Genomic DNA, 60,948 nt, shown 5'->3' on the forward strand with positions numbered 1-60,948 from the left:
TTTTCTACAAAAGTGTTTCTTAATTCCTGTAAGATCGCCTAATGCTCGAGCCGGGTTGTGATGGACACATGAAGATTCTGGACAAACATAGACCCTCTTCCTGATTTCAGTGGTTGTTCTTTGCTTGAGCTTCCATGGCAGATTATGGCCTCGACGATGTAATTGAAGGTTTTGGTCCCTTTGGAACCCCTTGTTGCAAATTTCACACACAAATCGGTTTGTGGCCATCAGGGTGGTTGGTGATAAAGCAATGACTTCAGCACTTGGGTCTGCATATGGATTTTAATACAAAATGATATATCAAATTCTTCTTCAAGTATAATTCTTGTGGCTTCAATTTTTTCATTGACAAAAGAAAAAGAACCTAATAATTAATGTGAGTCCTTTCAATAATATCTATGCGTGGGTGTGGATGTTTATGAGAAGTGGAGAAAATGTGATATTATGCACAAAGAAGTGGAATCAATTTAAGTAATGCAATGGGAAACTTGAAATATAAAGTTTTTTTTTTTTTTTTTTTAAAAAATGGGAAAATATAAAGTTACTGTTTTTGGAAGAAAAACTTTTGGAATGCTTGGTAGCTTGTTTCATGATATATAGAATTATTTTTTGAAGTTATTATTTTTCCAACTTTTCTCAATTGACTTTTTAAAACACATTTCGATCCCAAATGAGACATTGAAAAACTCTGGACATGCATGTTAGAAAAAAAAGAAAGAAAAAGAAAGATAAAAAACTCAAAAGCGTTAGAAATTGAATATACTGGCCAAAAAAGAAAAAGAAAAGGAAAAAAGGATTAATAAGTGGATCATTGATGTGTCACAGAGAGAGAGAGAGAGAGAGAGAGAGAGAGAGAGGGAAACTGCAAATATTCAGTGGGTAAGAGTAAGATTGTGTGATTCTTTACATCAACCAGTCAAAAACAAAAATAAAGAAAAAGGAGAAGGGCGGCCAAGGTAAGTCTAGTCTACAGTTCACTACAATGATTGTAATCTCAAACCAATAATTGAACCCCCTTCAACTACTTAGACATCAATAATTCAACATTCTGTAAGGCACTGAAAAAATAAAATTAGAAATCTTTCTTCATGGCTATCTTGAACATAATGATATCAATCTCCAAATACTTTGTTTTGGGTCCTTATTTTGATCTCAAAACATATGAGCTTGACCATGAAATACTAAGCACATGCAATCAAAGAACTAAATAGAATTCTGAGACTCATTTCATCATTTTTTTGACCCTGTCTTTTAAAAATTTTATTTATTGTATCAAGTTGCTCAAGAACAGAGAAAAAAGTACTAAAATCACAAGCCAAAAAAATACAAAAAGTAAGATAGGCGACAAAACAAATATTGAAAAATATTGAGTTATTATTATCATGCTTGACTAAGCATCTAAAAGCAAAAAAACTCTCTTATATTTTCTCATTTCAATAGCCTATCTGATTCAACATGTCCAAAACTTTAAGACTATTAATCTGAATCGAATAAAAGTGACGATTCAAACAATAGTTGAAGCAAAAAAAGCTCAAAAGAGAGAGAGAGAGAGAGAGAGAGAGAGAGAGAGCGAGAGAGTATTGAAAATCAATATGGTATATGAGTTATGAAAGTTCATGAAATAAATGAAATCAACCTGGTGTTCCTGGTAGGTTTCTTTTCTTCTTAGCAGGTGGAGCTTGCTGTTGTTGTTGGGTGGCGGAACCATTGTTGGGGTCATAGTGATTGAGTTGCTCATCTTGTTGCTGAACTTCCTCTCCACCAGTGTTGCCAGAAGAGAAGCTCCCAGCCTCACCACCTGTGATATTTGACATTGAACAAAGACAAAAGATAAAAAGAGGGGGTATTATTGAAACTTTTTGTCTTTCTTTCTTTCTTTCTCCTTTCCACACTAGCTAGCTTGTTTCTTTCTCTCTTTTCCTTGTTCTTAGTGCTCTTTTATAAGAAGATAGTTTATAAAAATAGATAAAAAAAAAAATTGATAAAAAAATGAGACAGAAAAGATGGGATTTGTTGCAACTAGAGGAAGACAAAAACCAGGAAATTCTCCTTCATTTCTGGTTGAGAAGAGAGTTATTGTTGGCACAAGAAGAACACAAGAACCTGGTCTTCTTTGGCTTTGTATTGTAATGAATATATAATATGTTTTTTTTAAGGCACTGTTGGGTGTAACAATAGATATGCCCCTAACTTTGTTGGGTATTGATGGAATTGCCCTTCTGCTCTTTTTCCTTCATTCACATGTTTAAGATATTGTAGCCTAAGTTTCAAGTAAACCAAAAAAAAATTATTCTTAACTAAAAAAAGTAAACTAAAAATTACCACTGGAGGACAGGAGAGATGTTGGACGTTTGTGTGTTTGAAAATAATTTTTTGAAACATTTAACTTCTTTTAGTACACTAAAACTTGGCTAAAATCAAATAAACTCTTTGATTGTTTGTACAAATTTTGTTTAGTCAAGTTCTTATTAGGGTCAATTGATATTTTTTGGCGTTTTTAATAGAAGCGTGTAGGATTTAAATTCTCATTTTTCAACTATTAAATTAAATTTTTTTTTTTAACTCTCAATAGGGTCATGTAGTTTTTGTTACTATGTCCACTGTCTTTATTTCCTTTTTACTCAGAGCCTCCATCACTGTTCTTTAAATTAGGCTTGAAGAAGATTATCCCTCAATGCTAATAGATCCATTGGTTTTAAATTTTTTATGAAGTTCTTTTGTATTACTAGTACAGGTAACCCCCGAAATATACTTTTTATGTTAGCCTTGTGTTTAAATTTTAACTTGGCTATGTTTTTGGTAAAAGGTGTTTTGTTCATCCCAATGCTTAACACAGAATCATGCTTTCCATTACACTTTAAAAACAAAATAATATTAAAAATCATTTAAACACAGTATGTATGAGTAGTATTGCCATATATTTCTTTAGCCTTATTACATATTCAGGTAATTTTTATGCTTGCATATCTTTACAACTCCTCTTATAAGTTATACTGCAACTATAACTCTCATTTATTCAAGTTAGAAACATTGACTATAATTATCCATTTCAAATGGAACAAACACTGTCATGATAGATTCATTTAATTTATTTATTTTTAATTGCTACTAAGTATACTAAGCATGGTTGTCTTTAAGTCCATTCATGAAATAACACCACCAATAACAACCCACCGTCAAAGAACACATCCTTTTTCAAGCCTTGAAAATGTTGCTCATTAGATCCATCACTTCATTATCATATTGTCAAATATTCCGGTGTGATCTTATTATGATGCTTTTATACTCTAATATTTGACTGCAAAGAAAAAAAAAAAGCTAAAAATTAGGAGTTTGAATCCCATAAGTAACTAATTTCAACACCAAATGTACAAGATAATAAATTTGTTATTTGCAAAAAAAAAAAAAAAAGTTGCAATAAAAGCAAAATGAGAACAATAATGTCATTTGATATTTGGAGGAAATATAAAAGCATTGCCATTTATATAGACACCTGTCTCTAATGCATGGTAGAAACTTAGCTCTTTCTGGAGCTATGTAACATATAACTTCAATCAAATAAATTTTTTTCAAGTAAAATTGCATTTTAAATCCAACATTTTATGGGTATAACAAATTAAAACTTTTAGTTCAAAGGTAACAATTCAAATCATGAAATTTCAAAAAGTAACAAATTTATCATATAATTTTAAGGGATTCATGTGATAGTTTAGTGGTAATGGCATCATTTATGTTGTCAATATTTGTGGTTTAAATCTCACCTCCCCCTCCCTCTCCCCTCCCACTATCTACCAATCTAAAAAAAAAAATCAAACTCATATAGTTTCAAAAGTAATAAATTAAACCATGAAAGTTTAAAATTAACAAATTAAATCCACATTCTATATTATACCCCAAACACAATTTCTTGCTTTTAATTTGTTATTTTTTAAACTCCATAATTTAATTGGTTACTTTTGAAATTATAGAGTTTAATTTGATATACCCCTAAATTAAAGGATATATAAAATAATGTTGTTTTCTCAATTTCTTAATATAGACTTCGTAGGTATCGGAATTACACTGATTTTCCTTAATGGAGACTAGAAATCAAATATTCCTAGATGTTGGCTGTATATATTTTTCAGCCTCAAGAAAATTGGCTTTACTTCTTGGAAGTACAAGGGCTATGCGTCCAATTCACATTTGAATGAGAAAAAACTATAATCAAATGAAGCAAAACAAAAATGGATATTCTTTTACGATTATGTTGCATGGCTTCCTATATTACTTTTTTTTTTTTTAAGAAGCGTGAATGGATATTCTTTTAGATTATGTTGCATGACTTCTTATATTACTTCTTTTTTTTAAGAGATGATAACAACATATTGTTAAATCCGTAGTTCGATCACTTTTTCCTTAAACCCCAAAGTATTTTGTACATGAAGAAATGCTAATTCAACTACAAGCCCTTGACTCCTATATTACTTGAAAGAAATGCCAAAGAGTCTACTACATACATTCCCAAACTTGTGGGTTATGAAAAGATGTACGAAACAAAAGCCTTTGATTTTGCTAAAAAGAAAATGCAAAATATGTCACCATCTGCCTAACATTAATAGTCATTTTTCTCGTCCACAAAATTTTCAAGTTCACACTCTTCCAAGAAGAGGATATTTTTCTCATCATTTGAATCGAACATCCCTCTCATAGAACATGATTACTATATATTTGTGAGATTTACATTATGTGAGAGGTGTAATCTATATATTTGTTGCAATAAATAATTCTCACTCCCAATAAGAGAGATCGTGGATGTACCATTCAAACCCCCTAATTATCTTGATACCAAAAATTGGACTATTTCACATAATTATTTCTTAATGATGGTTTTATTAATTTTTAAACATTGTTTAAGTTTTTCAAACACAAACTTTCTAGTTTCCTCTTTCTACTCTAGGAAAAATGAGAAAACAAAGAGTGGCGATTTGGTAATACTCTTGAACTCTAGGGGCAAAATAGGTATTTCACTATTTTCTGGCCCACAATTTAAATTATTTTAAACATTGCTGGCGGACGGGACCTTCAAGTTGAAAATTTGTCCTTATCTGGTGATATTTTCACAAAAGCAAAAATATTGTTCCCAAAATACCACTGTCTACAACCCATAAAACACCAAAACTACCACTGCTACATATCACCAGCCGCCTTGAACATTTAAATGTCCAAAATACCCCTTATAGATCACGGGTGTGCACTGCTCTCATATCATTCTCGAAAAAGACCCGACAATAATACATAAATTCTCCCATTCACGTGATCTAGGGGGTAACTTCCTAGATGGTCAGACCATGTAGGGGTGTTTTTGAACATTTGAGCTTAAACTAGGGGTATTTTCGACTTGACCAATGATGGGATGATGCTGGCCGCTTAAAATTTGACGGGCGAAGTTGAGTCTTGTAATTCAATTGGTATCTTCTTTATTTAACCGTCAAATTATAATAAAAAATGATGGACAAATTAAATTACAAATAAAAATATAATCAATTGAAGACAATAGTTTAATCTCATAAAAAAATTTCACCATTTTATAATAATTGTTGACCAAGGACGTTAGGATTTGTATAAAATAAAAGTAGATTATAGTAGATGGTGCATGCGAAAATGATATTGATCAATTAACAACTTACCATCTCAATATTTTCTAGAAAAAAAAAAATCATGGAATTTTTAGTAAAAATTGCAATTTACACCCCTAATTTTGACCAAAAATCATTTAATCCATTAAATTTGAAGTTGATTATTTTAATCCGCTAACTTGAAACATTAATTGTTTTAATTCTTTAAATTTGAAATTGGTTATTTTAGTCAAATAATTTTTTTTTTTTTTTTTTGGTTGCAAACCCAAACCCCATTCTGAGTGAATATTATTTATTTAATTTTTTTTGTGGCAAAATTATTGGACTAAAATAACCAATTTCAGACCTAACGGATGTAAATTGCATGTTTGCCAATTTTTTATCGCTAACCATCTAACATTTCTCAAGTGAAAAAGACAAGCGTTTTCTTAAAATGAGATAGACTAACATTTTATAATGAGATTGATAGGTTTAATTGGCTTGCAAGTTGCAATAGGTGTCTACATATTCATCAATTTTGCAGTAATTAATTAAATTCATGTCATGTTGATATGCAGTCATTATTAATAGATTTTGAATTTATGGATTTTGTTTAATGAAGATATTAAAAAATATATATATATTTTAAATCAGCACAATATTAAATTAATAGTTTAGGCACAAGTCATCCCAAAATTTGTCCTGAAACATGCTCTTGTTTGATATACCTAACATAGACAAGGTCACAAGTGTAATATGCTTAAATGTTGTCCTTATCTTCTATCCTATTTACTTTCTGAGCTTTCCAATCCAGCAATGCTAGGGATTAGAGAAAAGAAAAAAGAAAAAGAAAAGATTCCAGCAATGTTATTGCTAGCCATCTCACATTTTGCTCTGAAACATGCTCTTGTTTGCTACCGAACATGCCATGGTTACGTGGGTATGTACATGATTAAAAGTTATCCACTTCTCTCATCTTCTACCTACTTTATGAGCTTTCCAATCCAAATGCTTCAAGAGGGAGAAAAAAAAAAAAGTCGAGCCAATATTGCTTATCCAACATATTGATAGAGCACTTAAAAGTGTTTTCCGATCAATTTATTTTTATTGGTTTATTCTATATAAAAAATAGGGAAAAAAATACAAAAAATCATATATTTTTTTTAAGAGAAATGTTAACGGAGACCCTAAGGATATTGGCTTAGAAAATATTTGTATAAAATTTTTATGTGAAAAAAAACAATTAATTATTTTGATGATTTTTTTATTTTCCATAAAAGTGATATCAAAATTTTCTTAAAATAGTTTATTAAAAATTACTCTAAGGAAACTCGTTAACATGAGTACTCTTTTTTTTAAACATAGAATCTACTTAAAGTTTTGAGTGTGGCACCTAATCTCCAAGTGGTTGGAAATGGCAAAAATTTTCTATCTCGCTCAACCCATCCTACTCTGCTTTGCTTTATGCGGTTTTCCTTGCCTCAAGAGAGGAGGTGCGGGGACATGATTTTACTCGGTTGTCATTCTCTCTTGACCTTGTTATTGCCACCCCTCGCTTTTCTTTCTCATTTGTAACTCATCAGTGACAAAGACACCTAATTAGGGATGCCTGGCAAAATGCCTCCACCCTACATCCTACCTTGAAGAGGGGACGCGGCATAGATGGGACACCCATGACTCAACCATGCACCATTACTATCCCTCTTTATCTTATTATTTTATATGTAAATCATTAATTGTATAACCCTTAAGTACCATGGGGAGTTTGTGGGCTTTTGAGTATAGAACAAAACCTCCCATGTGATATTGTTTTACGTGAAAATGAAGCTCTAAGTTTTACATAAAACAATCGATAGGGGGATTTTGTATTACACTTAAAGACCTCTAAGGGGTTAAGTACGACACAATTAATTATTTACACATAAAATAATACCACATGGGGATTAAGTGTTACACTCAAAGTTTCTTGAGGACCGTGTTTTATGGAGAAAAAACATGATTTCAAAAGATTGTACTTATATTGGATGTGAAGATAACCTGTACCTTTAATTAACATAAACAATAAATCTCATGATACAAAAATTTTAACAACCTTTTATATCTACTAACATGTTTTATTGTAATTAGTGCATAATAAAATTAGCATCAATGATATATTTATATAAAAGTGATTTAGTCAAACTCACAAATTATGGAAAGAATTGTAAAATATTATTAACTACAACCTTATTTAAACTAGATTAAAAAAAAAAAAATAGCTAGAAGAATTATTAAAAGAAAAAAAAAAGTTCTGACCTTATTTTAAACGCGTTGTAATATTATTTGTAGTATTATTCTATGCTCGTAGTTTGAACACCTTTCCCACTATCTACCGATATATATTTTAAAAAAAAAACAAATAAACTAATTTAGTTAAAAGCAATGATGTATACATAATAAATTTTATAAAAAAAAAAAATTAATTGTTTTTTATTTTGAGATTTCAACCTATAGCATCTGCTAGGTCTTGATGATTACTTGTTATTATCATATATAATGACACTCATTTAATTTTTGATGTAGGCGAGAATCAAAACTTAGATCTTTTATTCAATGATAAGAAATTTTACTAGGTTTTTTTTTTTTTTTTTTATATATATTTTTTTACAAACATAAGTATTTAGGCCTTTTTGAATATTTAATTATTTCATCGAGTGTATACTAAAAATTTTATAAATTAAATTAACTAAAACTCGCAAATTTTATAACTGTTAAATTTTCATTCGGATCCACCTTGTTCCCTACTAGGTACTTCCTATCGTTGAGAATTCGACAACTCACTTCTTGTGCGGAAAACTTCATGAAAAGAATTATTGAGTGTAGACTTATTGGCAATTTAATGCACTTAGTACATATTGCCGCCTCTCTCTCTCTCTCTCTCTCTCTCCCTATCAGTCACAGACGAGTTATAGTGTACGTAATGTGCATGGTGATGGGACTTTGCATGGGTACATGTTAAGAACAGCAATCATGTGAAGTCTTTATTGGTATTGTTATGTGCACGATATGTTTACAGAAATCGCAATCTTGCTTTTCATTTCTTTTCCATTTGGGTACGACGCCTGAATTTAAATCTGCAATTTTAGTACCCACTAGCCACTCCTTACATGCTTTGCTTGCTACCTATTTTGTTTTTTTCTTCTTTTCGAATTTTGATATTATTTTTTTCCCTATTTTCTTGTTCTGGGGTCTTCTTAATTTTAAAGGCGTTGGTATAAATATAATAATAAAAGTAATAGCAGTGATGAAATTTATGGAAAAATAATGTTTTAATATTGTCACTGACATCCTTAACAAACTCATGAAACAGGCGGTCAAAAAAAAATTTGTACCAAACATTAGCCACACCAAATTAATGGACCATGAATTCATGAACTTGAAAGATTGGAACGGACTCAGCCAATACAGCTCAACCCCACCTACATTAATATACTCTTGACTTTTCTTTCCATTCTTTTGTTTTTGTTATCAATTAATTGTCAGTACTGTCAACTGTGTTATGTGTCTATGAGAGAGTGACAGAGACACAGAGAAAGAGAGAGAGAATAGACTCATTATGCAAGATGAAGATTGCTTGAAGAAACATTTTTCATGAACTCTTTTTTAAATGGGCAGTTGAGAGAGAGAGAGAGAGAGAGAGAGAGAGAGAGAGGATAGGTTCTAAACTTCTCAAATGAAAGCTTACGTTGGGATAGCCCAATCAATATGGCCATGAACTATCTTTTAATCAGTTAGTCTTGTCGTTTTGAGGAATATTTTGTAGTTCAGTAGGCAAGATGTCTACACCAAAAAATAATAATTAAAACTTATATACCTGTACCCAATTAATTAACATTTTTCTTCCATGTTAATTAAGAATCACTTAATAAAGGGCATGCTTTTTAACTAGCTTGTAGTTTCATTATTAATTTGTTGTATAGTAATTGATTTTTGGCTGTTGCTGCTTTTTGGTTAGCAATTAAGATAAAACTCTCTCTAGCAAAATAATATTATATTAGTTGTATATTTATGTTTAATTTACAATTAGTTCTTAGGTCCCATTAGGATTTCTGACCAGAAATCAACTGTTAGGTGATTTAGCTCGTAACACAACGCAAGCACTTGTTAGAGGTTATTTCTCTATGATTTTCAAAATTTTCTCTAGCAAAATTGGTCTCCAATAGGCTTTTGATGTACCCAAATTCGTGGGAATTTTTCTTGTTTTAGTTTCCTTGTTGCTATCAGCACCTCTTATGGTCAAAAAGTATGATGTATCTTCAAATGAAACCAAATTTTCACTATTCTTTATATAAGGCAAATTAAGGTGTTAATAAAAGTATTCTTATATGATTATCTTTTATTTTCTTTTTTAACATTATATTGTACATATATACTTGTATTATTATCATATTTCAATTTTTTTTTTTATCATAGCCAAATTTTTTGTATTTTATTTTATGTTTTGTAATAAAATGAATGAAATTCTAGCTTTGATCTGCAGTACTTGTGTTAAACCGACAAAACATACGTTATACATCTTCGCACTATACCTTCACATACGCATAATTTTGATTACTGTTGTAAGAGGTTGTTTAACCATGATATGATATAAAAACAAATGTCATGATCATATATTGATTCCAACTATGTAGCACTTGAAAACCTTTTGATGTTGGCATTAGTGCCTATAAAATCTTTTATATAATTTCTATCTTAAGCCTTGGGTTTCTTAACTTCAAAACATAATTTCAACCACCCTATCAGTGCATTGTTTTTTCATGCCATGCTAACAAAAACATCCATTACAAATTTGTCGTTAACCATTTAAAATTGAAGTTGAACTCGTGGTGTTTGTACAGCACTTCATTTGTTATATATAGCTCACACAGCGCAATTAATGGGTGTCTCTATCTCTTGCTTTAGAATTAAATCCTTTTAAGGAAATGAAGGTTCTGCTCGTTGTCTTAAGGTTCCATCCAAAGTTGGTCATGCATTAAGAAGAGATTTATTCAAACACAATCTATCAATTTTTTTAGTCAATACAAAAAGGGTAAATTTCACTTTCTTGCTTTAAGTACCTATAGAACAGTTACAATTTCCAATGTTTCCCCTTTAGTTTAAAACGTTGCAATGTCCCCTGTTATTTTTTCGTGATGAACACCTTAACCTTGTTGGTTTTAGACCCCTTTTAACCAAGTTTTAAAACCAAGTATTTACTTAATCAGATTATGAGTAGTCCTTAGTTATGCAAATAATCATCAATATTGTTCAAACAGTAAGTGCAACAGAAAATACAGGAGCAAGAACACAACAATATAGTGACCTAGAGAAAATCAATGGTATAAAAATTTCATAGTTAAAACCACTGGAGGAGGGTTTTAACCTAGCAACCCCAGCCAAGGCAAAGAGAAATCTACTGACTGAATAAAATTTTTACAAACCGAATACCTCTATTTCTAGTAAAAATTACTAACGTTGCACAACACGACTTCAAATCCAAGAACTTCTTTAGTTAAGGATATGTTGCATTTGAACAACTGGTCCATGACTTCAAGTACTCACTTGATATTTTGGTCCAGTACTTTGAGAAATTGGAATTATATATATTACAGAAACTTCAACACCATCAGTTTTGAATATGCTTTAACTTAATCACTGAAAAAGGCTTTTGAGAGTAAGAGGCACAATACCTTCAAATTTACAATCAGTAGAGCTTTAAAAGTATTTTTCACGTGTATTAGGATACCTTTTTCTTGTATACATGAAACCCTAAGCAATCGATGGGCTGAACAGGCTAAAATCTCGAATTTGGAATTCCGCAGTTCAATTGATCCAATTAAATTTCAATCTATTGAGAGCTAGGCTCAATTGATCAAACAACTATCGAAAGCCGAAACTTGCACAGTAACTTGTGAAACCTAGGCAACAATCTTTACTATACAAAGGACTTTTAAAGCACCATACAAGACACTTTTGCTCATAATATGCTAACCTATAGCTAAAACCTAACACCACATTTGTTAATAACTTTTGTCACATTAATGAAAAAATTCAATTATTACTTTTTAAATGTGTACGGGGCTGGACTTACATGTTAATAACCTTAATATTCTCTTATAATAAACATATCACATGCACAATAATAATCATATAACCGTTTAATAGCGAACACATCATATGCACAATAATAACCTTTCAAATATGCATGTGATGTATATGTTATTGGAGGGTATTAAGGATGTTAATGTGAAGTTTCGGACACATTTCTCATAAAATTTGGATTTTCTATTAATTTGATAGAAAATAATAATGAAGGTGGTAAATTTTTTATTACAAAACTGTGAGGGACATTGTCATATTTTAAATTAAATAGAGACATTACAACTACTCTATACTTAAAGTAGGAAAAGAGAAATTCTCCCGTACAAAAATATCAATGACTGTGATTATAGCTACCTAGTTTGTAGCTAGGATTGGTTGACAAATTTATCCACTATATTATTTCAATATTGTCTTTTCTCTTTATGTCTTTTTCTTCATTACTTACCAAGAAAAATGTCTTCTTCATCTTTAATTTGGAATTGAGTTAAATGAAAAAGTATAAAAAAGAATTGAAAATGAAAAAGTGGGTTAAGTGAAAAGATGTGCTACCTTGCCAAAATTTTGGTAATTACGCATAACTCTCTGCAGATTTTTAATTTTTCCTCTAAATGGTCAACTTGCAGTCTTTGAAACTTTTTCCATGCTACTTATGTTATGTATCAAAGATTGTACGAGTGATGATGCCATTGCGTGCCCCCATCAACTAATTGTTTATGTAAATGGATAAAAATTGTCCACTTGCAGCAATTCATATATAAATATTTGTGAATCTATGACCGACGTAGTTGTCCCTACATATATGAACTATATTTGTATAAACAATAATTAAGAGATAGAAGAATAAGACAATCAATGGGAAACAACAAGGGGACAGAAACTATAATAATCAAACATGGGGTATGCTCTAAAGTTATAGTCAGGATATTACAAAGACTTACATTTTTGTAGCTTTGTTGCTTGGAGTAGCATACATGGACACATTATTTCTTCATTAAGGAATTAACGGGGTTTTATAAGAATGGGAAAACTATGGCCTAATTAAGAACAATAATGTTTCTCCATTTGATCATATATTAGTCAAGCCAATTGCTTAACGACACAAAAGACAGCCATTGATTGATAGGTACTTCTTTAAATTATTTGAGTGTTTGTTTTCTTTCTCTTCTAGCCTGCTGATATCATATTTTCACAATTCTTTGTATTTCGCTTTTATGTTCATTTGTATTTGTCATGACACCGAGAATGGTTAACTATATTTGCGCTACATCCAGAGAGTTAATTAAAGGCCAATTGGAACTCTTCCTAATCATTTATAAAGGCCAATCCGATATTGTAAATACATGATTTGGGATTTAATAAAAATTCAAATAATACATATTTATCTAATCCAATTTATATAATCTGAGATATTACTGTATTAAACAGAAAAATGGAATAAATAACAGTCCACGCATAAAATTTTTGTAATCAATCCAATTTATATAATCTGAGATATTACTGTATTAAACATAATTTTTTTTTGATACAAGATAGAATTCTAATCTAGCCTAATCTAATTGTATATGTATGTGAAGCTCTCTCCTGGAGACTTAAATCCCGGTCCTTACCCCCCACATTCGACATACACTTATACTTGTGGAGTGACTATCGCACTAAGAGTGTGCGATGATGTATTAAATAAAAAATTAAATTGGAATAAATTAATAACTGTCCGTGCATAAATATTTTGTAATCAATGAAAAAAAAGAGAGAGGCAATTATATTATTTAGGTATGCATAAGAAAAGAATATGGATGAGTTCCAATCAATGGTGCCAAATTCATTAAACCTAGAAAACATAAAGTTGGCATTTTTAATTATGATTAGAGAGTGGATCAGATTGGTGTTCTTCTTGTTCTGCATGGCAATCATGATGGTTACCTTTTTAATTAACAACTAAATTAGTTTATTGATAATTCCTCAACATTGCTGTCTCTATAGAGATCAACTAGCAAGTGGATGCTTAAAACTGTCCATCATAAAAAAGAGAACGTGTGGTTGGTGATTTTGTTTAGCCCTATTCTTTTGCTCTTACCCTAAAAAAATAGTGAGATCTAGAGAGAGAGAGAGAGAACCAATAGTTTTTGTTTATACTGTTTCTTGATTCTTCTCTCTCTCTCTCTCTCACTAATCACTACACACACTATTCTTTTTTTCTTTTAAATTTTTATCAGAATAATCAGACTACACACACTATTCAGCATAAAGTAAACGAAACATCATTATCAAAGACAATCATTTAGGTAAAAGTTTCAAATATTTTTTATTAAAAGCTTGACTATTTCTTTTGGCCGAAAAGTAAAAAAAATCATTCACCATGCATGAGTTCTCTGTCTAGGGGGGGCTTGCATAAATAGTTGAATAGTACTGAACACAGAAAATGTGTAAAAAAGTAAACAAAAAAATAGGATTTGATCCATACCTCGAATGTATACCATATAGGTTTTTGTCAGCTCATCCAGTATCGTGAATAATGAATGTGAGGGACACAATTTTTTCAGAATCTATTTCATGGTTTATAATTGTAGTATTATTTTTATATTAAATTATTATTAACATCATTTTTATTGTACACTGATGTCAATAAAGAAGTAAAAAATTGTGAAAAAAATTGGCAAAATGAGATAGTCTACCTCCAAATGTATTACCATCCACCTTACAAAAGAAGTAAAACGAGGGAAAAAATAAAATAAAATAAAAGAAAGAGAACTTTATTTTAAGTGACTTGATACATTTCCTAGAAAGTTGGTAAGGACTTTTTGTATTGCCTCTTCTTTCCACATGTGAAAAAAGATTTTCTTTTATGAAGATCATTGCAAGACATTAAGAAAGCCACTTTCAAAAGAGATCCCTAGATTCTATTGTCTCATATTGGGGTGACTAAGGAAATGGGGTTTCCTTCATAAAGAAAAAACCTAAAAAGCAAATGATGGATTAACCAAAACCTTTTTTTTTTTTTTTTGGCTAAAAAAAAGAATTAACCAAAACTAGAATGTTTATAAAGCATCAATTTTGAGCAAATGTTTTCCATCCAACTATAGAGCAACGTAAATTCAAAGGAAAAAAGAAAAAAAAGAGGGAGATAGAGAAATTATTTTGGCAGTTTCATTAACTCATGCAACAAATTTCTTAGATTTGTAATACAATAAAATTTCCTAGTACAAATTCATTTAATTAACTAGCATCCATATAGCCACAACACTACCTAAAATGGAAAGGGTGCAGAAATATTTCACAAAGTAATAATCATGTCCTGCAAAAGGACTAGCTTGAGTATTTATCAATATGGACATGAAGCCATGAGGCTCCATCGTTCATTAGCTGTTTTTATTGTCATTATTGAGAGAAATGGGACCCAAATGAAGTTGCTTGATGGAGCAAGACAAAATTGTCAATCATCTGATTTACAAGCATAGGTAAAAAAAGAAAAAGAAAGAATTGAAGGGTGACAGGCCTTTTTCCTCTTTGAAATTTCGTCGAAATGTTGAAATATTTGTTCTTAAGGAAAAGGATAAGAGTTCTTGAGGTTTTTGATGTGGATTGACACTGAAAAGAAATCTGAAGATTTCCCGAATGTCCAGCAAATTCAAAATCTAAATTCTGATAATGACTTCCCCAAACACAAGGGAAGTGTTATTTATTAATTTATTCTAATTTTACTTTTTGTTTTTAATCTTGGAAGGGAAATGGGGAGAAAGGCGGGGGTTAATTTTTTTTTGGTGTGTCAAATTAAGACATTTATCATAGTTTCATACCAAATTAAAGCAAGCATGTCACACATGGTTGCAACAAGTCAAGAAAACATAGTTCCCCACTTGTTACATCTTTTGAATTTTTTTTCTATGGTTTCTTTTGGGGGGATGGGTGGGGAGGTGTTCAGCTACTCTTTTTATGTGGTTTCGAGCTAAAACAATTTGTGGGCCAAGGCCATCTAGATTATAAATAAACATATAGAGGGTTGGGTTCAAATTACACATGTTGTAACTCTAAGTAATATTTAACCACTCAATATTTTTTAATTGGATGAGAATTTTGATAAATCTACTGTTGGGTTACATTATTTTCATGTATTTTCCATGCTTGTAAAATTTCAAGAAGATCAAATATCAATAGTCATCTCATCAATCAATGGTTTAAATTTTAGTTCTTGTAGTTTAAAATAATACATAAAAGATAATTTTATGAATCAAATAATAAATAAAATTCAATTGGCATTGAAATTGGCATGCATATTAATATATAACCCAACGGTAAGATTTTTAAAATATGAATTAAATAACAAATTATTGAATAGTGTAATATTGTTTAGAGTTACATCAGATAAAACTTATATCTCTCTAAGACTTCACTTTACAAAAAAAAAACCACAATTAGGATTATATGGATTGATTTTTTTTTTTTCTTCTTTTGAGGAAAAGGTTATATGGATGATTTGGCGTAATGCTTTTATTTTATATTTTTTAAAAGAAAGATTTGGCATAATTTTTAACAGAGATATTTTCTCATGTAGCAAAGTAGAGAGAGCATATAAGTACACTTTGTAGGCCAACTCAAATAGGACTGCGAAAGTAGGCAAAGCCACATTAGTAAGTGGGCCAACTGAAATTGGATTGCAAAACCAGGAAAGGCCACGTTAGTAAGTCTGACCCGAATTGTATAGAAAGTGGGTACAAGTGGATGTAGCCTAACCTGAATTGGCTTTCCAGCCCATGAAAGCTGGAAATTCAAAAAAGGCTGCTAAAGCTCTTGAAAGAAAAAGTGCCATTGAAAAAAAAAATTTACTGAATGACGCTAGTGAAAAAAAGAACATTGATAATTCCATATTTAAAAAAAAAAATGAAGAAATAACTGAATGATAATTGGTATGGGTTTTTGCAATCCAACATCCTTATGCGTGAATACAAATTTCTTGTCACACTTGTTGTGTTCTATTTTATACTATACTAGTCATAATTTGATAATATAACCAAAGTCTAAAATGAAAAAAAGAAATCAATTACATGATATATCATGAGTGGTGGAGTATAAAGTGGAATACAAAAAAAATGGGACAGAGAATTTATATTCCTCAATGCCATGTTTTTTTAAAGGCCTCATGCAACAGCTTTCCTAAGGTAAATTTTTTTAGTGAAAGTAATGATTTACTTTCTTGTGCTTAGACATTATCACAATTTAATCTATATAAATTTTCGATTGTTATATTTGACTCCCCCTAGGATTTTATTTGACCCCCTTAATAAGATCGTTAGAGTTCCATTCAAAATACATCTAACAATTTCATTTTCATCCAAAACTTAAGAAATTAAAATGTAACAATGAAGTAATTTGTCTATAAAAAAAAAGGCAAAATCTGTTAATTTGGATGAAATTTTGAATAGTTTCATTTCAATCCAATTGTTAGTGAGTCAAATATAATACTTAAAAGTTTGTAGGCTAAATTGTAATAGGCAAAACCATGAGGGGGTAAAACATAATTTACTCAAAATTTTATGCATGCTTTTCATGCTATGCCATTAAGAAAATACATAATGTTATATTACATGCAAAGGATAAAACTTCCAATAGACTTGCAAGCATACTAATGAAGTTAATTACACCTAAAAAGTAGGAACATCCCCAAACCTTTGACATGTTGTGTTGAAAAAAATAAACGAAAATTTTCATTTAAAAATTTCTTTAATTTTAAATATACCTTTATAGATTTTGATAGTTATTATTTATTTTGAAAACTTAAAAAGAAGTACAAAATATGCCTCAAAACAAGTAAATTATAACTTAATATATTAATTAATTGTTGCATCCCCACTGTATTGTGTCTTCATTTTTCAGGAATTGTCATATTATTGAATCTCACATCATGTATGTGCGCATGTCCATGACTAGAACTAAAATACCCCTAGAGGAGGAGAAGGCTAAGTGGGACAAAGCCGTTTTTCCATGAAAGGGAACCGTAATATTATGCAAAACAAAATTGTTGTGACAGTACATTTGAGTGCTATAGGACTGGGGACTGGTGCAGATGCAGCATAAGAATGGTGCTAAAGAGTAATTCTTTCAGTTAGCCTTTTTTTTTCTTCTTCTTTCTAAACATGGAAACCTTATTCAACTTAGTATAAACATATTGAAAGTTCACTAATGGTATAGAACATTGCTAAATGAGGAAGTATAGAGCAGATTCACATGCACTCTTAGTACATATCTTGAATCATTGCTTTCGATTAAGCATGAGACCGGACAGAATGTGTCCAGGCAAAAGAGCTAAATGGCAAAGAAAATTTGATTCATTACAAAGTGAAAATCTTAAGAAACACTAAACTCTAGTGCACAGGAATTTGCTCAATTTAGCAGACAAAGAAACTAAGATTGGAAGATGATCCCTTGAAACAACCTTCTGTAGCAAATTAGAAATTGATATTTTGATGATTCAGCAGCTTTTCCCAGTAACTCTCTGTTTTGGCAAAGGTATCTACTAACAGCAACTGTGATGGGTGCCATTAAACCTCTGCCTTGGGTACCACTACAATTATTACACTTCTAAGCAACTTGATCTTATCTAAATAGCCTGCCCCAAAGCACCCTAATTATCATTAAACTTTAGACAACTTATTTGAATTCCAAAAAATACCACCAATAATATATCTACCAATTGGTAGCCTACCAAACATTTTCATATACACTGCATAACATATTAACCTTCATAGTCGCCATAGCAAATAGCTATAAGAGCCCTCAGAATTTTTATTAAATGGTGGTCTGCACTGTGATCTGGTGCACCATGATTAGTAACTGATTAGTTTTATATGAATGTAATGAGGCAACTAAACAGTTGAAGATGCACCCTCCTGTTAGCATGGTTGGCACAGCATTCAATAGACTCCAATTTCTCCAGATTGTGCCAGTCTCCTGTTAGCAGAAGTCCCTCCACAAAAGACAGTTGACTGCTCCAATGCTCCTTTAAGAAATTAAGCGCAATTGAGAACTCATTTTCAAGTAAAAATAGGAAACACGCCACCTCACCTGATTGTCCTCAAAACTTCAGGACAACGGGTAGTCAAATCCCTAGTAGCTAGTGAGCCACTTCTCTCAATTTGATCAAGAGGTTGGCTAACCACATCTTTGTTAATACTACAGGCTTCTTTCACCTCCTTTTCTTCAATTTGCATGGTCTTGGTACTAGTGTTACCACGAGTTGAAGTTGCTTTGACTCTGCTTCGGGCCTTGCGGGTATGATTAGAGAATGGATTTTCTCGTGTCTGAACTTCTCCACTCTTTTGCTTCCTGGGGGTATTTAAGTAACCATGTGCAAGAGCTTCCAATACTCTAATGGTCGGTGGTCGGTTTCTTGTGCCTTGCCTCCTGGTGTTCATATCAGGCTGCTGTTCTGCAGTACCCATATCAATAGAGGTTTTCAATGTGTCAGGAACTGGCTCAATTTTCTTAGATGGAAAGCATGAAACATCTTCATTTACACGCTGCCTGTCTTTGACCTCCATTACTACTGCTTCACCATTTTCAGACTCTTGTAAACCCTGGGGTAGATTCAGGTCAAATGATGGCAGGGATTGATGTGTCTCATTTTTCAGATAGGATGTTTTCATGCCAGTAAAATTTCCACTAAGGATGCCTCCACCACTCTCCTCTTCTGGACTGCTTTTAGCTGCACAAATAATTGAGGGCACTTTCTCTTGAGAACCTACTTGAGAACTGACATTCTTACCTGCATCTGGTGGGTTCAATGCCACAGAGAGTCCTGTTTTCTTTGAACCCAAGTCTTCTGATAAGTCCTCAACAATGCAGTTTTTCTTGGCATTAGCACAAGAAGTTAACTTCCGCCTTTTAATCACAGGTGCTACAAAATTTGAATGGCCAGATTTTACACGCCGACTAAATTGATGCTTGATAGTCCTCTTCAGTTGCCTGTCATCGGATGTAGTGGTCTTCTCATCCTGGTGGCTCTCCATAATTTTGTTTGCAGTAGTATCTGAGTTATTAATGATTTCCTTTTGGTTTGTGTTATCACTATCGGATATAATATTCTTATCACTGTTCAACAGAATGTTAGCAGCATCAAGCGCATGCCCATCCAGTGAATCTTCTGAGGTCCCTTCAGTTTCTCTCAAAAAAGTGGTCAGCTCAGAATTACTTTTGAGTTCAACTGGTGAATATCTAAGTTCTCTCACCTTGGATGATTTTTTTCCATGGAGCAAACTAGTATCAACAACAGTGAACTTCATGCCATTTGGACGTTTTTCACCAATTGTACCCTCAGTGTGGTTTGGCTTATTTATATTCATTTCAATGTTCAATGGCATATCTGTAGCAGAAACCTCATATCCATCCATAGAATTCTTAAAGAATTTCCCTTCATTATCATTCAAATGATTGAAGAGCTTGGAAGTCCTTTTGGATTCAACTGGTAAATATCTCAGTTCTCTCACATTGGATGATTTTCCTCCATGGACTGAACTGGTATCAACAACAGTGAACTTCATACCATTCTGATTGCAAGTAGAAACTCGGGGTTTAAGGTAACAATGGCGCTGATAATTGGATGGATCATCTGGGTCTGATGTCACTTCTGGAACCCATCCATCCTCAGTGCTGCTCCTGACTGTAGCTTCTTCAGCTTCAAAGTCAAGAAGTTTTGGTTCAGATGCCACTTTGCTCAAAACATCACTAACAGAATCAAAGTAGTGGTCTCCCTTCACAAGTTTCCTCCTCGAGAACTTCTTAACACCAGGCATAAGAAAAACCAGGTAATGTCTGAGTGTCACATAACCCTGATCCTTAGGTTGCTCAGAATGCCATCCTTTAGCCAGCAAACGGGGCCAAACAGCTTCCCAGAAAATATCATTACAACGGGCTTTGCTCAACCGGAAACCTCCAGTCAGGAACTTCAGTATTTCACTGGATGAAAGAGAGGAGCAAGCTTTGCCGGTTGGTAGGTTAGGACAAACTTGAAATATGTGATTGGTCTTTCCAGGCTCCATGGCAAGGCCCGTGAGATCTTCCTTCCCCTTGCCAATGCCTATAGCTTCCACAAGAATGTGAATGCCAACAGTTGACTTCAAAGAGCAGACAAATTCTTCTAGTGAAGTTCTTCCCTCTGCAAATGACTTAGAGCCCTACAGATTACAAGCATAATGGATTATTCTTTTGCAACAAAGATACAATATTCTTTTCATGAAAGCCAATCAGATACAGATATAATGGATGGCTCATAATATTAATAGACGCAGACATAAACAGCCTATAATGGTTATAGAAGAGGATTCCTAAATGAACATTTAGGGGGAGCTTTTATTTTCTAGGAACCATTAGGTACAGAACAGGTGAATCACCACTTCAGACCCAAACCACGGATGATTAAGATGGCCTCATAATATTTCTAGAAGCGGACATAAACAGCCTATAATGGTTATAGAAGGGGATTCCTAAATGAACATTTAGGAGGAGCTTTTATTTTCTAGGAACCATTACGTACAGAAAAGGTGAATCACCACTTCAGACCCAAACCACGGATTATTAAGATGTGATTAATATCTGACGCATATCATGAGAATGCTATATCATCGTTTCATGGAATCCTTCCCTAACTTCACATATATAGAATTCTAAAGGGCAATAATCCTTCTACATAAAGGTTCTCCCACAAGTTGTGGATTTTAGACGCCCCTTAATTCTTAAACAATTGTTGAAGAGTCTAAGATCAATGCTGTCCTATATCAACTGATATATTTGAAACCCTCACTATATTTAAAAATATTACAGAACACTTTCCAAATCTAATTCTAAGCTATCAAAGCAAGAACAATATTTAAAGAACCAAAGCTTCCTTTAAGTATTTTACCTCATTCTGAAAACTCTATTCTTAAAATCTTGATTCTAGCCATAACAATCTTCCTTTAATTCTCAAACTTAATTCATTAGTTTATAAACCATCATTGTCTTACCAACTCTTGACGGTTGACTTGTCTTCTATTCTTAATTCCAACTTATAGAACTCTTTCCTTAGTAATTCATCAAATAATGATAAATGCTGGCAGCATTTTATCCTCATTAATTTACTAGATTTAGATGGAACTGGTTTAGTACAATTGTTCAGCTGTCAGTGAGTACACCCATCTTCTTGTTCCTCCCATAGCAAGAAGATATTTCGACTTAAGGGTAACTATTATCTTAATCTAGACCTCTTTTGAAAGGCAATTCAAGTCATGAGACTCTTTTGTGGCACATTGCAATCTGGATCCCTAAAATAGTGACCCAAAACTTTCTTACACAACTTCTATATCTAATCATAAGAAAATAAGATTTTATGCAGAAAGCTTATAATTTTTGGACTGGTGAAACATAAAAGTTATAGCCAAAGATTAGAAGATGAGAAACTAATTGCTAATTAGTATATGTATTCATCTATATTTGCTTTTATCTTATTTATTTTAAAATTTGGAACTTGTCATACTTTTGCATTGCTCTTATTTATTTCGCCTTGTTCAATTATGTATTAAAAGTAATTGGACTGGTGAAACAAACTTCCAATGAAAAACAATTGCACTAAGTTATCCATAGCATTGTCATTTGCAGAAGAATAAATAAAGAAAACCAGTATGTAAATCTAGTGAATGAAAGTGAAACAGATGAGTACAAGATGGTATTATGCACACTTAGTACTAAATGAAAACAAAGACTTTTTTTTTTTTCTTTTTCATATATTGCAGAGGGAGTGATGCTTTTTAAACTCATTGCCCAGTGCAAAAGAAAAAGGATGTGAGTTCAGTTCCAATAAGGGATTACTAAGTTACTAACCATATTTTAAATTGTAAGTCATTATGATTCAAACATAAAGGATTTATGACAAACATAGAAGAGAACTTGAAGTACCTCCACCAAAGTACTTTGAAATTCCTCTGGGACTCGAGGAAGCAAGCGAGATAACAATTCCTGTAGCCTCCATCCTGTAAATATTTTCCGTCCGGTTATACATTTTCTATTTCTAACCTTCCGGGAGTCTGACCATCTACGGTAGCGATCAGACCTATAAAATTCCCCATAGTAGAATGAAAGCATTTCCCCCATCTCTTTGTTCTGTATAAATCTCTTGATCGATATAAAATTCTTCCCAAATATATATAAACCAAGGAGGAAACCATTGACTTCAGCATCACTCCAGGGGTCAGATTTTGAACCTGGAACTGGGTAATATCTTTTGCTTTTATGCACTCCAACTAAACTTGTTTTCCCTGCCACCATGTTTCCAACATCTGCAGTTCTTGATTCCTTGTCATGGTCCAATCCAAGCACATTTGAGGGTTCGAGACTATTTACAGTACATCTCTTCTTCAACTTAAGATGAATCTTTTTTCTGTTTCTTGCTTTGACTTGCACATTTGGGTTACCTGACTCATCATGATTACTAACAAATTCCCACGTTCCATCTTCAATTTTATTCACTTCCTGAACCCACATGATTGGGATGGGTAAACCCATCAAAAAGGAGTGGGAAACATCAACTGTAACTCCAGAATCAGTAGGGTTCATTAGAAGCTGAGCATGCTCAAATTTTGTCATTAAGGAAGGTATTTCCACTTGATAATCATCGCCAACTCTGGTATTCACCTGTGGATCTCCAAATATATCCCTTTCCTCTGGAGATCCTGGAGGAAGTAACTGCTTATCTGATGCTTCTTCGAAGCAGTTACCATCATGATCCAGCTGAAGTGACTCCATCTGCTAAACATAAAGAAAAGAAAAATATACCAATAAATAAAAAACAAACAGTAAGGACTACAAGCAGGCAAAGTTGAAATACGAAGGATGTGCTCAAATACATATGATCCAGATGTACATTATAAATTGAACTTGCTATTAACCAGTAGTACTGAAAGCAGATAACAATCTAACAAATAACATACATGAATGGTTTAAAAACCAGGTTTTGAAAATGATGAAAGTTAAAAGAAGCAAAAATAGATAACCCTTTCTTGGCATTAGATGATATTTCTCTGATAATGCCATCTCTAATAATGCCTATATGCACAGACATACAAACGCAGGCACACACATAATTGCAGTTCTTTAATTCTTATGTTATCCAGAAATAGTAAAGCACCCAACAAGTAGAAGGGAAACCCTCAAGAATGCAAACAACTGGAAAGCAATTAGAAAAATAGAAGCTTTCTTAATCAATGAAAATAAATTAAATCAAAGAAGAAAATCATCTCTATTGGCCATCCAATTAGAGGAATGCTCCATCTATGACCACCAATATTGCAAGTAAAGATCAATTTGTTGAGCATCCAATAAAATACGGGTTTCAATTTTAAACACAAAGCCCCATTAACCATCTTTTCTAGAATGATCAACACAATAACCGTCTCCCTCTCTCTCTTCAGACCCCAACTTGCTCAATCTGTAAACACAGTATTGTAAATAGACATACATATAGTGATCATGCAGCAAAGACCACATTCCAAATACGTGAACTAAAGGCACAATAAACTTTTAATCACAAGAAGCAAACAAAGGAAAACAAACATAACAGAGAATCTAGAGGTCACCAACCCAGAACCAAAAAAAAATCAACCCCAGATCCATTGTCAAACATGATTTCAACACCAAGAACAATTGAACATGTTCACAAATTGAAATCAAACCAAACAAACAGAGTAAATGATCAAAACAAAAGAACTGAAACCAAACAAAGTTTATTCGTGCAAAGTTACCAAAACTCCAAACAATTACAAGTAAACTGAAAACATTAAAACCGACCATTGAGAACCCAAAGTTTATATCAACAATTCTCATTGATCTCACATAAAATTAACTCATATTTAAACACATTATGAACATAAACGACAATAACAATGCACATAGTAACATCACAAAAGATAAACAGTATGCAGTTGAAGTAAAGAGAAGGAGAGATTGAGTATTCACTAACCTCCATGGAAAAGCCTGAAAGTTCAAAAAACCCACGTGAGAAACAAAGCCTGGGCAAATGGGTTTTCATGTTATGCATTGATTCACAAGTATTATAAGAGTTTATTATAAAACAAACCCAAATAAGTACCAAACATAATATTGAAAAAGAACCAGAGAAAAAGAGTACCTTGTTGAAGGCAGAGCTAAGTTTTCATGGGTGTACTAGTGTGAATTTGCGAGACCAAAAGGGAGAGAGAGATAGAGAGAGGAGAGGGAATAATAAAGAAACGAAAGTTTCTCTATGTATAAGCGAAGAGGGAGAGTAAAAATAGTGTCTTTTCTTTATGTCTTAGTACAAGTTTTGAGAGAGAGAACAAAAGAGAGACTACATGAAAATTTGTCTATGTGCAAGACCCATATGATGGATTGGTGCCTCAAGTTTGAATCTTTTTTTTAATTTCATAGTGAATTATGTACATAATTTATATTGAATTTTTATGGAGTTTTCGATACCCGAAATTGATAAAGAGAAAAAAAAATTTAATGGATTAGTAGTTTATTGACATTGAATGCTTACATAGTTTTCCATATTTGAAGAATTTGATTTCAACAAAGAAGAGTTAAAAAATTAATGGATTTGGAGAGCATGGGTCAGGGTTCAAGTTTCTAGAAGGGAGTTTCATACATACATACACTTAGATTAGGGTAAAAATATCTATTTCTATCTTGTATAAAAATAATAATGAATTTGTAATTTAGCAATAGTGAATGATAACAGAGTTCTCGATATCCAATAAAGAGAAAAAAAAATTAAGAGAATTCAATAGATTGGTAGTCTTGTGGTATGGAACTGATGAATGTAAAACTTCTCTCGAACATATGTATAGGGTCCAAATTTTTTTTTTCTTTCTAATTTTGGGTCCATAGTTTGATTCTTAAGATAAATGTTTCATAATTTATATATTCGTTAAATAAGATATATTTTTGTTTGATAGAATCATTCATATAATAACACATAAAAATAAATAAATAAAAAAAACTAATGAATTAGTAGTTTAAAAATATCGAATGCTTACTAAGGTTCCCATATATTACAAATCTAATATATTGCAAAGAAAAGAAAAAAAAAATTGATGGATTAGTAGTTTAGTGATATGGGATGCTTAAAAAAAATTTCGCAATTCAATGATTTGAAGAAATTACACATGGTGCAACTTTAAGTAATATTATACCACCTAATAACTTGCTATTGAATTCATTTTTAAAAAATTACACCATTGGATTATATGTTCATAACATGCATACCAATATTTATGCCAATCAGTTGTTATTTACCATTCAATCCATAATCTCATATTTTACTCATTATTTTAAACTATAACAACTTGAATTTAAACAATTGATTGATAATATGACTATGGATATCTAATCATCTTGAAATTTTGCAAGTATGAAGAATGCATGAAGATAATGTAATCTAGTGGTGGATTTGTTAAAATTCACATTCAATTAAAAAAATATTGAGAGGTGTAACATTATTTCAAATTACACTAGGTGTAACTTAAACCCAACTTTTATATATATATATATATATATATATATATATATATATATAATGGTTTGTTTAAAGGAGTCATTCATATAACAAACACACGCATAAAAAATATGAATTGAATAGTAGTTTAGAGATATCAAGTTATTCAAAAAAATAAATATTTGAAAAATGTGATAGAGGACAAAGAAAAAATAATATTGGATTAGTACTTTAGTGAGATGGAATGCTTATAGAGTGTGCTATATCCAAAGAATCCATAATCTGATATAGTAGAAAATGAAAATAAATTAATGGATTTGTAATTTTGGCGGTATTGAATGTTCACAAAGTTCTCAATATCCAATAGAGAAAAAAGGAGAAGAATTATAGTATATTGATACTTTATTAGCATGCAACCGATGCCTGTAATATTCCTATGGTACACATTATTGGGTTCGTTGATATATATATATATATATATATTGGTAATATGAATGTTTTATATATTCGTTACATAAGAAATTTTTTTGTTTAAAGGAATAATCCATATAACACAAAGAAAAAAAAAAAGAATTAATGGATTAGTAGTTTATTGACATTTGAATGCTTATAGAAAGTTTCCAACATCTAACCAATCCAATATATGATGAAAAAAAAAAATGAACGAGAGAGGAGAGATGTTATATATATATATATATATATATATATATATATCTTATTTGAGCGATTCCATAATAGCATCATACCCGTTTGGTTTGGGCTTGCAAGCAAGGAAACTAGCGAAATTGAGATGTAGTTTAGTTATGTGAAAAAAATTAAAAAAATAAAAAAAAATTTTAAAAAAATAAAAAATTGGGTATGTTTGGATACTGCTTATTTTGCTGAAAACTGAAAACACTGTAGTAAAATAATTTTTAAATATGTGAATAGTACTGTAGGACCTATTTTTAATGAAAGTTTTGTTAAAAAAAATGTTTGTGGGTCCTGTGAACAGTGCACAGGACCTCATGCCTAGAGCTAGAGAAACGCGCATCTCCAAACAAAAAAAAGACAAAAAAAACAAAAAAAAAAACAAAATGTAGACGCAGGAGAAGAAGCTCTATCCAAAACACATACTTAGTGGGTTAGCACTTAGCAGTTTAGTGGCATTTGAATGTTACAAAATTTCCGAAATCCAATAGAGGAAAAAATATAAATAAAGATGAATTAATAGATTGGTAGTTTAGTGGAATGTAACTAACTTATATATAAAGTTCCTCTTTTATATATATGAAAGGTTTTTGGACGTGATCATCCTATAAATTGTGAGATGAATGTTTCTATTTCTCTATTACATAGCATAATTTTTTTCATTTAATCGGTACCGAAATATTTTATTTCTCTTATCAAGCTAAAACACCTTTTTTTGGTAGACATTGATTCTCTTGGTTTTATCACGTGTGCGCCAACATACATAAATATAACCCAATTAATAGATTTGACCCAACACTCATGTACAAATTTTGTTTACGCTAATCATGGTTCTTTGGTTAAAGATACTCCTTTCTCTTGTCTTGATGTAGAAACACATGAATTCAAAAGGAATGGATAGCCAGAGAAGTATGATTTTATTCATCATAATTCTAATAGAGAAATGAAAAGATGCTACAACTTTTTACAAGCGCTTCTAACGAAAACAATCTAGGTTCAAATTTGTCCCTCCTCCAACAATTGAATGCTTAAAAACATAAAATAAAACAAATCCTCCTTTTTTAGAGAACTAGTATAAAGAATTCCCTAGAAATTAAGGAAAGATTGAAGTTTCTTGAGATTAATTTGATGAACAAATATAAGGTCCTTTTAGAAACACAGAAAAACTCCACAACAATTTTATTACATTATCAAATTTGCCCACCACTTTTATCATGAACTACTAAAAACAAATTGCATATTTTGGCAAACAGAAGTAGATATATATTGAACTCCACAAATTATTGTCAACAACAATCACTTAGGAGGAATGGGATACAAAAGCAAATTATGTCGTAAAGTGAATTTTTCAACCTTATTATTTCTTTCGGCAAATTGTGGCACGCCACTTTTACGACAGAGAAAGGCGGCTTCATTGGCATAACCAACTTTCCTAGATGCATCACCATATAACCTTTATCGAAGAGATCGAAAGCTTGAGAAATTTCAAAGACTGCAAAGTTGTAATTATCATGACATTCTTTCATGTTAATGCAGGAAAGATACACGAAATTCTCAGTTTTGTGAGATGCAAGAATAGGGATAAAGAAATGCACTAAAGAAAACAATTACACAAGACAATATTTAACTTCCTCTCCATGGATTAAGTCTTAGAGAAAATCTTATTTAAAACAGTAGCACTTTTATTTCGAGTCGGGTCATAATTAGAATCAAATACAACTAAACTCCACAAAGTCTAACAGTTCAACCACAATGTATGGTTAGTGGTCTCGCTAGTGTTGTCAAACACTTAGACAGATATGAAAGTGTGTCATTTGTTAAACTCAAACATCGATATGCAAATTTTCTCCTATATAGAACGATTACAAGTTTTTCTGATCAAAGCGACTCCCTTCTGCTCTAATGTAGCAACACAGGAATTCATTAGTAAGAAAGGAATAAGAACGGAAAGGATTGTGAGAGGGAGTGAAATGAGACCCTGATTTACCATAGTTTCAGTAGAGGAGGTTTTTTACTTTTATTTTTCTATTATTTTTTAAAGTAACCTAAAAGGCAAGTCTTAATTAAATTAATTTCCACAAATATTTCTCCTTTAGGTGTAACTGTAAAATAAAAATAAAATTAAAAAAAATTATACCTATATATATCTTCCACCTAATTGGAAAAAAAAATGTATGTATGTGTGTGTGTATATATACACACATACATACATTTTTTCTCCCTTTATATATGGGTTTGTTACACCTAATATAAATATATAAACACATACATACATTTTTCTCCCTTTATATATGGGTTGGATACACTTAGTGTAAATTCAAGCAATATTGTACTCCTCAATATTTTTTTCAATTATTTATAGTTTTTTGAGAGATTTTATGGCTTTTAAAAGCACAAAAGTTTTTGCCCACCATAAGAAATAAATTCACAAGATTCTTCAAGATAGTTACATGTAGAATCTAGACCTTGGTTGTATTCCTAAGTTGATTTACTTGGAATCAATTACCAAACTCAATTGAGTAGGGAAAATATCATCTTAAAGAAAACGATTGATTTGTGCCCTTAAACCTACTTCAAATTTTTGGTTTTTCCATTAATTTCCCCTAAAATTCCCAACAAGCTTATTATATTTATGAAGAATTGGAAATAATGATTTGTAGAGGCTTTCAAAGTAATGTTCAAGACTTTTAAAGTTCATTAAATTTGAAGAAACTAACATCAATGGATCATGATTCACAGGTGCAGAGGTTGTTTGTTGGCATGAAAAATGTTATGCTTCTTTCGCATTGTAGATGCATTGAAACAAGGTTTATGATTGAACATTAAAGGTAATAAATTTTGTGACTTGAGCAATTTGAGTTCAAATTGGTAAATAATGTCTCTATGTTAGCAAGTATTTTTTGGTCTACTCACTAAACTGAAAAGGCTTGTGGGTTTTGGAATAAGACCAAGTCGTACAAATAGTGATGCTTTTCTTTTGAATCTAGCTTGGAAAAGTATGGTAGACATTAAAAAATTGTGTTATTTCCCCTCATACTTTGCCTTCAAGTCATAAGCCACAATTTGTTCCCACATTTGGAGGGCTATCCCTATCCTTTCCTAAGAGGAAGAGAGCTACTTAAGCTAGGCCTCCTGTGGCCTATAGGAGATAGCCAAACCATTCTTTTTTTGATGTACTATTGGCTACCTTGCAAACCACTCCACAACATAGTCAAGGGCCCCTAAAGGAATTTGCTCTTTCTTTGTTGCTAATTGATTTAATCTTTTGATAAATTACCCATTGTCTAAAAAAATTTAAGCTGTTTAAAAATAATAAATTTAATCATAATTCTAACCATCTTATTTTTCCCTTGTCTTTTGAGATTGCCGATCATATTGAACAAATTTTACTTGCATATCCCATGCCATTGACATGCCAAAGTTTTGAATTATGGGCCCTTAAATTGGGGTTAGTATTAGCTTGAAACAAGGGTTAAAAAGAGTCTTAGTTGAGACCCATTCTTTGCTTATTATGAAATTGCTAGTTACCACTAAACATTTCCCCAATTCTGATTCTAGCTTGAGTTTCACAATGGCAAGTAAGAATTAAGCACGTCTACAATAGAAGAGGGATTGCTTTGGAAAAAAAAAAAAAAAGGATAGGAAAATAATTAATGATAATTGTCCCAGGTTTTTTGCTTGAATTGTTTTCATTGGGACTACATTGGAATTCCTATTTTAGGTGTTTCTTATAAGTCCCATTGTTTCTTTTTTTTTTTTAGAGAAAGTTTCAACTTATGGCATCTACTCCAAATGATAATTCTTTATTATCAAACCAATACACCAATTGATTTTTGGTGTAAACGAAGAGATTGAACTTCAAATTTCTTATTCAACTATTAGAGATTTTACTAATTAAGTTAACTGAAACCCAACCCATTGTTTCTTATGTACTTAAATTTTTTCTTGTTTTTTAATATATCCCTAATTTTAATGGGAAAGAGAAGAAGTATTTCTTGCTATTAAACTCATGAAAGCAAAAATGATTATACGAGAGAGATCTAAGTAGAAAAAGAAAATCATGGAATCCTTACTCATACAATTAAAAAAAAAAAAAAAATTCATGTCTGTTTGGTATGATTAATTTTGCCAACTTATTTTACTATTTAACTTATTTTTGCTATTATTTATAGATCTCATTGCACTTTTTAGTACTACTCATAGGTCTCACTATACTATTTTAGCTAAGTTTGACCTTTATCTACAATACTTTTAGCAAAAAAATTTCAATTTTAACAAGATAAGCGAATTTCAAACATATCCATAGAGTAAGTATGTGCCGACTTGAAAGGCGAAAAAAAAAAAAAAAAAGATACACTGTGGACCCCCACATGACGTGGTGGATGTGCAATTTCGAGTGTCAAAGGAGGATGAGGCCCACATATGACACAGGTTCTAATTTACTAACTTGCACAGTTTTTTTTTTTTTTTTTTTTGAAAGGACTAACTTGCACAGTTGCACTTGGAATTTTTTTTTTTTTTTTTTTTTTTTTTTTTTTTTTTTTTTGCTGAATACAGTTGCACTTGGAAAATTAACAATAGTAAATTAGGACTTTGCACTCCTTGTTTGTTTGATTTGATATTGAATTGTTTCTCAAATTTGTTTGGTTGCAAAAAAAAAAAAAAAAAAGTGGGGCGGAAAATGAAAGAAAAGAAATGTGAGCGCAATTTTATTTAGAATATTTTATTTTATTATTTTGTGAATGAATGTTTTAGTTAATGTGTTTTTCATTCAAGCATAATTAGCTGTTGATATATGTTTTTATTGTATTTAAGTTATTTAATGTAACCTGTAAGCATTATGTAATATTTTAAAAAAAAAATACTTTGACAATTTTTGTTAATTAGAGTAATGTTACAGTCACAAATTATTTTACAATATTTTTACAAGCTATAGATGTAACTAGCTTTTTATCGGTTTTCATCTAGACCCACCATTAATATCACTTTTTCATTTACCAATTATCAATAACCACTCATCATATTAGTCATTTGTAAAAAATTTTATGAAAAAATTTATTTCTCTAGTATTATTCATTTTTGTTAATCAAATAATAGCAAGAGTAGCATTCCAACGTTTTAAAAAAGAATACATAATAAATGTATACATTTTTTTAATACCAAAATTGACTTTAAAAATTGAGGATCAAATGTATATTTAAACTATTATTTATTATTAAAATAGTTACAATATGTTGCTAACCCACAACTCAAACCATTTTTTCTCCTAGACTTCCAATCACTTTTTTTTTTTTTTTTAAATACTAAGTATTTTAACACACACATACATAATGGTTTGTGTGTATGTGTTAAAATACGTAGACTTCCAATCACTTTGTGCATGAGAGATGCCAATTAAATTATAAGGCTTTTGTCAAATAATTATTTAATTGAGTGTAAAAAACAGATAAAGTATCTTAAAGATGTGAATTTTTAATTTCTTTAAAGAGATTTACATTATACTTGTAATATAAATTTACATTATAGATACACAAAAAAGGATAAACGTAATGCTTACAATATACCATGTAAGTTTACATTAAAAGTACAAAATAAACAAAAAAAAAAAAACAAAAAAACAAAAATTTATGTCTTATAAAGTAGCTTTATGAATAACTTGCATGGTAGCTAGAATTCATAGGATAGCCAAGCCAAAACATCAATCGCTTAGTCGATCGCCCATACTGTACTACAGTCTACAGGCATCTGGAAAATTCAACTAGGGTCACTATATTCACTTTGAAATTTTGTGCATTCGCTATATAATTACGTGAAAGCGATAATATCATGTCGAGGCCAGGCCTGCACGTAGGACAAAGTTATGTTTCGATTTTGACGGCAGTACAAATTTAAGTTCAGATCCATTCGAACTTTCGAGAGTACATTCACTATGTATCGTGTTGCGACTTAGGATAACTTTTATATTCAACTCTATAAATTATTTTGTTTTCTTGCTCTTTTCAACTTGAGTAATTAATATACTTGGAATGAATGAAAAGAATTAATACTTTTTTAAAAAAATTAAAGATTATTTTTATTAAGTAAACACAACTCACATTCATTATAGTATTGTACTGATGAGTGAAAGCCCTTTGTAGATAAAAACATGATCAGACCTCTAAAAGATAAAACCTAGTACTATTTGTTGCATTTGAAGATGCCAAAACAGATCACGTACCCTATACGAGATGGTGTCTAATAAAATAAATAGATAAATGCTGGGAGAAGTGAAGCTTAGCTGGCTGGTACCAAATGTATAAGTAGCATATAACAGCTCTCTCACATGAAGTTGAGTCCTATTATTTATGAGGTTCATACCCGAACTATTGGGTCAAACCAAATTAAGCTTGCGCTTTAGGAGAAATTGGGAAGCAAACACCATAAAATCAAGACAATAAAAAACCGACAAATGAATAGGAACAAGTACATACATAATTCCTAACCTTATACCTATTTTCTAGGTGTTACAAATAATAGAATTGCCCCAAGAAGAAAAATATACTACAAAATGCTTCACTTACCCTATATCCTAAGCCTCTAAATAGAGAGCACGAGGGATACCCTTTTAATGCAAATATGAGAAGTTACTATTCATTTATATTATCATTTTGGCCCATAACATTTGTTTTATATATGGAAATGATCCCTAATATTTAAATCTGTCAATTTAGTCATTAACTTTTTAATATTGTGTCAAAATAGGCTCTCTTGTTAAGTGGTAGATGAAAAAAGTTAATGTAACTAACTACGATATTTAAATATTAGGAGAAATTACACTTTGTCCACCTATGATTTGCTCGAAAAACACTTTGCCTACTTGTGATTTAAAAATTGGCATTTTACCTACCTGAAGTTAATTCTATTTGTCTTTTGTTACCCAACTCTATTAAAAACAATGGTAAATTTGTATTTTTGCTACAATTCTATATCTCTCTCCTCTCAAAACATAAAAAAAAAAACTAAAAAATTAAGGAAAAAGAAAATCTAATAGTTAGGTTTTGTAAAAATTAAAACCTAACTTTCATGTATTAGGTAAAGGGCAGCTGTCACTGAAGCTGCTAATTTGTCCGGGTTTGTTTTGAGAAACACTTTCGACGGGTAAGTATCTAATATTATTAACCCAACTCCCTAGCTTCTTTTTTTCTTTTTCTTTTTTGGAGAGGAACTCCTTAGTAACGATTCAATCAGAATGCATGTTCTTATGAACTTACAAAAGTCAATTTAAATAGGTGGTGGCAAAACATAATATTATAATTTCTAAAGATTAACGTTAATTACTCTTATGTCCGATTTATCTTCATTTTTCTAACCTCTCACTGGGATACCCGGTGTGCTCCAAATTAATTGACAACCTTAGGGTCCAATATCCTCTTCTTCCATCACAAGTAAAACAATTTAGCAACCGCTTCAGCAAATTTATAGCATCGTTATACCTGCAGAAGAAGAAAAATGTTCCTTCGAACCTCTAGCTAATAGAACAGCTAAATGGTAATTTGCTTATAGATATTTTGTAAAATCAATTAATTATTGAAGGGACGGTGCTACTGGGGCAATGCCCCCAAAGATCTAATGGATAAAAAAAATTAAAAATAAAATAAAATTAAAAAAAATAAAAATAAAAAACTATAACACAAATCATCATTAAAATTTATTGCTAAAACCTAATTAAGTTGAGAAAATATATATTATGATTAATGTATAGCCACAAACCTTATATTATTTCCTTGAATACTTTCTTTCTCTTTCCTAATTAATTTAATGAGAGATGCTATGTCTACAACATTTTTACAATATTTTTACAACAAATCACAGGTGGTTAGTTGTTATTAGTTCAAATTTGAAACTAATACTAAAATTACTTTTTTGCCCTAACAATAACAACCAGTAACAACTTGCCACTTAGGGTTTGTTGTAAAAATGTTGTAGACATATCATTTCTCTTAATTTAAAGTTAGGGAAAGGAAAGGCATAAAAGTTGATACATGAAAAGAAGTAAAAGTTAGGTTTTAATTTTTACAGAACCTAGTTTTTAGATCTTTTTTTCCTTAAATTTTTTAGATTTTTATGTTTTGAGAGGAGAGAGATATAAAAGGATAATAAAAATACAAATTTACCCTTATTTTTAACAAAGGTGGGTAACGGGAGACAAACAGAGCTAACTTTAGGCAGATAAAGTTCCAATTTTTAAACTACAAGTAGGCAAAATATTTTTTAGGCAAACCACAGGAAGGCAAAGTGTAATTTCCCCTAAATATTAATATTGATGCTAGCTAGGATGCCATGTAAACTGCCAAATCACATTAAATAATAAACACAATTTCAATCAAGAACAATGCTACAAATACAACAATTTTTACAATAGTTGAGTTGACAAATTTTTAATGATTTTCAACTTGACCTACTATTAACATTATTTTTTTAGTTACCATTAACAGCTTTCCATCTAAGCACATATAACTTTTTTTGTCAAAATTATTTGGTTACTTAAACTTATTGTTTAATGAAAGTAAGCTAAAAACTGCAAAAATAAAGAAATTTAATCTGATTTTTACAAATCCAAGTTTTGGATTTTAGACTATAAAGTATAAACCCATCATAAATTCAACCACCAAAAAAAATTAGGTCTACATTTTAAATGTAGCAAACAAAACAATATGACAACCAAAAAAAGTGAGAGAGGAACTATTTCTATTCATTTACCATTGAAGCTTCTCCTCATGCCGTTCATCTCCGGTGGGGTCGTGGAAGTTTTTTAGGTATTGTAGGTGACTCAGCCACAACACATGGTGGTTGGGATGAAGATAAGATTTGTGGATTTTTGGAGAATCGATTTTGGTGATTTCTTAGGATTTGGGTTGCTTTTGTGATTTATTAGGTTTTATTTGATCATTATGGCTGTTTTGAGCTGATTTTGTGATTTCTTGGGCTAGGTCGATTATTGGGATTTGATTTGAGCTAATGTCTTCTATGATTTCAAAGGTTTGGTTTGATTTTGGAATAAAGGTTGTAGGTTTTTTTTTTTTTTTTAATACTTAGCAATATGCTTGAAAATATTTTTTGAAACATTTTTTGGAATTCGACCAAAGGCTTGAAAATATTTTATTTATAGAAAATGCTTTTACCTGAAAATTAGGTTGAAACAAACGCAGCCCTTTTGCGTAAATAGTATTAATGTTTTTTTATAATCCTAAATACTTTTAATTAATATTTATAACTCAACGCATTGAACGATGGAAAGGGCATTTCTTTTGAGAATCATCGGGCTATTGGGGCAACGTATGAATGATTAAAGGTTAATATATATCTTTCTAACGAATTTATAAAATCATTAGGATAACCTTTTATAAAGTGAAAGTTAGGCTTTCAAGGCCATCCTAGGTCGAGCTAAGCTGTACTCTATAGTGTATTTTTATTATTATATAAAGGATTTGGTGGTCTCAACTCTCAAGTTTGGATTTGTCAAATAAACCCTTACTAAACAGTTAAAAACAAAATGCTAGAATATTAATCATAAAATATTATGAGGATAAAATTGTTTTTTTTTTAATTTTCTTTTTAGTAGAATCGACAGGAGTATATAATTGTTTAAAAATTAAAAAAGAAGCAATTAATCCTTAAATCTGGACAAATGAGAGAGAAAACAAGAATAAAAAGTTGGTATGAGTAGAAGTTTCATATGCAGAAAAAGTAAGGATGTTGAGAACTAAATATAATATAAAATGAGCTTACATCTATAAGTTTAAACTTTTTTTATTAAGTGGTGTTCTTATATATTATATTAAAACTTGAATTAAAGTCCATTATAAGAAATTTAATGAGAATAAAATTGTTAAAATTAAAAATATAGACCCTCCGTCTATATAAATATATATATATATATATTTTTTTTTTTGTGAGAGAGAGATAGAGAAGAAATCTCCAAAGTCCAAACAAACGTGACAATATTTGTGAAATAAAAAATAGTTTAGGTCACATCCAAAAATTTAAAAAAAAGTTTAGGTAGACAATTTTTATTTATTTTTTCTTTCTTCCCTTCGTGGGGAGAGTTATCTATAAGATCATCATCATCTCACAAAATTGTGGGACCAATGCTATGAAGAGGTCTTGTAAAATATTAGAAAAAAACTAGTGCACAATGTGTTTTACACATGTTGCAAAAATACACGTTTTTAGTGTATTTAGACGATGTGTATATTTTCCTTTAAAAAAAAAAAGACGGTGTGTATATATATATATATATATATATATTTTTTTTTTTTACGGAAAGACGGTGTGTATATTTGCACACACAATAAATACTGCCAAATATTTTTACCCTCACAAATAGAAATTATTTACTCCTCCTTCCACGAACTTAGGTTGGACTAAGATTTACATTTTAAAATCTAATTGGAAAAAAAAAAAAAAAAAAAAAAAAGACTTATCCCACACGTATTAAAGTGGCCGCAGTTTGAGCTGACCAATCTTCGTCTTCAAAATGCATGGCACTCACTCTCATATAGTCAACGGAGTTCATTGATTATATATTATATTAAAATAAACATAATAAATCTTCTCAATTTACTACAATAAAATATAATTGATTTTCGCGAAAGTCGTGCATTTACATGGCCTCTTGGCCAATAAGCAATCTGTTTTCTTCAATTAATTAAACCCACAAATTGTTTTATATATTTAAATTTGTTAAGCTTGGTTTTCACGATTTTCCAGCTCTAAAGCACAATGGAAAAACAGTCCAAGCTAGTTTAGATCTGCATCATGGTGAACTCTGGAGTATTTTTGAAGTTCTATAAGTTAAAGAAAAGTTTTTTAATCATATTATTATTTTTATTACTGTTTACACAAACGTAGAGAAAGAGTTTATAATGAGAAATTCTAGTGAGAGATTCTAAAAAAGTATGTGAAGCATTGGTGAGGGAAATTTTGGAGTGCTTTTTGATGTTTCAAGTAGAGAAGCAGCTGTTTGGAAAGTTTTGGTAAGAAAAAAATGTGTGATCTTTATCAACTTAACAGGTTGAAGATGCAATGAAAGAGTGATTCAGCTTCAGTTTGATTTATGTTTCTGCAAATCCTTATCTGGGTATGTTTGAAATTTGATAATGAAACTTTCAGTTTTTTTTTTTTTTTTTTTTAATAATAGTAATTTAGTTTAAAACTCAGTTGCATTTTCTTTGCTCTTGTATTTGCATTTTCTTTGATTGCTGGGAAAATAGAAGGAAAATTAAAAATATAAAACCTTTGAACATTATGCTTTATGTAATAAGTCAACTAGCTAGCAGAATTAGTCTCAAATTGAGTGAGGTTTCAGTTTCAAGTTTCACAATGTATATTGAAGATTTTATTGTTCAATTCAGTTACTTTCATGAATACTAAGTATTGGTTTTTTATTAGGTTGAAATTCTGAACAAGAGGTGGTAAAATTGGCTCTTGGTGAGAAGAAATTCCCCTGCATTGTTCTTTATTAAGGATGGGGAGGTTATGCTTACGAAAATGTAGGGTGGGCAGAATAATGGGTACACTTCAGATTGTATTGGGAGGGCTTGTTATAATAGTAAGCTTGTTAAGTCTCATAAGGTTCTACTCAGCTGGATTTTTCACTCGCAATGAAGATATATGCCGCCAATTCTATGGTCAGAAGGATGATTATGATGGTTTTGACATAAAAGCATTGTCTGATCGAGTTGGGGAAGTACTAGATAGGATGGAAAGCTTGCAAGAAAAACTTGAGTTGGAAGTTAAAGAAATGGAGAAACACAAAGAGGTCTTGGATAGAAATAATATCACAAGATTGGAGTATAAGAAGTATCTGGAAGAGGAGGTAATTAGGCCTCTTTATGGCGCCCACATTGCTCTTAGACAGATTCGGCTACCTAAGGCTGAAGGGATTAGGAACTCAACAATGAAGGAGGAGCCTTTGATTAACACTTTCGTGATTGAGGAAATTAGGAAGTACATAACCCCAAAGGAGAATAGGACTGGGAAGATTAATATATATGGGACAGAGAGGATACACAACACAATTGGGCATGCATGTGTGTTATATAAGAAAGAATTGGAAGAGTATATGGGTTATGACATTGGTTCTTATTGTAATGATGACTGGAACCTAGCTCAGAAGCTTATGGTTAATGGTTGTGATCCTTTGCCCCGAAGACGGTGCTTGACAAGGGCCTCCAAGGTTTACCAGAAGCCATATCCAATCAATGAATCTCTATGGAGATTACCAGATGGCAGAAATGTAAGGTGGAGCAATTACCAGTGCAGGAACTTTGAATGCTTATCGAGCAAGAATCCTAAGCGAGGTTATTCTAAGTGTGTAGGTTGTTTTGAGATGGAGAAAGAAAAGTTAAAATGGGTGACTAATAGCTCACTTCCTGTGGATTTACTGATAAATGATGTTTTGACAATCAAGCCTGGGGAGATAAGGATAGGTCTGGACTTTGGTGTTGGTACAGGGACTTTTGCTGCAAGAATGAGAGAACATAATGTTACAATTGTCTCAACTGCTTTGAACCTTGGGGCTCCTTTCAATGAGATGATTGCACTAAGAGGTTTGATCCCTCTGTATGTGACATTGAATCAACGCCTTCCATTCTTTGATAACACTATGGATTTAATTCATACATCTGGGTTTATGGATGGCTGGATTGACCTGCTGCTGCTGGATTTTATTTTGTATGATTGGGATCGGGTTTTAAGGCCGGGAGGATTGCTATGGATTGACCGGTTCTTTTGCAGTAGAAAAGATCTGGATGACTATATGTACATGTTTCTGCAGTTCAGATACAAGAAGCACAAGTGGGCTATTGCTCCTAAATCAAAGGATGAGGTCTATCTCTCTGCATTATTAGAGAAACCTTCAAGAGCTATATAATCAAATAATGTTTCTTGCTTTTTGTTTGTAATATTGATTTTATGTCATTAACATACATATTCATAACCAAATCATTTTGTGGTACTTGATATACTGAGAGAAAAAGAAACTACTTAAATGTGATATACAGTCTTTGTATGCCAAACTTCAATGTTGTTTTATTTTGACCAGTAATGGGAATAAGGACTTGTCCAATTAAGTGACAAAACTTGTGTACATTTACTGTGATTGTGTTGCTAGTTGATCTGTTTGAAGGGTCTTGAGTATTGACATTTTTGCATCCTATCCCATGCATCTTGATACACTACTTCAAGTTACTAAATATGCACCTTGACCCATGACATGGGATTGCTCATGAATTTTCTGTCTTCACACACCAAATACGAGTATAAAATCATACAGGTACTACTAAATTCTTATGTAGGCTAAGAGATATTAGAAACTTGAGTTAGGTACATAGACAAACTGGTTGAGAGGATGATATTATCTCTGACTTAGGGGTCTCTACCTTGTCACCAAAGAGGGTTGTTTCATCCATGTTTAGTGAGAATTTTAATTAGTGAGATTGGATGCCATACAAATGAAGAAGTTTAGCATAGAAGCTAAAGATTGGCCATTTTAATTTTCCACTTAGCAAGAAACTATATTAAATTATTGACTCTATAGAGAAATCTATATAATATCTAAAAACTAAAAGATAGTATTTATTGTTGCTATGCTCTTGTTAAGCTACATTAACATAGCATTTCGGTTCACTTTGGTCCAATTTAGACCATTTGTTCCAGTTTGGTCCATTTTGGTCTACTATGGTCTATTTCAGTTAACTTTTGTCCATTCGGTCCATTTTGGACTAATTGAGCCTTAAATTGGTTCATTTTGTAGGTTGCCTTTTCAATTTTTGGTTCATAATTTCATTTTTTTTCCCCATAATTTTTAGGTTGAAAAGTATGATATTTTATTTTATTTTAGCCAAATTTTTTAGTTTTGGGTTAAAAAAATACAAACAAAATAGACATTAGAAATTAGAGATATGGGCCCTAAAAAAGTAATAAAAATGATAAATATTCACAAGATTACCTTACACATCAAGTTTCAATAATATAAGCATTATACTTATAATTGAAAAGGAAAAAAAAAATGCTACAATTCTAAATTTATATAATAATTTAAACTTAGTGTAACATGTTACATATGTTCCTTGGAATAAAGGTGTACATTTTTTTTTTTTTTGAAATATTATTGGATATGTTCAAATTAGTCAACCAATTATGGTATATTTTATAAAATTTATTTTTACATCTTCTCCATTTATATAAAACAATATTATAGTTATGTACTATAAATCTTTTTATTAAAAGTTACCATAGCTTTTGAGTGGAGTTGTGGTGTGCTTTTGTGTTAGAACCCCTTTCCCTCTCCCTTGTGTGTGTGTGTGTGTGTGTTTGTTTCTAAAAAAAAAGAATGGGTAATTGTCCTACAATGCTTAAAAGAGTGTGTTGTGTATAATATAACTTGCCCCACCCTCCCTTAAAAGTTACTGTGGCTTTTGAGTGGAGTTGTGGTGTGCCTTTGTGTTAGAACCCCTTTCCCTCTCCCTTGTGTGTGTGTGTGTTTGTTTCTCAAAAAAAATAAAAATAAAAATAAATCTTTTTATTAAATTACATTTTTCAAAATATAATAAATGTTCAATTACTTAAAGTTTATAAAAATAGAAAATACTGTTAAATGTTAATTGAAGATGATGAAATATATAATCTGATGGGCCTATCTTAAGGGGCCTGACGGATTGGGACTGTTTGGCCTGTGTGAGGATGGTCCCACTCGCTTTTAAGGCCCATCGCTGACAGACATAGTATGGGCCCATGATCCGAAATCCGTATCGCCTAGAAAAGCCCTAAGATCCGAAAAGGGGAATCCCGGCCCACCACGCTTTTGGAGAATTTGTATCAGAGTCCCACATTGGAAAGATCTGGAGGTCAAGAAGAAAAGCCACCTCTCCACTGCTATAAAAGGACGAACATTCTCGCAAATCGAGGTATGATGAATTGACCCTACCTAACACTCTAGAGTAAAGAGACAAATTCTGACTTGACCTTCGGAGAGTATTTGGCCGGCCCCACACCGGTGCTCTCTAAAGGTTTTCTTTCGATCGTTTTTATCGTGCAGGTTCGATTGAGTCGCGAGTACGGTGTGACCCATTAGTGACAATTTTCAACATTATCAGTTGGCGCCGTCTGTGGGAATCGACGTGTAACACCTCATCGCTTCCTAGACAAAAGAGTTACATGGTACTCACACGCTCAATGGCAACCACAAATGACATTCAGGAAGAAGAAGCCCCAACGACTGCCCTTGAGAAACAGGTCAGGACGCTCGCCGCAGCCGTGGAGCGCCTCACCAAACAAAACCACGACCTAGAAGAACAGCTGAAACAAAAGAATGCCGCGGAGAATAACCAAGGAGCGGATCAAGAAGGGAACAGCGCTGATAGGAGAAATCAGGACGGACCACAGGGGAGTAACGCCCCGAGTAAACAAGTGCGACGGGACATTAGCATCCCTTCTCTAACGGATACGGCTCCACAATCCGTCATCGCGGAGATGCAGGCGATGAAGGAACAGATGGATGTAATGATGAACGCTCTCAAGGGGCGAGTGTCAAGTGATCTTGACAACCTTGTAAACTGGACTGACTCGCCATTCACGGCAACCGTCAACTCTTTCCCCCTGCCGAGCAAGTTCCGTATGCCAAATATGGATAGTTATGACGGAGTCAAGGACCCTCTAGATCACCTAGAGACCTTCAAGACCCTGATGCACCTTTAGGGAGTGGCAGACGCGATTATGTGCAGGGCCTTTCCTACAACCCTGAAGGGAGCAGCAAGAATTTGGTTCAGCCGGCTAGCCCCCAACTCCATTTGCACCTTCAAGGAACTAAGTGCTCAATTTACTACGCATTTCATCGGAGGACACCGACATAGAAAATCCACGGCTTGTTTAATGAATATCAAGCAGCGAGAGGAGGAGACGCTGCGGGCCTACATATCACGCTTCAACAAGGAAGCACTCTCGATCGACGAAGCCGACGACAAGATATTGGTAGCAGCATTCACGAACGGGCTGAAGGGGGGTAAGTTTTTGTTCTCCCTATACAAAAACGATCCCAAGACCATGACAGAGGTGCTTTACAGGGCCACCAAATATATGAACGCTGAAGACGCGCTACTAGCCTGAGAAGATAGACCCAAGAAAAGGGAAAGACAAGAGGATCCCCGACAGGACCAGGGACGGAAGAAAGGAAGAATGGGAGATCGAAGGGAGGACAGACGTCCAAAACCCACAGGTGGAAGATTCACAAGCTTCACCCCGTTGACCGCGCCGATAGACCAAGTCCTAATGCAGATTAAGGACGAAGGGTCCCTGACGTTCCCGGGAAAGCTGAAGAGTGATCCCAGCAGAAGGTCCAAAGAAAAATATTGCCGCTTTCATCGTGACCACGGCCACGACACGGCCGATTGCTACGACTTGAAACAGCAAATCGAAGCCCTTATCCGACAGGGGAAGCTGCAGAAGTTCGTCAACAAGGGAAGAACGGATCAACCCCCACAGGAACAACACCTCCGCCGAGAAAACGAGCAACCAAGACCCCCAATTGGAGACATAAGAATGATAATCGGAGGAACTGCTGCGGCCGAATCGTCAAAGAAGGCTCGCAAAACATACCTTCGGATGGTACAAAATGTCCAGTTGACGGGCAGAGTGCCAAGGATAGCAAACGGAGAAGGCCCTATTGTTGGGTTCACGGAAGAGGATGCACGGCGCCTACACCATCCACACGACGATGCCCTCGTCGTCAGCGTGCGGACAGGAGACTACAACGTGCACCGAGTGTTGATCGACAATGGCAGCTCGGCCGACATATTGTACTATCCGGCATTCCAGCAGATGAGGATTGACAGGGACCTGCTAATACCGACAGACGCCCCGCTCGTTGGTTTCGGAGGGAGTAGGGTATTCCCTTTGGGCTCGGTAACGTTACGAGTGACAGTAGGAGATTACCCCCAACAAATTACCAGGAACGTGACATTCTTGGTGGTCGATTGCTCGTCCGCCTACAATGCCATTCTTGGACGACCTACGCTCAACTCGTGGAAGGCGGCAACATCAACTTACCACCTAATGATCAGGTTCCCGACGGAGTATGGGGTAGGAGAGCTACGCGGAAGTCAAGTTGCCGCACGAGAATGTTACGTCGCTATGATGGAGATGCAAGACCAAATCCAGGCCTTGAACATAGAAGAGCACCGAACGGTGGCGGAACCAACAGAGAAGCTGGAGGAGATAACTCTGGACAGTTCCAATCCGGACAGAACAACCAAGATCGGAACGCTTGCCAAACCCGCAATCCGTCAAGATCTCGTAGCTTTCCTGAGGAGCAATAAGGATGTGTTCGCCTGGAGCCATGACGATATGCCGGGAATCGATCCCTCCGTCATGGTACACAAATTGAATGTACTGCCCTCATTTCCACCCGTCCGACAAAAGAAGAGAGTGTTCGCAACGGAACGAGACCAAGCAATAGCGGAGGAGGTCCGCAAACTCCAAGAGGCAAGCTTCATCAGGGAGGTCTACTATTCCGATTGGCTGGCGAATGTGGTAATGGTAAAGAAAGCGAGCGGCAAATGGCGTATGTGCGTGGATTTCACCGATCTTAACAAAGCGTGCCCCAAAGATAGCTATCCCCTTCCAAGAGTCGACGTCCTAGTAGACTCGACGGCTCAACACCAATTATTAAGCTTCATGGACGCTTTCTCGGGTTATAACCAGATCCGCATGCACGAGGCCGATCAGGAAAAGACTTCGTTCGTAACCAGCCAAGGGCTATTCTGTTACAAAGTAATGCCATTCGGCTTGAAGAATGCGGGGGAAACATACCAAAGGCTAATGAACAAGATGTTCGCGCAGCAAATCGGCAGGAATGTTCAACTCTATGTCGACGACATGCTGGTGAAGAGCCGGAAGGAGGAAGACCACCTGGAAGATCTTAAGGAAACGTTTGGTACGCTTCGATCCTACAACATGAAACTCAATCCGGGAAAGTGCGCATTCGGCGTAACGGCAGGCAAATTCCTAGGGTTCATGGTATCCCAGAGGGGGATTGAGGCTAACCCGGACAAAATCCGAGCCATAGTGGAGATGGCCCCCCCACGAAATGTGAAGGAGATACAAAGCCTTAACGGCAAGGTAGCGGCATTAAATAGATTCGTGTCGAGAGCCACGGACAAGTGCTTGCCCTTCTTCCGCACATTAAAGAAATCCTTCGAGTGGACGGACGAGTGTCAGCGAGCGTTCGAGGAATTAAAGTCATACCTATCTTCACTACCCCTATTGAGCCCCTCGCAACCTGGTGAAGAACTTTTCCTCTACTTGGCTGTCTCCTCCGTCGTCGTCAGTGCAGCTTTAATTAGAGAAGAGGATAATGCACAGAAGCCTGTATACTACGCCAGCCGGGCGCTCCGCGGCGCCGAAGAAAGATACCAACCTATGGAGAAACTCGCTTTCGCATTGATAACAGCGGCTCGCAAGCTCAAACCTTACTTTCAAGCCCATACCGTGAACGTAATGACCGACAAGCCCTTGCGAAGGGCACTGAGTAATCCTGAAGCCACAGGTCGACTGACGCTGTGGGCAATAGAATTGAGTGAGTTTGATATCAAGTACCGTCCGCGTGTGGCCATTAAAGGACAAGCTGTAGCCGACTTCATAGCAGAGTTTACGCGTGACGAGGACAAGGGGGCAGAAGAACCCCCCAAGTGGAGCATCTACACCGACGGGTCATCCAATCGGCGAATTGGAGGGGCCGGCATAGTGTTGCTGTCACCAGAAGGAGACAAGATCGAATGTATGGTCCGTCTCGACTTCCCAATTACCAACAATGAAGCAGAATACGAAGCGGTGGCGGCAGGACTTGACCTAGCCAAGGCCGCCGGAGCTGAAAGTGTAGCCGTCCATTGCGACTCTCAGGTCGTGACCAATCAAGTAAACGGAGACTACGAATGCAAGGGGGAAAGGTTGAAGAGATATCTTGATCAAGTGAGGGCAAGAGTTAACGGGCTAAAAGCAACGGTCGTCCAAATCCCAAGGGGAGAAAATGAGCTCGCCGATCGGCTAGCCAAAGCCGCCTCAGCAGAACATGTGACGACACCGGGTAATGTACTTTCCTTTGTTCAACTCTTTCCACTAATAGACCCCGACAATATGCAGGAGATACGCTCTGAAAGAAACTGGACCACCCAGATAACTTCGTACTTGAAGGACGGGTTACTGCCACAAGAGAAGAATGCAGCGAGGAAGCTGAAAGTCCAAGCTGCAAGATTCGTCCTGATAAAAGACATTCTTTACAAGAGAGGTTTCTCCCGCCCTTACCTAAGATACCTCGGGGTTGAGGAGGCAGACTACGTAATGAGGGAAGTACACGAAGGAATATGCGGGAACCACTCTGGATCGCGGTCGTTGGTGCACAAACTGGTACGGGCTGGGTATTACTGGCCAACCATGCAGAAGGATGCCGAGTCTTATGTTAAAAGCTGCGACAAATGCCAGAGGTTCAGCAATTTTATCGGACAGCCAGCTGAGGAGCTGACCCCTATCACGGCTCCATGGCCGTTCGCTCAGTGGGGACTGGATATCATGGGACCTTTCCCAACAGCGGTACGGCAGCTGAAGTTCTTGGTAGTGGGTATTGACTACTTCACAAAATGGGTAGAAGCGGAAGCCTTGGCCACCATTACAGAAAAGAACATTAGAAGTTTTGTTTGGCGGTGCATCGTATGCAGGTTTGGTATTCCTAGAGTCCTTGTCTCGGATAACGGGAGGCAGTTCGACAACAGCCACTTCCGGGATTTCTGCACACAGCTAGGAATAAAAAACCACTACTCATCACCCGCCCATCCTCAGGCCAATGGCCAGGTTGAAGTCACGAACCGATCCCTGCTAAAGATTATCAAGACTCGGCTCGAGGGGGCAAAGGGAATATGGCCCGAAGAATTACCGAGCATACTATGGGCATACAGGACAACGGCGAGGACTCCGACAGGAGAGACGCCATTCCGACTGACATACGGGAGTGAGGCGGTCATCCCCGCAGAAGTTGGCCTCACAAGTTACAGGGTTCACAACCATGACGAAAGCAGGAACGACGAATCTATGAGGCTACAGCTGGACCTGATAGATGAGGTAAGGTCGGTGGCGGAGCAAAGGATCGCAAGATACCAGGATCGCATGGCCAGACATTACAATTCCCGGGTCCGACACAGAGACTTCCAAGTAGGAGACCTGGTACTTAGGAGGGTCCTGGGTGCAGCTAGAGACCCTACACAGGGAAAACTCGGCCCCAACTGGGAAGGACCTTACAGAGTCACGGCATGGAAAAGGAAAGGAACATACCACCTGGAGACTACAGAGGGGGAGAAGCTACCGCATCCATGGAATGCTGAGCATTTGAGGAAATACTACCAGTGATAGTAACACGGCGAACGGCAACCAATTTTCCATTTGGCTTTTATTATAACTATTTATAAGTTTTTTCTTTAAACTGTGTTTCTCTTGCTACAATCTTGTCGTGCCTTTTTTTTAAGCCCAAGGGGGCAGGCACTTTTCCTTTACGCATCTCTATAATTAGATACAATTATGATCTTCTTCTACATGGATGTCATTACAATTGTCCTCAAAGTTAACGAATGCTAGTTAAAAGTCCACAAGATGGACGGACACAAAATAAAGTCCACAAGATGGACGGACCATCTTACACGGATGTCACCATCCCACAGATGATTACTTGAAATTCACAAGATGAATGCCCGACGGATCACCAAGACGGTGAGAATTACACAAGTCCATAAATTGGACGGTATAGCCTCCACAAAGTGGACGGATCACCAAGACGGAGAGTAATTCTACGAGTCCATAAAGTGGACGGTATTTCCGACACAAAGTGGACGGATCACCCAAAACATTGAATAATCCTACATGTCCATAAAGCGGACGGATCACCAAAACGGTGAGAATTATACAAGTCCATAAGTTGGACGGTCCACAAAGTGGACGGATCAACAAAACGGAGAGTAATTCTACGAGTCCATAAAGTGGACGGTATTTCCGCCACAAAGTGGACGGATCACCCAAAACATTGAATAATCCTACATGTCCATAAAGTGGACGGATCACCAAAACGGTGAAAATTATACAAGTCCATAATTGGACGGTGTATCCGCCACAAAGTGGACGGATCACCGCAATTCAACACGTCCATAAATTGGACGGTATGTCTGCCACAAAGTGGACGGATCACCTAAAATGTTGAATAATTCCACATGTCCATAAAGTGGACGGATCACCAAAACGGTGAAAATTATACACGTCCATAAATTGGACGGTGTTTCACCCACAAAGTGAACGGATCACCTAAAATTATAGTAATTCTACATGTCCATAAAGTGGACGGTATAGCCGAAACAAATTGGACGGATAACCGCGGACGGTGCAACCGCCACAAAGTGGACGGATCACTGAAAACGGTGAGTAATTTTATAAGTTCATGAATGATATGCTCCCAACACGGACGGTTCTAAAACGCCCATGATGTGGACGGACAACATGACGATATAAGTCAGCTTAAATAAAGCGGACGGATAGTATATCGTATACGTAATAGACGGGTCCGATTAGAGGTGAGAAAAGCTTTTAAGTGGACGGATCAACAGACCAGTTTATGCAAATTACCACTTAACATACAAGTAGACAAAAAAAAATCCTTAACGAATACAAATAACGAAGAGACAATGAATGGAAAACATTGTTCAGTACAAAATCATTCTTAAAACAAACCGTCTACAAATTACTAACAGTACATAAAAAGGGGACGGATCCTCAACAATTACAAGGGTTAGTCTGCTTTCTTGGGGTCGGCAACAGGCACCTCATTCGGCACAGCGGACTCCCCGTCTCCTTGGACAGCATTTTCACCGAAAAGATCTTCAGTATTTTCGGAAGCGACGGGTATAGCAGACGTCTGGTCTTGATCAGTAAGTGTTATCATGGACACGTCCAGATCTGGGTAGGCCTTTTTTATCTGACGGAGTGCATCGTCAAAGCCTTGAAGGAACGATCCCCCCAGCTCCTTCAGCAAAGCCTCCGAGTCGCGATACTCTTTGACGGCGACCTCCCTGGCCTGACGGAGTTTCTTCTTCAAATCCTTTAATTCATCATCTTTTCCCTTCAAGGCCTTCCCAGCTTCCTCCGTCTTCTGTTCAAGCTCTTTTCTCGTCATCTCTGAGAGTTCAAATTTCTACTCCATTGTGGACTTCCACTTGTGCAGCTGGCTAAGCTCCTCCTCCGTCTGCCCAGCTTTTAACCGTACCCGTTCCAGAGCCGCTTCACGGTTGAGGCAACGGTCCATCAAGCCCTTCATCATAACCAAGGACTGAAATAAACAAAATTAAGTGTTAAATATGAAACTAAGAAGTGGACGGACATACTCCGAAGGATAAAGTAGGTTACCTGTCCGACGGCGAATAACCCCGTCTCCCCCATTGCCTCCGTCGAGTGATTCCCCAGATCCTCATAGTCTTCTGCAGAAATTATGGACGAAAGCTTCTCCAAAGCGAACTTCGAGTCGTCACGGAGAAGGGGAGGGGGTTTCTCCTCGTTGACGGGTGGGGCATTCATTAGGCCCTTACCGACCCCATGTTTAACTTGGGTGACGGTCTTAGCACCCTCAGCCATTAAGCCCACCACAGGTTCCATTGACACCTTTGGCTGCTTGTGTGGACGGTCAGATTTTGGGAGCTGCTTCCTTTTAGCCGATGACCCCGCCACATTGGGCACCACGATCTCACCCGTCTTCTTTTGCTCGACGGCGAGAGATTTTATCATTGCCCTTCTCTTGGCGTCATCCATTTCTGCAATACAAGACGGATAAAGGCGTTTTCTGAAATAAAATTTCAATTTCAAGAGTCAAAGTCGACGGACTCACGTTTGTGTATTCTATCGTCGTATGCAATGGCCTCACGGGTAGGTTCTGGACCGTCGCAATACCAGTGTATTGTCTTTGGATTCACTAACTTAGCCCAGGTCCTTTCCTCCGGCTTAGTTTTCCTGCAAATCTTTTCAAGGAAACTAAATTCCTCGAGGCTAACCTGCGGGCGCCGTCTACCTGCAGAGAAAGACGGTCAAAATACAAACATAAAAGTGGACGGATGTATAAAAAAGAAGGGACAAGCAAGACGGGTGCATACGCGATTGATTTATTATTCCCCAAGTTGTATCGACGGGCATATACTCCGTCTCTCCTGGACGGTTCATCCATCTGTCACCCTCCATGAAGAAGTAGCGACTCTTCCAGTCTCTATTTGAGTCTGGGGTTTCAAAGATAATCTTCAACAGGGGACCCCGACTAGCAAAACGGTACAACCCCCTTGATCTATCAATCTCATCAGGACGGTAACAGTGAAGAAATTCACGGACCGTCAATCTCCTTTCTCCATCTGACATTGCACCATAAAGAATCTCCATTGCTATGAAGACCCTCCAGGCGTTCGGAGAAATCTGGGTGACGGACAGTCCCAGGTAATGCAAGAGTTCCCTATGGAGTGTAGAGAGCGGGAACCGAAGTCCTGCCTTCAACACCTGCTCGTACACTCCAACTCCTTCTACCCCGTCATAATAACATTTCTCCGACACGTAGGGTAGACGGATGGGAATGTAATCTGGAATCTGGAAATTTGTTCTAAATGTACTGAAATGTCTCTCCCTGATGACGGATGTGAACCTATGCACAGTCCACTCTGGTAGCATGATGAACTGCCTTAGTCCATCAGCACCTACGACGGACTCCAGTGCTTGATTCCCGTCGTCAGCAGGACCCTCTACCTCAATTATCTCCACATCCTCACTTGTTGAGGACGAAGAGGATGCAGACGGACTCCTATCTTCGCCGGGACTATCTTGGTCTTTATGACCGGACGGGTATACATTCTCGTATTCCGTCCCGTCACGAACCACCGACTGGTTACTTGACGCACTAGACATTTCCTACAATTAATGATGAAACCTAAGACTTGACGGGTTTGAAAGCATTGACGGGTATAGTAAGCCTAACAACAATGCTTGGACGAAAAGGTAACTTGAATATGAAATTAAAGTAAATACTTACCACACCTGGCGGAGGACGGGTGACGGTTGTGGTGATTGTTGGTTATCAGTAGTCGACGGATTGCTCTGACAAGGTTGACGGTTTGCTCTGACAGACGTTTTTGTTTGGAAATGCGAAAGTGAGAGATTGAGACGCCTCATATATATAGGGGATGCACGGAAGACGAAGCGACGCATCGATCCTATACAACGGCCATTCAGAGATTGACACGTGGCATGCTCAATAAATGTTGACAACCTGTCAGTACGCATCAACAGATTGTGCCTTACTTATAACCGTCGACTCAATGAATCTTCTTCGGACGGTTGATCCATCTTAAACCGTCATCCTACCCGACGGTTAACTCCGTCAATCAGTTTAAACCTTTTTGTCTCATGGATCCCATTCCGTCTTTAAAATACCCGTCATGCCCCTACATTAGGACCGTCACCCCATTGATCCTTTGACCTAAAAGCAGACGGATCATTGGGGTGAAGGGGGCAACTGAAGATGATGAAATATATAATCTGATGGGCCTATCTTAAGGGGCCTGACGGATTGGGACTGTTTGGCCTGTGTGAGGATGGTCCCACGCGCTTTTAAGGCCCATCGCTGACAGACACAGTATGGGCCCATGATCCGAAATCCGTATCGCCTAGAAAAGCCCTAAGATCCGAAAAGGGGAATCCCGACCCACCACGCTTTTGGAGAATTTGTATCAGAGTCCCACATTGGAAAGATCTGGAGGTCAAGAAGAAAAGCCACCTCTCCACTGCTATAAAAGGACGAACATTCTCGCAAATCAAGGTATGATGAATTGACCCTACCTAACACTCTAGAGTAAAGAGACAAATTCTGACTTGACCTTCGGAGAGTATTTGGCCGGCCCCACACCGGTGCTCTCTAAAGGTTTTCTTTCGATCGTTTTTATCGTGCAGGTTCGATTGAGTCGCGAGTACGGTGTGACCCATTGGTGACAATTTTCAACGTTATCATTAATAATTATTATTAACAACGCAATGTGTTATATCATGTTGTATATGTTAGAGTGAATACGGAAGAGGTAGCCTAGAATAGAAACACTGAGAACACAAGGGTTACGTGGTTCAGCCTTGACGACCTACATCCATGGAGGAATCCCTTAAGGGTTACATCTTTATTGTATAAGAGTGTAGTACAATAACCTCCAATATTACAATGAACCCTAACATGAGTATATATAGACGACTAAACCCTAGACTACTAGTACAAGTAGGACTAGGCTTAAACCTATTACATTGAGCTAATATATGTCTAATATATATCTCTAACACCCTCCCTCAAACTCAAGGCGGAAGTTCGATGAAGGCTTGAGGTTAGATAGGCATGAGAAGATTACTTGAAGAATGCCTTTGAATAAACCACAATGAATAATATGCCAATTGACTAATTTCAGAGCTTCAAATGAAGAAACGGAATCCAAAATTAGAATCTACGCGAAAAATTAAGCAAGATAAGCCCTTTCGGAAAATTTTAACTTTTGGTCAAAGGTCAACGCAAAAGTCAAAGTCAATGGATCCTGGTCAAAGTCAACAGTCAGTGCTCACAGGTCAAATCCGAGTAGTCTGGGTCGGGTCAGTCCAGGTCAACGGTCAGCTAGGTGACGTGATGCTGACGAGGCGACATTGCTGACGTAGCTAACTAATGTGTCTGATGACGAGCTAGGGCTGACGTGGCATTTGCTAACATCATGAATGACAGCATCACAGTTTTCGGAACGTGGCAGGCGCGTGGGTGTTCCACCGGCGCATGAAGGAGAAGCCAGAAACCCAGGTAGCACGTGGAGGTTCGTGCAACAGCAGTTGAAAGCCATGTTTCTTCCGTAGGCAGATCGGTGGTCGACATGGCCGATAGGACAGCGTGTGTGGCCAATGGATGAGCTACACAATAGGAAATTGTGGCGGTGCGTGGGAAGGATCCGGAAACGTAGGCGGCACATGTTGGCGTGAGTGAACGCAATAGACGGCCGAACTTCTTGAGTTTTGCAGATCGCCGAGCAATGAGGCTAACATGGCGGCGCGTGTGGCTATGATCTAATTGGGTCTCAAGATTTTGGCGATGCATGGTGGTGCGTGAGCTTGCCGTTGAGGGTCAGGTTCCTGGGTTTTGGTCACGATATGCCGTGGAGCACGTCTGTCTTGTTGGTTTCATTAGGTGAAGGCTTGATATGCACAAATCTAATAGGGAGAGGCACGGATTGCTTGGGCTTGAGGATCTATACACAGCAGTGAGCCATGGCGGCTACGAGATGCCGTGGAGTCTAGATCCAGCAGACAAGCATGTGTGACTTCTAATAGTGGTGTGCACATGAGAATCTTCTTTGCATGCTAAAGATGTTTGTTTAATGCTAAGAACGGAGTTTAGTTCTGATACCATGTTAAATACGCGATGTGTTATATCATGTTGTATATGCTAAAGTGAATGCGGAAGAGGTAGCCTAGAATAGGAACACTGAGAACACGAGGGTTACGTGGTTCAGCCTTATCGATCTACATCCACGTAGGAATCCCTTAAGGGCTACATCTTTATTGTATAAGAGTGTAATACAATAATCTCTTGTGTTACAATGAACCCTAACATGAGTATATATAGGCGACTAAACCCTAAACTACTAGTACAAATAGGACTGGGCTTAGACCTATTACATTGGGCTAATATATGTCTAATATATATCTCTAACAAATACTTTTAAATAACACATTTACTGTTTAACTTACAAATTTTACATTATATTCTTATAAAATAATTATATTACATTTTTCACACATGGCGTGAGTTTGCGAGTACTAGCTTATAATCACTAAACTAGATGCTTAGAAGTTAGGAGGTTAGAGAGAGTTAAAACTTAAAGCCACCTCATCTCTTTGATAATTTCTGTATTCAATGAAATGCAGACTTTCCTAGCTGCTAGCTTGTATGACATGTCGTATGATCAAGCCAGTGAGTGATCATGTCATATGGGCCAGATTGCCCTACTTGTTGAACCCAGCCATATCATCTGGGCCAGTACATGCAACAAATCATCTGACAAGATAGTATGAAAATGTAGTTTGGGCACAACTTAATTTTATTTCTATTTTTTGGGCTAAAGGCAACTCAATGTCAGTACTCAGAAGAGCCCAACTGAATGTCTTTTAACTCATTTGCAGCCTCATTTAAAATACCCAAATGAATATCTTTGTTGTTTGAGTTGGCCCACTAGGAAATTATTTAATATTGATTCATCCTCTCACATATATTGTGAATCAAATAATTAAAGGAAGATCCACTATTATGGGATGGGAGAGAAAAGAATGTTATTCCGATAGTACTGGCATCGGTCCATTTTATACAAGACTCTTGTTGATTACTATAATAAATTTCAATGCTTTGAACAATGGAGACATAATTCTGCTTTGGATCATCTACTAAAAGATATATTGTCGCTTGTAAGTTCACTTCAAATTTGGTCTTTTTCTCATATTTTTAGATAGAGTAATTTTGTTGCGGATGTCTTGGCTAGGAGAGCTAAGTTGTCCTTTTCGCTATTAGTTTAGGTGGAGTCTGTTCTTTCAGATATGGTCAATTTTGTTAATGCTAATTTACCAACTTAATGATTAATGTAATGATGGATCTTTAAAAAAATAAAAAAAGGTCCTAAGTGGGAATCATTTTTGGCAATGCATTCCTTAAGAGAGTCACAGTAATAAGTAAGCCTACTTTTTTCCCTTCAAAATAAGTGAATCCACTTTGTTATATAGCAAATGATTTTTTTAAGGTTGATTTGGCATGTCCAACTCTATTATTTTAGGTTCAAAAGCGGTTAGGGGTAAAGTCCTTCCTTTACGTAGAAAAAATTATAAACCCTAAGTTTAAGCTGTGATTTCAAATTAAGCTTATAGTTTCAGTAATTTCAAATTGAATATTAAACTTTTAAAATTGCATTAAATAAAAACCTGAATCAAACTAATTCAAACCCCCAAATCAAACTCAAATTTATAGGATTTGTTAAAAAATATATATATGATTTTAAAAGTTTATGGTTCAATTTGAAACTAGTGAAACTCTTTTTTGGTGCTTGTTCAAAAATATTGCCTTAAAAAATGTTTAGTGACTAGAATCCAGGAAACTAAAGAAACTTTAATATTTTTAATTTGTAACAATTTTAAACATTATGAATTTATTTTAAACTTTTGAAACTTTTAGGTTTAATTTGAAACAAGACATAATATAAAATATTTATAACAAATTTATATAATAATAAAAAAAATGAATTCGTTTGAAAAAAAAAATGAGTTCAATTATTTTTAATTATTTTGAAAAATGTACAATTATACCTTAAAAAACCTTTAAAAAAAAAAAACAATATTGTTTTAAAAAGTAGTGATGCTATTAACACAATTTTTTTTTTTTTTTGCAATAAATTTGACAATTTTTAAATTGGTCAACTGTGAATAAAAAAAGAAAAAGAAAAAAAGATTAGTCTATTAGCATTGGTTATATGACAACAATGGTAAAATTTATTATCAAAAAAAATTGTACGAAGCATTACTATTTTAAAAAACTATACCTCAACTCATAGGCAGAGCTAGGGGGTGTCAAGGGGGCCATGACCTCCCTAGCTTTTGAAGTTTTCTATTAATTTTTTTTTTTAAATTGATAATAAATTTAAAAATTACACAAAAATATATTCACCGACTCAACTACTCAACTCAACTCTTTTTAAATGTAAGGCGAACGGACAAGGACATATAGATAGATACGGCAGCTACGAATCACGACATACATACTCTTTGCACCACAAATCTACTTTTAGTGTTGACTTTAATTCATTCGGTCAATACTCAATTCAATTTCAATTGTGACAAACTACGAAATACCATAAGGACAAAGGACCCACACAGCAAAATCCACTTTTACTTGACATTTTTTGTTTCTCCAATGATTGGAAATCTATACAAGACACTATTGAGGGCCCAACATCTTTTTTTTGGACCCAATTTCTTTAATAGCACCTTTTTCTAGAGCAATTTGAAAAACTTTGTGAAACTAAGGCTTATTTTCATTTGTTTTTGCTTGACCCAAGGGGATAGAGGCAATGGGCCATGTCATATGTGTCTAGATTTGGGGACTATCCATAGCACTATAGAATAGTTATTGGGCTTTAACACCATGCAATAGATTGGGCTTTATACATTATTGTCCAAAAAAAATTTCACAAACAAATTCCCATGCTGCCTAATTGGAATCTAGTAAAAAACAAAGTTGCGTTTTGAAAGCCCACTGCACTTCAAATATTGACCCAAATTTGGACAGTCGTCATTACTCTTTGGCTTCAAAGGTGGAAATTCACAATCTTTGAGTGGTTTAACCCCTTAAACAAGTTTATATCTTTACTCATAAAATTAATTTAGAGAGAGAGAGAGAGAGAGACTATAAACAAATAGAAATCTTCTTAAAATTAAGTGAAAATTTGATAGGGGAAATAAAGTAGAAAAGACATCAACTACAAAAGTGCAAATTACTATAATCATGGGTTACCTTTTGATTTCAAGAAAAATATCACACATACAAACTAATTATGCAGATAAAAAAAAATACTTGCAGCTAAGGATAATTTCCCTTGTCCACGTTAAACACAAAAGTTACTAGCATATAAGATGTTCATAAAAAAAATCATTTGCACACATAGTAAAATGAAAAAAAAAAAAAAAAAGAGTATTAACAATATAATTGCATACTCGAAAATTAAAAATATTAATTCTAAGGAATTTTTGAAGATGTGGTATGATGTTTTTATTTTGATTTTACTTGAAAGTATCTATGTTTGCATTTTGACGAAACTACAATGTTGGTCCCTCAAGTTTCAACTTAGCACAATTGGCCCCTCAAGTTTAAAAAATGAGTTGTATTAGTTCTTTTACTAACTGCCGTTAGTGATATTACTTATGTGACTAACGGAATAATGACTTGGTTTTTTTTAATAACATAATATTTTTTAATTAAAAAAATTACAAAATAAATTTACAAGTAAGAAATTCACACACCAATACCAAATTAAAACCAAATTAAAACCAGTATTATTGATACTTATTCTATCACAAACCCACGCTTTAGAAAAGAAGAAAAAAAAAATCACAAACCCACCACATGAGAGAGAAGGGGAGAGAGTGATGAAACCCAAACATTGACCCACCAGAGACTTAAGTCCTAGCCGCTGCTGGCGACAACCATTGACCCACATGCATGTTTGTCACCTTTGATCTTGCATACATAGCTTATGAGGTTTAATTCTTTAGTTTGTGATGGACCATCCAAGATTTGGATGTGCCAAGTTGAAAATCCAACCTAAGAAGAGTGTTATCAAAAATATTAATCTGAATGGTATATAGTAGCTATCTTTTGAATCTTTTAGTGAGCGAAATTGCTTGGCCTTTGGCATTGGGTAGGTCTTTAGGTGCAATACAAGAGTCATGAAGCTTTTTTGGATGCATTCTAGAGAATAATAGTAAATGGTTTAAAGTTTAGAAGGGGATTTACATTGTCATTGGCGGAAGTATTAATTTCATGACATCAATCCAGTGCAACAGATTTTAATTTCTCTGTAAGCTTCACTAAGGACTAACAGATGTTATTTTCAATTTTTATGGAATATTTCAAACATAATGCTGCAGGTTAGGATATGTTGAATTCAAACTCGGTGATATAGAGGGTAGCCTTCAACTTTAGCATAAAATTGAATATTTATTTGTCAAGCAGGTAGTGTCAATTGCAACTACATCACCAAAATAGCCATATGCAACCCTGGCTCTTGCATCAGTCCAGAACAAATTCCGCAAACATCCCTTCTAATTGAGATCCACCACATAAAAGAAGTTCGGATTAATTCAATTGCAAGTGGGTGAAGTAATTAAGTACTGCTTGAGCATCTCCTACTTTGAGCTTCAATTGATTGCAGATATTAAGGCTTTCATATCCAATTGCTTCAATGTCATATGTTTCTTCATAATCTAAAGTTTAAAAAGTCTATTATAAACTGGCATAGCTTCCTCTAAATAGTTTCATTCGTTCAGCAATGGCAACCATGAGTGGTTAGAGGAGACATGTTTACATGAGGTCATAGGTGCATAGAGGAGTTTCTTTAAAAGCCCAATGAACCTGCAGATGATTGCATCATCTGCCAGATGCATTAAACTGTCAAATCAAACATATACCTAAAATCTGAATCACTTGGGCAAGCATATTTAGTGAAAGGATAGCACCGAAAATTGGCCCTAAAAATATATATAATTCAAACCAGTGAATTTGAAACTTGAAAAAGAACCTGCTTCTCATGATCAGCAAGTCCATGATGGGATAGCTAATTTGAGGTTGCTGGGCCTCCAGAATTAAGAAAGATGAGAATGAGAGAGAGACTAGAGAATAAGAGAGAAGCTTTTACACAACAGTTCAATTCTTGCCTATTACAGTTGCTTATGCAGCTGTATGCTTGCTCAATATTACATTCCAAGAATCACTCACTAACTCTCCCTTTACTCCTAACTAACTAACAGATTTACTCAATTAAGCAAATGGCTTTATTCAATGCATATGGCTAATCAGTAACTGGTTACAACTATATATGATTAATTCCTAGCTATCACTTATCAAGTCCATACAACAGTCAAGGTGAGCTGGATTGATCTCATGAAATTAATACTTCCACTAATGACAATGTAAATCCCCTTCTAAGCTTTAAACCATTTACTATTATTCTCTAGAATGCATCCAGAAAAGCTTCATGACTCTTGGATTGCACCTAAAGACATACCCAATGCCAGTGGCCAAGCAATTTCGCTGATTCGCTCACTAAAAGATTCAAAAGATAGCTACCATATATCATCCAGATTATTATTCTTGATAACACTCTTCTTAGGTTGGATTTTCAACTTGGCACATCCAAATCTTCAATGGTCCATCACAAACTAAAGAATTAAACCTCATAAGCTATGTGTGCAAGATCAGAGGTGACAAACATGCATGTGGGTCAATGGCTGTCGCCAGCAGCAGCTAGGCCTTGGGCCGTCGCCAGCGACAGGTAGTGCTTGAGTCTCCGGGGGGGTCAATGCTTAGGTTTCTTCACTCTCTCCCCTTCTCTCTCTCTCGGGGTGGGTTTGTGATTTTTTTTTTCCCTGAAGCGTGGGTTTGTGAATGAAATAAGATTCAATACTTGTTTTAATTTGGTATTGGTTTGTGAATTTTTGTAATTTTATTTTGTAATTTTTTTTAATTAAAAAAATGTCATGTCATTAAAAAAATTCAAGTTATTGTTTTGTTTGTCATGTAAATAACACTATTGATGGCAGTTAGTAAAATGACTAATACAACTCATTTTTTAATTTTAAAGGACCAATTGTGTTTAGTTGAAATTTGAGGGATCAATTGCACTCATATAATAAACTTGAGAGACCAACATTGTAGTTTCGCCTTTGCATTTTCTTTCTTAAATTTCATTTCTAACTACTAACAGATGGTAATTTTTTTTTTTAAGGGAAAACAGATGGTCAGTTGATTGCAAAAAACCTTAAAAAGTATACAGAATTGTAAAAGAGTTTATTTCTTAAAACAACGTAAAAAAATTCGGCATATTGGTTATAGTAGAAATTGCCATAGTACACTGATAATAATATATTTTTGCTCAATTACGTTAGGAGATTTAAAAGTTATATTCAATAATGAATTAAAAAATGTGTAATCTATTATTTTTGTTTATTTTTAAAAGTAAATATTGCCAGAGGAGTGGGGTCAAGGGGCAATTGACCCCTGGCTGTCCCAAATGACAACTTGAGAGAGAGAAAGAGAGATTTAATTAACCTATAAACTCATTTAACTGGTAATGGTGCCAATCTGAAAATAAAGTGAAAATTTGAAAGGGAAAAAATAGTAGAAAAAACATCAACTACAATAATCATGGGTTAACTTTTGATTTCAAGAACAATACCGCACATACAAGTACTAATTATGCACATGAAAAAGCTTCTAAAAAAATTTATGCACATTAAAAAAGATACTGGCAGCTAAGGATAATTTCCATTGTCAACTTAAAAAAAATGCATACTATTGATAAAATTTTGCTCTAGAATTATTATTATTATTTTTTTGATTGAGAAAGGCGCTTTAAAAATTAGCTAGTGAAGACTAAAAAACAAACAAACAAACCTAGTTAGTGAAGAATGAAGATAATGGCCATACATATTAGGTATGATTAAACTTCTCACCCTCATTCTAGAACTTGTCTAGGTTCACAATTTTAGTTCGTTTAAAGAACAATAATGATTTTCTCTAAAGAGTTCTAACTTTAATCTAAATTAATAAAATATATAATAGAGTGGTTAGAATCTTCTCCATTTGATTCCTCTTTAGGCAATTACCTTGAAAAGATGTGCAAAAAAAGTATTAAGCGATTTGCATATATTTTTATGCAAGGATTTGGCCTATTTAACCTATTCTATCATTATCTATGGAGCATGGCTATCCCAAATGACAACTTGAAACCATCCTAATCCTTTGGAAAGTGATGAACTCAAGAAATTTATTGGAAAATGATTAACTCAAGAAATGAATACAACGTTTAAAGGGCAAGTAGACATATATAATCCGGACTATCGGGTGCAATCATGGAAAGGGAATCCTAACAAAGTTGAGCTATGGCCTATCAGCTATGAAAAAGAGGTACAACTAGCTAGTATATTCTTCTAATGTCCTCGAAGTACTTTCAAGTGTATCTAGGGTTTTTCAGGATCTTTGTATGGGGGTAGTGTCAAAGTCACATACCCATTTATTCAACTCATATTTTGTATTCATTAGCCAACCTAACCATTATAGTTTTAAACTTAAAAATAGTTCAATTAATAGGTTTAGCTTTATACAACTCTATATTATATGTT

General features: G+C 34.6%; 3 protein-coding genes across 6 annotated transcripts in view; 1 reads left to right on the forward strand and 2 right to left on the reverse strand.

The window, feature by feature from the left end:
- Nucleotides 1–2,140, reverse strand: part of LOC115981488 (zinc finger protein GAI-ASSOCIATED FACTOR 1-like) — a 3,865-nt gene extending 1,725 nt beyond the window's left edge. Inside the window, exons 1-2 of the mRNA XM_031103660.1 lie at nt 1,637–2,140; nt 1–269 (exon numbers count right to left, since the gene is read on the reverse strand). The exon at nt 1–269 is cut by the window's left edge and continues 128 nt beyond it. Of these exons, the coding sequence (XP_030959520.1) occupies nt 1–269; nt 1,637–1,814 (447 nt within the window). The 5' untranslated portion in view covers nt 1,815–2,140. The remainder of the gene's footprint in view (nt 270–1,636) is intronic.
- Nucleotides 2,141–17,876: 15,736 nt separating this feature from the next.
- LOC115978948 lies at nt 17,877–25,030 on the reverse strand. Of its 4 annotated transcripts, none has more exons than XM_031100877.1 (4): nt 24,865–25,030; nt 24,697–24,710; nt 22,638–23,483; nt 17,877–20,881 (listed from the first exon to the last, which is right to left on the reverse strand). In XM_031100877.1, the coding sequence occupies exons 2-4, from the start codon at nt 24,700–24,702 to the stop codon at nt 18,770–18,772; spliced, it is 2,964 nt and encodes a 987-aa protein (XP_030956737.1). In that variant the 5' UTR covers nt 24,703–24,710; nt 24,865–25,030; the 3' UTR covers nt 17,877–18,769. The 4 variants fall into 4 exon arrangements, with proteins under 4 accessions (XP_030956737.1, XP_030956735.1, XP_030956736.1 ...); XM_031100875.1 differs by having other exon boundaries at nt 22,638–23,486; XM_031100876.1 differs by having other exon boundaries at nt 24,697–24,745.
- Nucleotides 25,031–37,925: 12,895 nt separating this feature from the next.
- Nucleotides 37,926–39,814, forward strand: LOC115979825. Its single transcript, XM_031101881.1, has 2 exons — nt 37,926–38,020; nt 38,332–39,814. The coding sequence occupies exon 2, from the start codon at nt 38,408–38,410 to the stop codon at nt 39,812–39,814; it is 1,407 nt and encodes a 468-aa protein (XP_030957741.1). The 5' UTR covers nt 37,926–38,020; nt 38,332–38,407.
- The last annotated feature ends 21,134 nt before the right edge of the window (nt 39,815–60,948 follow it).

Source organism: Quercus lobata, chromosome 3, assembly GCF_001633185.2.
Source record: "Quercus lobata isolate SW786 chromosome 3, ValleyOak3.0 Primary Assembly, whole genome shotgun sequence".
Lineage (NCBI taxonomy): Eukaryota > Viridiplantae > Streptophyta > Magnoliopsida > Fagales > Fagaceae > Quercus > Quercus lobata.

Coding starts and splice junctions, on each gene's coding strand:
- LOC115978948 (XM_031100875.1), bottom strand. Junction 20,882..22,637: donor TTCAAAGTACTTTGGTGGAG/GTACTTCAAGTT, acceptor TGTAATCTGTAG/GGCTCTAAGTCATTTGCAGA.
- LOC115979825 (XM_031101881.1), top strand. CDS start 38,408: ATGGGGAGGTTATGCTTACGAAAATGTAGGGTGGGCAGAATAATGGGT.